Here is a 72,089-nt window from a genome sequence, read left to right as displayed (position 1 = left end):
TTTAAATTGTTTCTTTTCATGATATTAATGAATTATATATATACTAGTGAAAAATGCACACGCCTTGCGTGTGTAAAATAAAAGTTTTTTTTTATATGTTTTTTTTTAAAAGCAAAACATGGGATGAGTGGGAGGTTCAGTGGGATAGTGGATAGGAAGGGGTATTTATGGAATAATTTATTTTGGTGTCCTCTAAGTAGTTAGTATAGTATGTTCATCTTTTATATAATAGAATAGATATATATATATATATATATATAGTGTTATGTTGTATCCATATCCATGCATTATAGTGATATTGACAAGAACTTTCTTGTGTTGTCAGGAAACCATTTCGCTGATAGATAAACAAGAAAAAACAAGCTCTCTATTCTCTGCTAATCCATTTTTCAACCACCTAGAAAGGACATAATTTCATTTTATAGTTTTATGCATGGCATGACTTTAAAAGTGAAATTCTTTCACAGGCAGAGAAATTATGTGCGGCTACAGATATTTAAGGGAAAAAACCACTGACACTGGAGGATTACAGTTTCCAAACGGCAATAATTATCCAAAAAATTCTAAATATAGTTCGGCTTAATTTGGTGTGCCTTGACCAACATACCAGACCAATAAAAAATTCATTTTTCAGTTAAATAGTTTTTTAAAGTACCTAATAAACCACAAATCATATTTCCACCATTGAACTGAACACATACAAGAATCCAAAACATTAGGCAAAATTTATAGAGCCAGAACACCCATCGTGTGACTCAATTTATCTCAAACTAATTCAAGCTTATCAAACTCTGGTATTTTATGATAATTGTGCAGGAGAAAGAGAGAGCAAAGATTATATAGGGGAAAATGATCACATTACCATCCCCCATTTGTGATACAATCCTACCAGTCAGATGGATTAAAATTAATAATTCCCAATCGTCATCCGTGCCATCACTCTTTATTTCTAATTACTAACTAGCACCTGTTGGATTTAGGTTCGATACTCTCGCAGTGAGCACTAAGAGCTAGGTGCAAACATTGAATTAGAAAAAGAGAACACCCAACAAGTGTGTACAGTGCCCGAAGACATATTCAATGGCCTAATATCATGATTCATGATCAAAGGCTTCCCTCAATCGCTGATCCACCAATGTATAACCTTTAAATCCAAAAAGTAGCAAGAACTTGGATATTGAATGCCAACACAAGCTAAAAAATACTTTTTTCTCCGGAAACTAAAAGTACACAATCAAAGCACACCGATATCAAAGAAGATTACATTAACCTGAAGCAAACAGAGCGGCTTAGTTGGGACAAGGCTAGCACACGTCTTAATGTACTTGGGAACCAAACTTACACCTTTACAAAATCTAAACATAAGCTGAATTCTTCAATAAAAAGGGAATCACCACCACCACCACCACCACACCGTACAACTATAAAGGAGCGATCTTGCCACTCTCTCCACTGAATTACACAAGTTACAGAACAAAATTTTTTTGCGAAAGTCTCAAACTTTACCTCTCTGAAGTTTTGAAAAAGCCAATTGCGGAGCCGCATTTCTTCGGGGGGAAAATCCCGGGTCCCTTTTGGTGGGTTGACATCAATTTTCTGCGCAGTATTCAAGTTGGAAGGAGGGGAAGCAATTGAAGCGGAGCGGCCGGTTCGAGCAATATCCAATTCTGCTGATGATGCGGAAGCTGACTGGGCTCTGACAATAGGAGTGAATGAAAAGGATCGAGGAAAGAGCGGGATGCGGTGGCGGATGGAACGGAGGACGGCGGCCGGGTGGTGGTGGCTGAGGAAGGAAGTGCTGGGAATAGCACGCATGTTTGGTTTTGTGGGTGGAGTTTGGTCCAAGCAATAGCGAGCGCTGGGGAATGAAGATGCTGGTGACGGAAGAGCGTGGGTCATAGACCAAAATGCCCTCACACTTGCTTTGTGTATTCGACACTTCTTTTTTGGGTTAATTGTCAATCATTCCCTAAACCACTTTATAACTTATTTATTAATTCCTATATAAATAAAATTTACTTTCAACTACCTGGAGAGAGAAATTTTTGTTTCTAAATACCAATTTTACCCTTATCTCTTAAAAAAAATGAGAGAATGGATAATAAAAATAAAACTAATCCAAATAGCATATATATAAAAATTTAAATTAAAATCAAAAAATATAAACCATATCATATATATGCTTATGTTGATACAGGAGCAAGTATGTGTTTAGGAAGCAAGCATATACTTCCAAATCATTATTGAAAGAAATATGATAAAAGATTAAAAGTTCGAATAGGAGATGGATCAATAATCATGCTTAATACAGTAGCAGAAAAATTAAAAATAGAAATAGAAGAAACAAAATTTGTAATACCCATTATATATCAAATAGAATCAAGAATTGACATTATAATAGGAAATAACTTTTTAAGAGAATATCTTCCCTTTACACAATTTGAAGATCACATAACTTTAAACAAAGGATCATCAATGATTTACATTCCCAAAATACGAACAGCATTTCGCGTAGAAAATAAATGATTTACAAAGAATTTTCATAAACGAAATACAAATCCAATAGAACTAAAAATAGAAAATATTTTAACTATTAATCCTGAAAAAGAAATCATGAGGAAATTTCATGATATATGTTCTGAAAATCCTCAGGACAAAATTAAGAAAAGAAAACAATTCATTGCTTCAATAAAAATCAAAGACCCTAATATCACAATCCGTGAAGCACCAAGAAGATGTAACATGGATGATGTAAAAATATTTGAAAAAGAAGTTCAAGAATTATTAAAACTTAAGATAATCATCCCTAGTAAAAGTCCACACGCTTCACCAGCCTTTTATGTCAGTAAAAAAGATACTGATAAAAAAAGAATGATAATTGATTATCGAAAGATGAATAAAGCAACAATTATGGATGAATATTATATCCCAAATAAGAATGATTTACTATCTTATATAGGAAAAATGAAATATTTTTCCAGTTTAGATTGTAAATCAGGATTCTGGAAAATTCAACTAGAACCACAAACACAATTACTTACAGCATTCAGTTGTCCAAAAGGACAGTATCAATGGACTGTATTACCTTTCGGACTTAAACAAGCACCAGGTATCTTTCAAAGATATATGGATGAATCTTTTAAATCATATATAGATTTTTGTTGTGTTTATATAGATGACATATTAATTTATTCAAAAACACTAGATCAACATTATAAAGATCTCATGACAGTTTTAGATATTTGTCATAAAGATGAAATTATACTTTCTGAAAAGAAAGCACAATTATTCAAAACAAAAATAAATTATTTAGGATTACAAATAGAAGATGGAAAACATTGTTTACAACCGCATATACTTAAGAAAATTCATGATTTTCCTAGTGAAATCAAGGATAAAGATCAATTAAGAAGATTTTTAGGATTATTAACTTATTCTGGAAATTACATTAAGAAACTTGCAAAAATCAGAAAACCTCTTCAGGTAAAACTTAAACAGGACTATAAGTGGAAATGGTCGAAAGAAGATACTAATTACATAGACACTATTAAAAAGAAAATAATTAGTAATCTTCCTGAATTATATTTTTCTTCAAATAAAGATATAATAATAATTGAAACAGACGCTTCAGATGAATACTGGAGAGCATGTTTAAAAGCTTATACTGGAGAAAGAAATTTAGAAGAACTTACTAAAACAGCTACTAGAAATACTGAAGAATTATGCAACTATACATCAGGAACTTTTCAAGGTGCACAATTAAATTATCATTCGAATGAAAAATAATTATTAGCTTTAATATTCACAATTAGAACTTATGAAATTTATCTTATTTCTAAACCATTTTTAGTAAGAACAGATAATATGAATTTAACATATTTCAAAACAAGGAAAATATCAAGAAATGCAAGGAGAAATGCAGCAATGCTAATTAGATGGCAATTGGAATTGAACCATTATCAGTTCGAGATCCAACATGTCAAAGGAACGGATAATTCATTACCCGAAGCATTAACCAGAGAACTTCATCCAAACTATACTATCCGTAGTAACGGAATAACAAAGGAGATCCTAAGTGATCCAGAAAATGACTGTGAGTCATCCGAACATGCCTCAGAAAGCATGAGAAATATAAATTGATGAAATGAGATTTATATTCAGAAACATGAATTATTTTATGACTTTCAGTCATCCGAACATGCCTCAGAAAGCATGGGAAATATAAATTAATGAAATAAGATTTATATTCAGAAACATAAATTACTCTTTGAGTAAAATAATCAATTTAAGATTGATTCAATTCTTACAAAAGAATTTATAAATGCAATGATACGCATAATAAGACTATCCGAATTACTCACGAAAAGAGTTATTTTACTAACCATTATATATATAAATATGTTTTCTTGTGCAGAGTATAATCAAGATGGAGCAACTAAGTCAATTAAAGGAACAATTGATTGAATTGCAGGAAGAAATTCAAATTCTTCAACTAAAAGAAAGGAATTTGAGTAGAAAAATTCAAAGGACAGAAGAAAAGATGATAACTTCATCATCATCATCCTCACCAAGAACATCAATCAAAATGGCAACTCCATTTGACAAAATAATGGAGATAAAAGAGAAACAGTCAGTGGTCACAGCCAACACTGACAAAGAAAAATAAAATAAAAAAGAACCGGTGGACACAGCCAGCACCGAGAAAAATAAAAAAAAAGAAAGGACGTTTAAAAGTGCCCTTGAAAAGAAAGAAAGAAAGATGGTCAATCTGCGACCACAAAAACCAATTTTTAAAAAAACAATTTTTTCAGAAAAACTCAAGACTGAATTCTTTGAAACACTAAACTATTTGAGAACAGCCAAACCATCTGCAGAATCTTGGCTACAAACTTGTGACACACAGAGCATATCAAGAGCAAGAACACTGCAAGGTGCTCCAGCGCATGAAGTCACAAGATTTTTTTCAAATGGATTATTAAGTGGATTGGAAGTCAGTCCCAACAATCAAGAAATAGAACTATTTCCATATCAGTTGAGAAATAGTATCATCCAGTTCAAGAAAGCAGTCTTTAAGGACGATCCAGTATTAACATTGAGTATTCACTCAACCCTTCCAGATTGGGATGATAACAAATTCTATCAACCAATGGTATATATTCAATGTCGAAAACAAAAAGACAAGTTCTTATTCGAAGGATCAAATGAAGAGAAACCAGTAATGGATATCTCAACACTTCCTGAGATAAGAATAAAGACATTGATTGATATGATCTCAAAGACAGGAAAGATTGATGGAAACTCAAAGGTTAAAATAAATTTTGCAACCAGTAAAATTTTATTAACCACTGGACACAAGGAGACAATCCAAAAGAAAGAACAAGCCATGTTAGCTCAATTCGAAGCTCCAATCTATGAAGCAAGAGTTGACATGACCCAAGAAACCCAACAAATGTTATGTCAAAGACTAAGAACAATGATTTCCACTCAAAAATGTGGACATTACCAACCCATTCAGACAGAAGAAGCAGACGTCAAAGAGGACAAACCAGCTGTCAAAGAAGACAAACCAATAAAGAAATGGTCCGAATGCACCAGTGATTCAGAGAGTGACACAATGTAAAAACAAATGAAATCGTGGACCACACCACGTGTTAAAGGCATCCACTCAGATGTAAAATGAGCTGTTTCCATTATGTAGTGTCGGGTGGTCCCCATCTTTTCTTTTATTTTTAATTATGAATGCGTTTCTCCACGCCTATAAAAGGAGATGTTTTGTGCTGTGAAAGGGGAAGTGAAGTTTGAGTATCTCTCTCTTCTTAAAGTTTCTTACAATCTGGTTCATATAAGACGTATGAAAACTATAAGAAACTAAGAAACATAAAATCAGAAACAAAATAAGCCTTATGGCTAATAACTAAACAAGCAGGGCGTAAGGAGGATAAGGTTGAAAACCAATCATTGAATATTCATGGTTAAGAGTAAACCTGGAGATCCATAGAGCAAGTACCAGTTGATCAAGTGATCGTTAAGGGAAAGCAAGGATTTGACCTCTTCTCAAAACCAAGATTCATTCAAACAAGGTAACCTTCCTAAACCTCCTGCAGCCCTTAATTCAAAAAAATAGTCAAAATACATTAATCATGTCATCATCCTTTATAAGAAATGGAAGATTAATAATAAAAAACTGGTTCGAAATAGAAGATGATCATGAATATGATACATTTCGTGAATATCGTTTAAATACTTCTGATTTAACTATATTTGAATCAATTTATCAACTAAAATTTGTATTAATAACCCATGAATGGAACCAAACTAATATGAAAACATTTATCTGTTATAAATGAATCAGATCTGTAAATCCATGAATCAGATCTGTAAATCCATGAATCAGATCTGTAAATCCATGAATAAGAAAATTCATAAGAATTTGAAGAAAATTTCGCAACCTGGTATCAGAGCTTAAAACTGATTATTAATGTCTGGATTAACTTTAGATATTGAGATTAAAAATTTATTTGATAAAATAATCTTACTAAAAGATTTACGTCAAATAGATCAATTATGGAATAAAATAAAAGATCTCCAAACCTTTTATTTCAAAAATCATAAAAAAGAACATTTTTCAAGCAACTGGAAAATGATAATTCAAATTTCTGAAAACGATGAAATTGAAGACATAACAATATGTTATGGATAAGAACAAACTTTGTTATCGAAATCCGAACAACAAAAACAAAATAATAAAAGTAACAATTTTTACTAAATGAAAAATGTATGAAAATACAAAAATGAATATCTTTAATTTATATTCTCAAAATATAAATTTTGATATAGAAAATTGTGAAAACAATTTGAAACATCTTAAAAATTGTCAATCTTCAATTGATAGTTTCGAAGATTTTCAGAATTTATTAGAACAGATAGATTCAACAAAAAGACTTTTAATAGCCTTAAGAAAATTAAGAAGTTCTATCATCTTTTAAAATGACAGAAGTAACAATTCCAAATCAAAACAACCTGGTCGATGAATCTGAAGAATCTGAAGAAAACCAAGAGTATAATTTGAATATTATATTCAATCAAAGCAAGTTTGCTGAAATACAAAAAACATGGTTTTCTAATTCAAAAACAAATCTAATAGACCAACCAGGAATACTAAGTAAGATTTCAAATTTTATTAATCCCAGAAAAAATTTAATTTATTATTCGATTCGTACAAAAGAACGATCTTGTAAAATAAATAATGAATCAAGGTCTAATACTCTGAAGTTATTAACAACTCAAGATATTAATACCATCATGGCAAAAGCCAGTGAAAAAGAACGATCTGAACTGAAATATGTTCATATCGGAGGAATTGAAATAATAATATCAGCTCACTACCGAGAAGGAATAGATACACCAATTGAAATAACAGTTCGTGACAAAAGAATACGTAATTTCGAGGATTCTATCCTTGGAAAAATTGAAGGAAATTTATGTTACAAAAAGATGAAATTTTGTATTTATCCACAATACAATATATCTCTTTTTGATAAAAACATAAATGACGTTTTAACATTAGATTATTACTTTTATAGAAATAATCTTATGTTAACAGGAAACCATCCGATCAATATAAACTATGTTGTCGGTTTAGCAATAAGTAATAATTCTCAAACAGGAATAATTTCAACAAAACCAACTATTTCTGTTGAAAGAATGTTTGAAAATATTACAAGAATTGAACACCCTCGAAAAGCATTTATTGAAGAAATAAATTCCTATAAAAGATGGAGTTCAGATGACCTCCAAATCACAAAACAGTCTGTACCAAGAAGATCATTATCATTTGCTAGAAATGATGAAGATATTCTTGATAAGATTGGAACCATGAATCAAAATATTCTTAAAATTAAACAAGCTATTGTTAATGAGTCAACCTCATCGCAATGAAGTCCTTAATAAAATTAGAAAAAGATCTAGGAGATTTAGAAAATAATATTAATAAGATCAATCTATCAATACAAGAATTAGAGAAGAATTTCAAAGAATATATTGATTTAGCAACGACTAGATTAATAATTGAACAAGAAAGACATAGTAATGAAATATTAAACTATCTTAAGGAAGTTCTTCCAATAGATAAAGGAAAAAGAAAAATGGAAGAAGAACCACCATTCAAAATTGAATCATGGTATAGAAATCCACTTAGTTATGGCAAACATAAGTATGGAGATGTTTAATGAAACCGACTCATCTGATTTTGAACAAATAAGAGTAAATACAAAAGAGTTATATCATTCACATCAGGACTCAGAACAATACAGAGATATGGATATTTCAGAATCAGAATCTAAAGATGATTCTAGACCACGATTAAATCTACGAACGAATGTAGAAGGTAGTGGTGGAAGAGATGATGAAGAATTTAAATATAACAGAGACCAATACTCTGGATCTTATAAAGATGTTAGAGATATTCTTAGAGAATCAAAAACATCAGGATTTGTGAAACAAAATATCTTAGATTTAGGTTGTTCAACAGCCAAAGAAAGAAAATCAAAGATAGATCATTGGGCAAATGAACTATCAGTACAAATTCAATTAACACCATTATTAGACAAAAGTGAGAATATTCAAGTTTTAACTCATGGGATGATAAAAATGATACTGGTAGGAGCAGTAAGAACTTGGGCTGAAAACCTAGTAATTACTAATCTACCACAAGGAATGACAGGACATCGATATTTCGAACTATTTGTTGATGCCTTGTACCAAGAATTTTTAGGAGTTTTTAATAATGATGCTAATTTGGTAACTAAAAATATAGAACAAAATAGAGCAATCTTTATATTAGATAATATTAAATTATGCAATTTATGTTACTTAGAAGAATTTATTTGTGATTATGAAACAAACTATTATCAATTAATAGATGCTGATAAAAAAAACATTATAAACTAAGTATCTTTAATAAGATACCTAATATACCTATACACAGTAAAGATGAATTCTTAACTAGTCTTTATGCTAAAACTTTAGGAGGAGCTATTAAATTCATCAAAGACATAATAACAAAGAAATGTCATGAAGTAACACTAAATAAAAGAATCTCTAAATCCTACAAACAAAACAATAAACTTTGTTGTGACAAAATGGAATTCACAGTAAAAGAATACGGTTGCAAAACAAACATGTCACACAAATATTTAAAACGACAGAAACAGAATAAATTTAATAAACCTTATAAATCTTTTAATAAGAAATTTATTTCCTATAAGAAAAAGAAATTTAAAAAGAATTTCTTCAGAAAACCTTATAAAAGAAAATTTTATAAAAAGTTTGATAACAAAAAACCACTTTGCCCAAAGGGTAAAGGAAAGAATTGCACATGTTGGCTGTGCAATGAAGAAGGACATTATGCGAATGAATGTCCAAAACGAAACGAAAAGAAAAATAAAATTAAACTTCTTGAAAAAATATATACTATTGGATTCTATCCCGTAGAAACAATTGAATTTTCATCCGACGATGAAAATATTTATTATCTTGATGAATCAAGTGAATCAGATTTTGAATCCGATTTCACATTTGATAATTCAAGAAATAATAATGATTAAAATAACGACAAAGACATTTTCGAAAAGACAAATATAGGGAGTAAATTGAAAGTTATGTTTGATTTAGGGAGTTATCTACAAGTTGCCCTCCTTTTTTTTAGAAAATGTATTCGACACTTCCCTCTCTTATAAAACTTAAAAAAATTATATAACATTGTAAATTACCCCCAGAATGCCCTCAATTCATATAATTAATTATTTTAGCCTCAAAAAGTTTATTTTTAAAAATAACTAGTATTCCACCGTGCGATTCACGAAATGTTATTTTATATCATTAATTATTCAAATTATTAAGTATGAGCAATTGAATAAAAAATTAAATTAAAAAAATGTTAATGCATTATAGATTATACAATTAGAAAACCAAAAAATTATTATACAAATTTTGAAAAACTTCCTTAAACACAACATTTGACGTTGAATTTTTCTGGTTGCTGTCACGGTCACTATTACATATCAAAATTTTCAGACCCTTAGGATTCGTAACCCTAGATATAGCAACGTATAACTGACCATTACTAAAAACGAGGTTCTTAAAAAAAAGTATGCTTAAAACAATATTTTGAGTATTATTAATTTGCTATCATTAGTATTCTTATCTTCATCAAGATTTTTAATTTAATTATTTCTATTAATTAAAATTATTATTATTTTCTATTTTAAAATAAAAAATGAAAAATAAACTGAAAATTTTAACTCTTCACTATATACCTCATATTTGCAAAATAAGAATTAATTGTTCTTAATTAATTAATTAATTAATTAATTAATTAATTATTTATTTATTTATTTTAAAATTGCTAAGTTATCTTTTATTTGACTATTAATTTTGGTAGAAAATTATTTAATATATTTTTAACTATTTTTTTATATATGAACTTTCAGATTTTACAAAGAACTTATAATTTTGGAATTTAATAAATATATTTTTTGTGTTTATGTATAAAGAGTTAAAAAGAAAGCTAATAGAAAAATATTTTAAAAGTAATTTTTTGAACTAAAGGGTATTTTTATTGAGTTATGCTACATGTACACAGAATGTTACACATTGAATTATATATTGCACTTGAAATTACATAATATTCCTACAATCATTTTAAAATATTTTTCCAAATAAATTGCGGGATAATTTTGTAATCTCAAAGAGAATGTGTAACTCAATGCGTAACACCATGTACATGTTGCATTTTCTATTTTTAGGAATAAAGTTACTTGGAATCCAAAATTGATTATGGTGCAAAGAAGGCCATTTTAGAAAATCTCTCTTCATATATTATATGTTATGTTGCCTAGGACCACACCCAGGCGGTCGACAGTTACCCACAGTCCCAATTTTTAAAAATCGTGGTCCAAAGTAGTGCTGAAAAAATCGGTCGTCTAGATAGTTTGAGCACTGCATAGGCGACTCAAAACCCGATTAGGGAGGTAACAAACAACTTAGGTGGTTAGAATTTTTTTTTTAAAAAGGATAAATTTAAAAATATTTTACATTTTTTTAAAAAAAATATTTGAACAAATTCATGCATATTTTTGTTAAAATATATGCACATAAAAAATTTTGTATTAATAAGCATTATTGAAGAAATATTAATGAAAATGTTGAACACATTATGCATATTTTGACCAATTTAGAAATTATAAAATATTTTATATATTTTGTAAAAACACCATCTAGATGTCGTTTAGACGGTTGCTTAGACGCCTATACACTAGACGGTGGATGGCCGACAATCTATTGTCTGACGCTTTTTAGAACTTTGATTAATATAAGCTCTCTCTTCATGTATTTAGGATCGGATTTTAAAAAAATAAATATTATAAATTTTACAAAATTTAAACAAATATAAAAAAACTAAAATATAATAATAATAATAATAATAATAATAATAATAATAATAATAATAATAATAATAATAATAATAATAAACCAGGTGTTAAATAAAAGTATTCAAATTTTTGTGATGACAAGGAAACCTTTAAGTTCAAACAAATCAAATTACTCGAGCAAATCAATTATACTCAAGTAGATTAGTTCGAAGTATTTAAACAAAACCAAGGACTTAATTGATACATAACAAACTTGGTTTAATAAATTTATCTGGACAAAAAGCTAAACTAATAAAGAATCTTTTATCAGATTGAATTTTACTCGAATTAAGTTTTTTCAAAGTCAAAACCAGCCTGGCTTCTCATATCAGTCCATATTGCCAGACCAGTTCAAACTATCAAAACCAGATCAACTTACGATCAGAAAAAATTCTATATTTCTTAGATATCAAAATGAGTTGTTGGAGAAAATACAAAAAAAAAAAAAAAGACGCTACTTTCATATCTAGCTACGATCCAAAAGAACCTCGCGTCATCATATTATCTTTGAAAAGAGGACAAAGGCAGTGCACGGGATAAAATTTATGACGTTAGATCCTCACACCTATAAATACTCAAGGAGTATGAGAATTTGAGAGATCTTTTTGGATCACCATCAATCCTAGAATCAAAACAAATTGTGCTCTCAAGACTTTCAAATATTCAATAACAAGATCATATCAAATCTTCGAGTTGCATTCACGCTCTTATTGATTTATCATATCAACTTAGTGATCAACAAGTGCTATTTCACCAAGCATTCAAAGATCAAATTCTACATGTTATTTGTTGTTGTAACTCTATCAGAAATTATTCTGATTTAAGATTGTTTCTTGGTTAAGACAAGTTGCTAGGAGTTCCAATCGAAGAATTAATTGGATTGAGTTTGTGCAAGGATTTGTATAAATTAAATTCTTCTAGTGGAAATCTTTCTAGAAACAAAAGAAGGAGAGATGTAGAAGTTTAGATTTCGAAATCCTATAAAAAAATTTCTTGTGTTATTTACTTTATTGCATATTTAATCTTCCTTAGCAATCATTTCAAACTTGGACAGTGAGAATTTTTCGCACTGACTAACTCAGTTTTCACATCGAGTTATTTGTTAAGCAAATCTTAGTAATCTAGCTGATAACTTAGCTTAATTGTCAAATATTTAAAAGTATGTATTCACTCCCTTTTACACACGTGTTCGATCCTAGCAAATGGTATCAGAGCGGAGTTTTTGCTTAAGTTAAACTACATACATGCTTGCCATGGTATCCTTTAACAAAGTCCATATGTTTTCAAAGAAAGAATATCATGACTGAAAAATTTGAATGCAGACACACTTGTCAGCTCAGAACGACGATATGTGGTATATCATTACTAATGAACAAATGAATATCTTAAAAGACAACACTACAATGGCCATTACTGAGGGTGCTCCTCAAATTATATAAAGTCCAGACCAGAGTGGACTGTCGAGGACAAAAAAAAGGCAACTATGGACAATGTTTCAAAAGACATATTATATAAGTCTCTGGAATAAAATGTGTTTAGCAAAGTCAAAACATGTAATACTGCCAAGGAAATATGGAAAAATCTCACACAACTTTGTAAAGAAAATTATCACACTAAGGAGAATAAACTCACTATGGCCATTAAAAATTTGAAAGTATCAGAATGAAGCCCGGATAAACAATGAATGATTTTGATGAAAGATTCAGTAGTATCATCATTTAGGGGTATTGTCAATTCGGGTGGGTCGGGTCGGGTTGACGAAAATATTTTTTTAAAATTTCTCAACCCGAACCCGGTCCGAACCTGAACTCCACTAACCCGAATAACCCAATCAACCCGAACCAACCCGATGTTATTTTTTATTTTTTAACAAATTAAATAAATAAATAAAATCAAAACATACAATAATAATAGTAATATTTCATTTAATCACATAATAACAAAATCTAAACTTATATATAATTTAAATTTGAAAGTCTAGTTGTAAAAAATTTAAAATATAATTACTACAAAAAATAAAAATTATTTTTAAAAATAAAAATTATACAAAATAAACATTAAATTACGAAAATATATTATATCAATGTGCAATAATATTTTTTCAAACGTACAATGTATAAAAATGCAGCAAATCTTTCTTAATTTTATATAAAAATAATAATAATAAATTTTTTGGGTCATCTCGGATCAACCCGAGTTGACCCGAACCCAACTCAAATCCGATTAATTTTTTTGGGTTAGCTTTTGGGTCAACTCGAACCCAAAACCCCCAACCCAACTCGTATCGGGTTGGCGGTAGGGATGTAAATGAGCCGAGCTGAGCCGAACAGTAACAGGCTCGGGTTTGGCTCGTTTGACATAAATAAGGGCTCGAGCTCGATCCGAGCTTTTATCAAAAGGCTCGGGCTCAACTCGTTTAGTATATATAAAAGCTCGGGCTCAGCTCGAGCTCGGCTCGGGCTCGGCTTGTTTATCATATTAAACAAGCTTGACTCGAGTTCGGCTCGTTAATTAGGCTCGTTAGAGAGCTCGTTTTCAAGCTCGTTAGTGAGATCGTTTTCGGGTTCGTTAAGCAAGACTCGTTAGCGAGCTCGTTAAGGAAGCTCAGTCTCGTTAAGTGAGTACGTTAAACAGACTCGTTAGCGAGCTCGTTTTCATGCTCGTTAAATAGACTCGTTTTCTGGCTCGTCAGACATATAACATAGCTCGAGCTTGATGTTTTTCGATTATAATTTCTTGATCAAATTGACTATAACTTGATTTATAAGCTTACCATGATCTAATACTTCAACCTCCAACACAGTCCAATTCGAAAAATCCACCAATTTCATTTATCAAAGTTTTCGATCTTTATGAATTTACTACATCTACTAACTGATCAAGTCATGATATATCTTGAAATCTCCGAATTTATTATAGATCAAATTCTAGATGCAAATTTCAACCACAATCCTTTGACTGCTTTCAATCTTTACAAGTTCAATGTGCACTATCCTCTGTTGTATAGCTATACACAATTGTATTCACCATTCCAAAAATTTCATCACATGATCAAATAATTGATAAAATCAAAATTTAAGCTTCTTTATTCTTTATATCTTTAAAATAAAATCTAGAGCTCCCAACTAAAAATGCTAAACCCAAGTTTCGAGGATTTACTGTTGAAAAAAATCAACGATATCAATGTTTATTTCACAAGTATATAAAATTTTTTGTGTAGCTTAATTATTATAATATATATTTTTTTAGATTTAAAAAATGTATATTTATATTAAAAATTTTTAAAGAAACCACCACACTATTATTTTTTATAATGAGATATAAGCGTTACCCGTGATACGATCTATCCGTATATGAAATATTTTATTTAATTATATTATATAACTTTATTAAATGTTGTGCATATATATACATATATTGAGTTAGCAAGTTTTAACTCAACAAATTTAATTTAGATAATTTCATAACTTTTTTTAACTAAAATTTTTTAATATCATTCATTTGTCACATATAGTTCTAATTCTCGTAATAAATTTTAAATAAAATTGGTATTTCAGTTCTTTAAAAATATATTGATTGAATTGTCATTCAGTAGTAATATTGCACATATAAATATTTTATTTATTGTGTTTTAAAAAAATTTAATAAAATTATTTTAAATGTAAAATAAAAAAACAAATTGTAGCTACATCCTATGTATTGTAAATTCATACTTTGTAGTAGCCCGGTTCTATTTTACAAGTTTAAGTGATTTTAAACATGTTAGAAAATGACATATAATTTTAAAAGTGTCAAAACATGTTTAAGAAGTCCTTATTTGGTGAAAATAAATGGAAAATCTGATCCGAAACGTCCAAAAATGTTAGGATAGGTCCCGGGGGGGTCCAAAATGAGTTCGGAAGGACCAAAATAGTTCGGAGCGTGCGGACGAGTTCGGGCCATCCGAACCAGTTAGGACCGTCCGAACCCAGTTCGGACCGTCCGAACTCAGCAGAGTCCAGATGTCAAAAGTGGCTCGGACAAGTGGCAGTTTGGACCATCCGAACCCAGTTTGGACCGTCCGAACTCACCGCCAGATTGAGGTGTCAAAATGCACCCTACACGTGGAAATCATGCCCGGATCGGAGCCTCCGAACCCAGACCTATAAAAAGGGGTCCGAGGCTCTCATTTGGAATATCCAATTCCCTCTCCTCTCCCGGTAATGGATCTATTTTAAGGGCTTCGGGACTTTTTCTTTAAGAGTTTGAGTAGAAAATAGTATTTTTATAGCGGACAGTGTCCGTAGTAGCAGCTAGACGGCGGAGCTTTGGCGAGGCGTCCAGGGGTCGTAGCTAGGCTATGCCCAGGATCTGGGGCATGCGACATCAGCGGGCTGAAGACGGACGAAGGTATGGCTTTGGTTCCCTATAGTAAATAGAGAGTAGACTATAGTTTAATTAAGGCTTTTAGAGCCTAGTAGATGATGTTTGACATGCTAGGTAATGCATGGTTATTTATGTTGTAGTGCTGCATGGTAGACTTGGACCTAGTGAGAGCTTCTAGGATCTGCCTTAGTAAGGTACGGAAGTATTATTCGAGATATCCAGATTGAGTATGCATGTGTTATGTATTTGCATGGATTATGTGATTGCATGTTTTATATGTCTTTATATACAGCATGTCATGACTGTATGTTGTATACATGAGCATATTGAGCCTTTACCTTAGAGGTATTCTGTAGTATGGCGCTCACCCTACGAGTTTGTGGATGGTTGGATACATAAGTCTTGTGTCAGGTCACCGTGATTGTTGGATAGTATCATCATTATCCACTGAGTATATGAGTCACCTCCTGAGGCGACGGCGCAGCGTGCTATATACCCTGGGTCGGTCTATGAGCTAGTTTCTTGACCTGAGTGTCTTGGTACCTAGTTCATTTGCATTCATGCACATATAATAGTGTATACTCATACTCTCAAGCTGAGCATGTTAGGCTCACTTTCGGTTATTTTTTGTTGGCTGGATGCCCATTCCATGGGACAGTTGCAGGCAGTTCTCCCGGAGACAGGGAGTTTAGGTGGTGACCAAAGCTGGATAGCAGGGTTGACCACTTGGTTTTGCTTACCTGGTATTATTTTATTCTAAGATTCCGCAGTTACTCTGATTAAGATTTTTTTATTGATTAAATGCATGCTTAAGTTCTTGATTAAATGCATGCTTAAGTTCTGATTAGTAGGTGATCACGGTTCGGGTCACTACATATATCTTTCAACAAAGTATTATGTTCTAATCATATCATTTTCAATAATATTAATATTTTTATTTGTCGACTCAAACTCAAAATAGATAAAGCCACATAAATTAAATGAAAATATTCGTGAGCCTCCTACACGAGCCAAGTCTGAGCTCGAGCCCATACTAGCGAGCTTCCTAAACGAGCCGAGCCCGAGCTCGGGCTCCCGAGCCTATTAACAAATATGTTCGCGAGCTCACGAGCCGAACATCCTTAAACTCAAGCTCGCTTGTGAAAATTATCGAGCTCAAAATCAAGCTCGGGCTCGGCTCGATAAGCTTACCGAACGAGCTCAAACGAGCTTTCTACCGAGCCAAGCTCCAAATATCTCGCAAACCATTCAGTTCGTTTACATCCCTAGTTGGCGGGTTGAGTTGAGTTTTGACACCTCTATCATCATTGAACTAAATGCATTAGGAAAAAGCTACAGTGACATAGAGGTTGCTCTAAAAGTAACGAGAGCATTACCAAGAGAATAAAATGTTAAAACCATTGCAATGATGGAGCCAAATGATCTTAACAGAATCAAGTTGCATGATATGTTTGCAGATTTAAAAGCATATGAATTTGAGTTGGGTGCTCGAATTGAAGAAGAACCAACTGTTCCACAAGCCACAAAAGCCCTAACAGCTGCAGATGAAACATCCACTTCAAATACAAAAGAAAAATTGAGCAGTGATACTATGTCACTATTTATCAAGAAATTTGGAAAATTCATGAGAACAAATCACAAGAATTTTCAAAACTCCAACAAGACAAGTTTTCGTAGAAAAAAACAAATGAATGATGATCAAGTTTGATACAAATGTGGAAGAAATAGACACTTTATAGCAGACAGACCAAATAAGGATGAAAAGAAATCATCAGAAAATAAAGGTTTCAGAGAAGAAATAAAAACATTTCGAAGAAGGAAAGAACAAAAATTTTTGATGGCAGAAGAAAACAAAAGTAATGGGTTGAATAAAATATAAAATCATCCAGTTCATAAAATTCATCAAGTGAAAGTGGTAAGGATGCTATCATGTGCTTAATGGCTGGTGATGATTCAGACACTATAGATGATGGAGAGTATTTGATTTTAATTATGATGAATTTACTAAGGATGATCTTATTTCTGCATTTAATGAGATGGTAATTGGGTATAAGAGACTATCTCATCAATTCGAAAATGTCAAAACAGGCAGAAAAAACATACCAGATAAGTCAGACCAGTTGGAATATGATAAGTCTAAAAGGTGTGACATTTTGGAAGCTCAAATAAGGTTGTTAATGACTGAGAACACAAATATGAAAACTGAAAGCCAAGTCATAATCTCAGAGAATCAAAGGTTGACAAATTTATTCGACACTTGGAATAAGTCTTTTGTTTCACTAGATAAACTACATGGAATGCAAAAGCAAGCTAATGACAAGACCGACCTAGGATTTAATGTGAATGAGAGCAATATGATACAAATACTCAATCATGTCTAGACAAGCACAATTCAAACTTTTTGAAATTTCTCAATTCTAGCATGATATATGAATATTTAGAACCTGAAATTCTTGCAAGGCCGCCAATATCTCAACAGAACAAACTTTTACATAAAGGATTGAGATATGTAGCACCAAATATTGTAAAGTCAAGATGGATAAAAACATACCAGTTTGGCCTTGATATGGTCAAGACAAAACTCTATGACGATACGACATGGACCATTAAAAAAAAGTTCAGAATAGATATTGGAAGACTAACATGAAAAATTAGTCTAAACAAACAATCATTAGGCACTCACAGCACGATGCACGGAAGGTATCATGTCGATCATATACTCTTGAGGGAAATTATGGTAGAAAATCTGTAAGTATAATCCAATTATGGGTTCCCAGGGGATTAATTCAGTCTGGACTCAAGTAGGATTAGGTACCAAAGTTATTCTTACATGTGATTTCAGGACAAGGAGATGAGCTTCTAAGGAATTCAATATGGTACCTGGATAGTGAGTGTTCCATAAATATGACAGGAGAATTCAAGATGCTATCTGAGTTCACACATGGTTCCGGACCAAAAATCACATTTGGAGATGACTCAAAGGGTAAGACTGTGGGTAAGGATAAGTTTATACATAGTTATCAAATATGGTCTGCTAGTCGAAAACTTGAAATATAATCTGATTATTATAATTCAGTTGTGTGATCATGGATATCTGGTGAATTCAAAAGCATGCTTGTTTTGTTAAAATCAATCTGGACCAACAATTATGACAAGCGAATGGGGTGGAAACATTTATAAAATACGCTGGTCTGCACATTCAAGTGATTTTGTTTGCCTAGTTGCCTCCAACATGAACAAGAATTGGTTGTGACACAAGATATTAAACCACCTAAACTTCAAAGTCATTGCCAATATGAGCAAACATGATTTGTTACTGGTCTGCAAAAATTAAATTTTCAAAAGATGGGATCTGCACTGCTTGCCACCTTAGAAAGCCAGATCAACTTTCAAAACAAAGGTTGTAACCCTTCTTTCCGAAGCTTAGAATACTGCACATGGATATTTTTGGTCTGATATATGTGATGAGCTTAGGGGGAATAAAATACACCTTTGTCATTGTTGCTGAATTTTCAAGATTCACTTGGGTTATTTTTCTTGGATCTAAAGACCAAACTGCCACCTAATTGATCAAAACTTTTCAATAACTTTTTCAAAAATTCTTATAAATCTATGAAAATCAATAAACACCATTTTTTATATAATCAAATATATGTTCATTGAATCAAAAACTATTATTTAAAATAATAATTCATTAATTTATCGATTAATTGATACCTCTCTAAATTAATAAAATATATTTATCAGAACGTTATTAATTTATAAAAGTTCTACTATATTATAAAATTCCGAACTAAAATGCTATTAATCATTGTCATCATTTTTTTAACATGTAAAACTACTAAAGTTGGAAAACAGAAAATGAAAAAAAAAAGTTCCTAGCTCACAAGTCGAGGTGTCGGGGTTTCTATAAAGCGGGGTTTCTGACACCGGTTTATTATATTTTTTTAAAATATTAGTTTTTTTATATTTGTTTAAATTTTATAATATTTATATAAAAAAATCGGATTGTGTTTGTTTTACAACGATTAAAATAGTTATTGAAAAAATAATAATTTTTAGTATGAAATTTTCAATTTTATCCTTATTTAATGTATTGGGTTGTGAAAAACAAGTAATCTTGATTTTGATGATAACAAAACTTGTTACTATGTTTCTAACATATTTAATCAAATGTGTACTTTGTAGAACAAAGTTGAAAGTTTTGTGAAGTTGGAATTCAAATTTATTCAAGCTAGAATTCTGGCACAATTGATTGATTCGAACATATCTCATAATTCGGGAATTCAAATGACTAGAGGCCAAAACGGTTGGAAAGCCTATTCAAATATCTACAATTCATATAACAGACCAGATCAGTTAGTTCGGACATTATCTAGACGAAATGGTGGTTGCAATATCAAGCTGGATGCAATTGATATAGTAACCAGATCAAACATGACCAGCTCTGATATTTTGGTCATATTTTCCACCTTGATTATCAAAATGGAACAATTCAATATACGTTACAAAGATAAGAGAATGATCTACAAATCATCTTCACAAGTCTAAGTCTGACTCGAAGATTAAGAAACTGATAAACTGCATTGAAATCTCTAGTTCTGTACTGAAACTAGAGCATAATTTTTGGCACAGCTGAGTATTTCGAGCATATCTCTCTCGTACAAACTCGAAATCGAGTGATTATTGATTCCATGGAAATCCAAGTAAAGAGCTACAACTTTCATGTTCATCACTTTTCCCAGAAATCAGTGAATCAAGAGATATAATCAAGTGAACAGATCAGATCAATTGGACCAGACCAGATCAAAGTTGAACAATACCAAATCAAAGTTCGACCTGACCAGATCGGCCAAACCAGATCAATCAAACAAGTCTGATGAACAGTAAAATCAGCTCAACTTTAAAAAATTGTCAGCAACTCAAATATGACTGTTTCAATAACAGAAAGTGTTTAGAAACTTCTCAAACGGTCATATTCTTGAATTTAACGTTCATGATCATTATTGAAGGCTATAAATACAAGCTTTTGAAGGTCAAATACAAGTTTTTGCAAGGGATTTAAAGCATGGACAGCCTACTTAATTGAAGAAATTAGTTAGAATAAGAGCAAGCCCAATGTATGAGGATACATTTGAGAGATAAATACACTGTAAATATTTATTTGCTCTCACACACATTCACTCACATATACAAGAGAGATGAGCTTCAAAGATTAGTTGAGTGAGTCTTAGCACAAAGACATTAAAAATTGTGTTTGTAGCCTTGGCATAAGAGACGTTATACATTATGCGGATTAATTGTGAAGTTGAGACCTATAATCGAGTGGCTAGGAGTTCTTGTTTAGGCAGTAGATAAGTCATAAACCGGATTGGATTTGTACAAATGATTTATATAAATCAAAGTTTTCTAGTGGATCCTTCCGAAGAGGAAGAAAGAGTGACGTAGAAGTTTTATCTCCGAACATACATAAACAAATTCATGTCTATTAATTTATTTATCACATTTACTGTACTATTGCTACTGTTTTGGATTGCATTGTTGAAGCATTTTATGTTTTTGATAAAATACCAAAATCTTGCTTACAAAGTGTTTGATAAAATGCTTTAACCAAACTGTTTTTATCATTTCAACTTGCATTCTTTTGAAACAATTTTCAATTGTTTTAATCAGTTTTTAGAGGGATATTTTGGGTGATTTCTGCTCGGTTTGAAAACCAAACTCGATATAATCTCTCGGTGCTCGGTTCATTTTTGAACATTTCAAGAACGAGCTATTGTAACTCTAAAATATTTTAAAGTGCGTATTCACCTCCCTCTACACACACTCATAATCCTAACATAATGAATGTTTTTATAAGATAAAGAAATTATGGAATGTAGTTAATGTATTTAATGATGGACTTAGAGTGGTAAAATAATAGATAAAATAATAATAAATATGGATACTAATATTTGGAAAATATGAAAAAAGAAATGTGATTTTTATGCTTGAGAGTTGGGATAGAGCCTAGATAAATCTTTTTTTTTTTCTTTTTGAAAATAAAAATCTATTTATCGAGCAAATAATTATATTAGCGGACGATACATTCTAGGTATAAAAATTTGAAACGATTATTATTTTTATTTTGATGAGAAATTGAAAAGAGATTTTATTATTTAATTTGGATGAAAAATTAAATAAGTGGGAGAATTTTTAATTAAATTTATGATATATTTTGCATATATCTGAGATATTTATGACATTTTAAAATAGAATTTACTAACATCACAAAAATAGAAGTGTATTAAAGGGTTTCACTTTAATTAATAGTATAGATTTATTATTTAAGATTTTAATAATTGAATTCTCCAAATGCGAACTTAATATATCACCCGTTGAAGAGCTGTCGCTTTGGATTCGGCTCGTTGACCCATACAGCAAGTTTGGTTACGATTTTATCGATCCGTTTGAAAATGGGTCAAAACGAGTCAACTCATTTATGTTACGAGTTGGGACGGCTAATTAACCTTCTTAATAATTTATGAATCCTTTGTTAATTACCAATTTTCATATTTTTGGAGTATATACGGCCTTTGCATCCATCTCAAGTCGAGCCATGCACTTACAAGCTATTCCTAATTAGTAGTCCGGCTTGCCTTTTGTTGGCTCATCTACATGTTAGGCCATAATTTCAATAGTGTAGTCCAAACCCGGAAGAATATTAAATTTTAGTATAAATTTTCTGTTATATATATATATGGTTCTTGCGATAAAAAAAAATATTTTTTTACATGAAAAAAATAAATGAATCAAGTCAAATCGAAAATGACTTATGAACGACTGTCACAAGAATAGTGCATACGTACGTGTACAGCCACTATAAACGCGTACCCTAGGTAATTATTTTTACTAATTAAGAGACAAATAAAAAATAAAAAAACCCTGATTACAAAGCGCTTGCTTTTTTATTTAAAAATTCCTAGTTAATAATAAACATATATGTACATGATTATTTATTTATTTATATTTTACAGATGCATGGAATATTCAATACATGTTCATGCTAGTGATATCAAGGCCGCCGCGCTTCATTTTGCATGTAGGCTAGAGCTTCTTGTGCAGTGTGGCAGCAACTACACCCTCCCTTGTACTTCCCACCACAACACCCCCATCGGCACCACCCTCCTCCTCCGCCCCATCCACCACCACCACCACCTCCGCCCCATCCACCACCGCCTCCTCCCCATGGACCCCATCCGCCACCGCCGTATCCACCTCCACGACCACCCCAATATCCGCCACCGCCAAATCCACCGCCTCCACGTCCACCCCAGTAACCCCAATCGTCCCACTTCTGATCATCAGCTACTTCATGACTTGCTTCTTGATCAGCTGCATCCACCAGGTACAAAATTAAGGTTATATATATCTAAAAAGGAAAAGATCTTGTGTAATCATGTGTATGACTTTCATTGAACATATAACAATTTATCGTGAAAAAGAAAATCGAAAAACAAATGTATACTCACACTTTTTCTCATCTTCATGATTTGCAACACATGAGATGACAAGAAATACTGCACAAAGGGTAGCCAGAAAAACCAAAGCTTTGAGATTCATTTTGCTCAAATTAAATGGCTATTTTTATGAATTTCGGAAGATGGGAATACATAAAAGTTAATTAACCCAAGAGCTCTATTTATAGAGAGGATTCCCTCATCCAGAAAACACGAACCAATCTCGGGCTGACATATCGTATTAAAATACCGAATTATTGGGATATCGTACTCAAATTTTTTTCGATATACCGACATTTTTTCGATATATGTAAAGTATCAGTATGAATTTTTTCCATACCAAAATTTCAAAATTTCGATGTCGATACCGATATTAATTTTTTCTACCGATATTTTTAATACGGTATACCGAAAACTCACTCCTCTGTAACTTGTCACAAACAGATAAATATGCATTAATAATTCATTGTTTATGGTTCGCGGTTGAGGTTTTTTGGATCATTTCATGAAAATTTCAAAGTCCCGATCGATCGTAGGTGTATGGATATATATATAGTTTCGCAAGATCGAACTCCCTAGGTTAGACTTGTAACGGCGGGAAGAAGACAGGTTTGCTGGTGATATATAGTTACAATATATCTTTCTATTTTTAGGTAAGGGGTGATATTATATTATGTCTGATGTTTGACTGATGAGCCACTTTGAGGCGCAAGATTTTAATCTTACGTAGCCATATATGTATATAGCTTTGACCACGCCCACTTTATTTTTTTAAAAAAAAAAGTTTTTTTGAGATGTGTGTGTGAATAGAATATTTTATTAGCATTAAAAGTTTTTTGGATGTTCGCGTGTGTGAAATGTCACATCAACATTATATGTTTTTTAAATGTTCGCATTGTAAAAAAAAACTTTTAAAAAGATAATTAAAATAGGATTGACGCTCATATATCCTATACGCTAATTTGGAGGTGATCGTTTATGTATTTACGTAGAGAGCGCTATATGTATGTGGGGCTCTTAAGTCATAACTTACTCAAAGAATATAAATATTCATCATTTATGGTATATATCATTTGTGTATGTATAATAATAAATAATTTTACATTTGTTTGTTTATACAATGAAATTAATGTATCGCGAGTTTACCACGTATGGAGAGCGAAACCAGCCAAGTAAAATATATATAAGACCACTTTCTAGTTTTTTGTGTATATTGATAATTAATCAGATAATCACATGTATCGAATAATTAATTAGGAGTTTTGTTTTGAAAGTCTGTTATTATTTTGCATAATTTCTACATATATTTCACTGTGAATAATAAGAAATAAACATACTAATGGAAAACTTAGGGAAAATTGCAAATTTAGTCCTGTATGTTTGTCACTTTGCGATTTTGGTCCTTTATGTTTTCACATTTCAGTTTTAGTCCTGTATGTTTCGATTTTTGGCAATTTCGGTCCTTTTTCTTCGAAAATGCTGACGTGGCACTGTACACGTCAGCTCCACATCAGCATTGAATTTGTGCCACGTCAGCGCCACATCGGAAAAAGGACTAAAATTGCCAAAAAAATAAAGATAGCGGACTAAAACTGCAATCTGAAAATATAAAGGACCAAAATCGCAAAGTGACAAACATACAGGACCAAAAAAGCAATTTTCCCGGAAAACTTATGTTTGATTGTAAAACAGAACAAGTTTTCTACTATTATAATTTTTTTTGTTTTTTAGAAGACTATTATACGTATTAGCATAGGCAAGAAATTGCTACTGGAGAATCAATTGTTCTGGCTGTATGTGAGGGTATTATGATGAACATTTTTTTGGGGGGCAATTTGACGTGTATAATATAAAAAAAACATAGTGCAACCCTTTTGTAATGACGTGAGAATAATCATCCATTACAATTCTGTGTTTAGTGAAAAAACATCCGAACTAATACAATAGCTTGCAAATCAGGCTAACAAAGTAAACCGTATTTGACAAGTTTTGTGTGATAGGCTCACCTCGAGATTATGTTAGGAGGAGAAATCGAACTCCTGACCAAACGCTTACCCAACTCTACCGACTCGAACTCTTCTTCTTTCTTCTTCTTCTTCTTTTTTTTTTTTTTCAGGGCAGACTCGAACTACTCTTCTAAGGCTACGTAGTGTATACTTTGTAGGCATGCAGATTGCCAAATTTGATGTACCGTTGGTGGAACGTAATGTTCTTTCTCAATTTGAAAGGGGAAAATGCGTACACACCATACCAATCATATTTTTGTGGTGTTTTTTCAAAGGGTTATGTTTCGTTGTTTTAATTTCCTTTTTCCAATTTTCATCTATATTATATCCAATTCAAGGGATATATTTAAAGTTCTAAATTCAACGTACATCAAATCTCGTACAACACATGATTCAAAAATAATAATAATAATCTCGTACAACACACTACTAGAAAATACAAAATAGCATACCTAAATGGCAAAAACAAAATGGAGCGACCTGAATCGTTCGAATCAAATGCAAACATTTACGGTAACTTGCAAGTGAACATATCCACAAAGGTGGTATTTTTTAAAAAAACTTGTCGTTCTATCGAGTGAATCAATATAATACCAGTAACATGAACAGCAAGGGCGCCATATTGTAGTAGCATTCCAAGAACCATCGCAAATTCAAGAAACGAATATCATTATCGCAATATATTGAATACATAAGGATAACATTCACCTAGTTTATCTAAAAAAATGCTTTCGCAATGAAAAGAAAACATCAAGCGTCAAGTAGGCGTTTATAGTCGCACACTTATTCAAGTCTAACATCCACAATGGATCATTTGCACAGCACCATAAAAAGAACATTCCCTCGATTTTTTCAGTTTAATTCAACATCTTCAGCCCGCAGAGACAACATATTGTCAGGAATAAACTGGAGAACTTCAGCATCTGAACCTGCATCATGAAATGTAACTACGAAGACTTCATATTAAGAATATTCACCTGATCTTTTAACTCAATCTGGACGCCCACTGCTTCCAGTCTACTTGTGATATTCCTTGAGAAGAAATCCCAACTGATCAAACCAGACAAGCCAGTCAAGCTCATAAAGTTTCCAATTCCCATCACTCAATCTATTTGTTACCATAAGCTCCACTGAAATAATCTGGAAAGCACGGCACAAGCTGCATGAAATAAGATGATTTAAGTGTGCATACAAAGCAACACTCCAAAAGAAAGGTGTTGAGAATGGAGATTGATGGCCACAGAGGAAGGTTAGATTTTGAGTTCCAAATTTCCAATGCTCACCACAGACTCCGTTACCTGAATTAGTTTGCTTCTCCTTCTAATTGTAACATGAAATGCTTTATTAACCCTACATTATTTTTCTCCAGAAAAGTAGAACATTCAGAGAAGCCAAACATGAACATGAGAACATTTCAGAGTCGCTAAAATTTTTTGGACATGAAAACCAAATTTTAAGAAAGCTCGGCCACAATTCATCCTCCACAATCAACTCCAAAAATCACACTTACAAAACTACGGCCAACCTAGGAATATGACAATATGTTAGTTCCAAGCTGGGATAGAGTTGCTGAAATTATCCCCCCAGTTTATTGCATAGAATAGAGCAAACAATTGCATTCCCCAAAAGGCATTGAAATGATGTGGTTTGTGGCTATAACAACACTGACTCATATTCTACAAATTGCCGGAAATACAAAAAAACATACGACAACAATTTCCCCGTCACAAGGAGGTAAAAACCAGAAACAAAAACCAGTTAAGAGAATTGTTAAGAGGGAACTGTAAATTGGCACTTCAAAATTCACTAAGACAGGTTATATTTTCAAGGGCCAGAAATCAAGTATTTATGCAATTGAGAGACATATTAATGTGCAAATAAACGACAGTAGAAAAAAATAATAGAAATGGTTGTTAAGTTTCAATCCACCAAAAAAGTAGCAGAATTAATTTGTTCATCCTTATTTGATTTAGTTCTTCAAATATTATTCGAAAATGGAAAGATAATTCAGACCATTTCAATTTACATGGTAAATAATGCTCGTGAAGTTGCATAGTTGAAATTAACCAAGGAACGAGAGATTATAAAATACTATGCATAAATAATTATTTGAAGGTCCGAGTTCAGTGAGAAAAACGCAGCAGAATCAATGGCCAAGCCAAAGTCTTTGCATTTAATTCGCAGAACAACAAAATGTTATGGTTAAAATTCATGTGCAACCAAAATAGCATGCAAAGCAATTCGCAAGCATCCAGACAGCAAAGCGCCCTCCAGAAACAACAGATACTATATGGTTCATTAACCCTTGCACAATTAATAAAAATGACAAAACCAGCATTTAAAGCAAACATGACTTCAAGAGCGGAGATTATGGTGTCATGCACACAGATGACCAATAACCAAAGACAGGTCCACAACACACACACTGCATCTGTGTGTGCACGTGTGCGAAAGAGAGAGAGTCGGAGAGAGACCTGTTGAACAGCAGGTGCCGGCAAGACTCTTTAACACCAACCATGCTCCCAGAAAAACTTAACATCGTTCAATCTGCAAAGGCGATTGCTGAAATAATGGCACCAGGCAATGGACATTTGCCGCAGTAAACTGGTAACAACCTTGATACATTAAAAAAATTAATAACCAGGATATAGAAATGTAAAATCCATACCAGATTATTATTGATAGCTTACATGTGCAAACGCTAGCTAATGAAAGTTCCACATCCAATAAAAAAAAAGTAAAATAGATTGAAGATGAACGACAAAGAACAAGAGGATTACCTTCTATGCCTCCTTAATCATCTCACACAAAGAAACGACCATCCCAGAGAGACTGTCCATGATACTGCTGTGCAGGCCCGACTGCCTGTTGGTTCCCAGACGGTCCTTTATGTTGCTGCACAGGTCCGATTGGCTGTTGATTTCTGTTATGAAATTGTTGCTGCTGTTCGTCGTATAATTTCATATTTTCTGAAAACTGATAATCCGCCAAGCTTTTTTGGTTTTCACTCTGAACATGTGGTGCTGATAATTGCTTCCCAGGAAAAGGGAAACTTGCCATACCCATTGAACCATTGTTGTTGCTCACAGAATGGAATGCAGGTCCCACCAGATTAAGAGAATTGCTGAATCCAACACTTGATGGAACATGATACCCATCTAGCCAACTGTAATCATCCATTGCTGGGTTTGGAGGATTTTCATTTTTCAAAGCCATGTTCAGTGACTCATCAGCAGCTTTGGAAGGAACATAACCAAAACCAGGTGGTGGACCAAGGTGTCTGACAGGTCGACTCACTGGATTCTTCTTTAAGCCAGATGGAATTATTGAAGACTGTTTCACATACAGACTATCAGAAGTTGCTCCTGAGGATATAATGGAATCAAATTTTGATGGCAACGTAGCTTCTGGAATCAGAATTGGATGATTATAGCCCGTGGCAGCATTGAACTGGGCGTAGGGGACAGAAAGAGTGGCATGCTGGGATGTTCGAAACTGATCTTCCAGCTCAAACTTAAGAGACGACTCATTTTCCATTAAATGTAGCTGGGCCAATCCATTCATAGTTTGAGCTTGCTCTACAAGCCACTTTGATGTGCTGGTTTGTACTGGCTGCAGATACTGGGAAGTGCCATTAGCAAAGGTCGTAGGAGGTATCATGCTAGAGCTAATTGCATTCTGCACTGGAAGACTATCGTGTCCAACAGATAAGGACCCATTTTCACATCTAAGACCTACAGGTCCAGCCCCCCCAACAGAAGCAAGAATCTGTGAAGAAGTAAACTTTGAAGCAAAGTCCTCAAAATGCTTTTCGATTGTGGAAGGCTTAAAAACAATAACCTCATCCTCATCCTCCAACTCTACACCACCCTCAAACTGTGACACAGCACTGATATCCATTTGTCTTCCCATTGAAATGTTAAGAGAGTTGGCATTTACATTGGATTCCAGAGGACTAGAAAACAAATAATCATCAGAAATCTGAGGCTCAACGCCCATCACAAATTCCTTCAACTTCGTGTCAAAATAGAATCCTTCCTGACCAATCCGAACTACATTAGTAAGAGCCTTTCCAGATGCAATGATCCGTTGAATACGAGAATTTTTTTCCTTTTTGCCTCCATTGCTTCCGAAAGAATGCTTCCTAGAGAAATCAAGGATAAGCTGAGCAGGAATGAGAGGAAGAAATCCTCTCAATTCAAAATCCTCAGGCAATGCAAGGCGATTTGCAGTTTCACTCTCATCATATTTGCTCATGTTTGAAAAACATATTTCATCTTCATCCTCGTTCAGAAACAAATAACCACTTGATAAAAGCTTGTTTAACAAGGAAACACATTTGTTCCAGAAAAAAGTCCTTGCATTGACTTGTTTCTCCTCGAGCTCACCGCAAATAGCAACATCATGACGACAGGCCAACCATTCTACAAAAATCATAATGCCAGGCAATAAATAGCTCGAAGCAGGATCATTTAACTGGTAGCACCTTTCGAGCATGAATCCCATAAATTCAAAGGTAGCGGTGAAAGCATTCTGAAGTAAAACTGAACGCTGTAGTATATCAGCATATGATTGGTTATCATTATCCTTATTCAGATTGTGCACTGTAAATATTACAATGGCGACCAGCCTGACAATCGTAAGCTTGCAATCAGCACTATCTGAGCCAAAGGTGAACTCCTCAGTAGACCCAGAAGAAAGAAGTTCCAATAAATCATTTTTCACCATTGAGAACACTTCTGGAAAAGTTTCCAAGCTGGAATCACAGTTGATAAACAAATATCAGAAAAGAAAACATTAAATATTTCCTACATTCTCTACAAAATTTAAAACCGACCTTGTGCGAGTAAAGAGAATTCCATTAAGTCTAACAAATCGTGTGACAAAGGCTTTGAATAGATCAGATTTATTTGAGGCTCTTTCCTTCACTGAATTAGTTGATACCCGATTATTGTCTTTGTAAGATTGCTTTGTTTCCCCTTTGCCTCTTCCTTTCCCAGGAATTCTTGAAGGTGTTGCCTTTGCTGAAGTAACCTTAGCCTCACCAAGAAGTTGGGTATAATTTTGCCGATTCTGCAAAATAATAGGTAAAAAGAAGATGAAAGTTCTGATACCATAAGTTCAAGAAGCATCTTCCTTCTTCCTACTGCATCCTTGCGCATTGCATTTATCCCAAAATCTATTGACCATACGTAACAAAATTCAACACAAACCTAGATTTGTAATAACAAACTCTCAATACAATGCAAAAAAAAAAAAAAAAAGAAATATGTATAACATGCAAAACATAAGTAAAACATAGAAAAGTTCACAAGATAACACATGCATGATTCGTGCAGTATTAACTACTTTTCTTGATATACCAAAACCCTATGCACTATGGAATGCAACAACTTGATAGAATGTGCTAAATCTAAATTCTAAAGTACCTCCAATAAATATCTACATCAAGCCATGTTTAGGTAAAAAATAATAATAATAATACAACCAATCAAGGCTGTTAAGCAGTTAAACTAAGTAAAACCTTGCAGCAAAGTAGTCGTGATTCATAAGTGATTCTTGCGCAGTTAAAGTATCATAACCACGCAGAATTTTACCTTCTCAAATGCGATTATCAAATTATCTCTTGCAGTAATAAAAGGGTTATCAACAGCTAGACTTCGGAAATAGCGATATATGGATACCAGCTCATCATTTGAATATCCAGCAAGTATAGCAAGCTGAAAATAATAAAGGGCAATTAATAATAAGTAAACAATCAAAGATAACTAGGGTAACATGCAAGAAGTTCAAATAAACAAACAGCCTCACCTGATGATGTGGATTACCACTTGAAGGCCAGAGTGAAGAAGCTTGCATATAATAACTAGACGCGGCCGTAAAATCCCGAGCTTTAGAATCTCCTTCGCCATATAAGCCCTTGTAACGAGCAAGATCGCCAAGATAAATCAAACAACGATGACAGGACATCAATCCTTTTTTCAGCTCAGAAGATTTTTCTCCATCTTTTGACACTGGAATCTGATTATCAGAATCATCAGAAAAGAATCCCAGTGGCAGACCATATTTTGCTCTAATCTTCAACATCAAATCGTGATAAAATCCAGTCGCCTCAGAAAGAAAAGTCTTAAGCTGGGAACGGATCTTTGTAAGTCGATCAGGTCCGTCACGAACTTGACCTTTCCCATTTTGGGATGCAGCTGAACCTGCGGATGCTAGAGCTGCATTGAAGAGTGCCCTTAGCTCCTCGATCCTCCTATAATGGAGCTGCCACAGAGCATATTCTATGTCATGTTGCTCAGAAAATGCATGATCTTCAAGGACAATTGCTTCATAATTTTCTCGCATATGTTGCCATGTGTTAGGGTCTGAAGGGATCCTGGCCTGTGCTGCTTTTCTTCGTTTGTTTTCCAAATCAATATTCTGTAGAAATCGAATTCAAATGGTATAAGGAAATTATTATTAATGAAAAAATGCTAGTGTTCCAGGAAAAAACATAATTTTGAACAATAACGGCTTGTGTGCGTTCACAAACACGATTCCAACCAAAAATGACTGGAGAGCTTTCAGAATAAAGCAAACGCATACCTTGTTAAAGAGGCGCTGAACACCTTCTCTTGCGGAACCTTTTTCTTTGTTGTTATCCATTGGAATGGTCATCATCCATCAAACAAAGAAGTGCAAGAATGAATTCCACCAAATGAAACTTCTGAACGGACATAACACATATAGTCCATGAAAAATTGCCTGCTGCAGCGTTATGAACAGAAAAATAATCAAGAAAGAAGACTAAAAAACCATTGCTCCTATGTGTCACTCTTATATGTGCACCGCCAAAACAAAAGTATTCACCGGCTGAAAACACGACATTTAGGAGTAAATGCTGTCACACCAATAATCTAATAAATCTTCTTGGCCAAGCAACAACTATAAAAACAACACAACATACTCCAGACAACACTTATGGAACCAATAATCCAGATTACAGATCCATGTGGCCTCATACTCCCTAGATGCTCTACTTCATAGGACTGTTTGATTTCAAAATAAAAAAAATCTACAGAACATGTTTAATATGCATAAGAACAAGCAGAGATTGATAATTCAACTTATCGTATATGCCTGGATGAACCCATTCATAAAAAAGGGTAATTTATAGACAAACCACAAGTCAAGTAACAAAAACTCCAAATCGAAGGGACTTTACTGATTAATCATTATTTTAAATACAAATAGATAAAAGCTAAATTTTAAACCAAACATGAGACCAAAAGAATATTAAAAACTCCACAAAATTACATCCAAAATCGATGATTTACCCCCTATACCCCCACCACCATCACCAAACAACTCCAGCGAAAAGCACAATTCAAAACCCTAAAACAGATAGCCAAGTTCACAAATCAAATACATAAACGATTATTCATGAGTTAAAAGAAAAATTCGAGCCAATTCAACCATGAACAACGAGAAAAACAACAGAAAATCACATTATCAGATAAATAAACTAACCTTAAACCAAAAAAGGAACCAGATCTGCAAATACCTCCACGCGACAAACCTAATTCCACGAAATCGATAAATTCCCTATATATTACAAACACCAAAAAAAGGAAAACTATATGTGTATATGACTCTTGATTGCTTCCTGCAAGTTTTCAACGTTAAATTTGGGTGGTATCTGGGGGTTTTCTGGCATTAGCTTTGAGAGAGAAGGAAAAAGATACGTGAGAGGGGAAAAGAAAGAGGAAGAACAGGAGACGACTTTTGCTTCTTTTTTTCTTTTTTTTTAAATTGAAAACGAATTTTATGTAATTATCTTGAAAACATCGTAGGAAAAAAATTAGTTTTTTTTGTAAAATATGTTTTATGAAAAAAATTTTATTTCTTTTTTTTAACATAAATTTTAAAATTTCTTTTAATATAAATACAATTTTCAACATAAATTCTTTTTATATTCTCAAAAAGTACATTAACCAACCAATTTTTTTACACGAGACTATTCTTTCACATTTTAATTTTAATATAATATAATATAATATAATATAATATACAAAGCTTAAATTATGCATTTCTTTTAAAATGTTAAACATAATTTCTTGATGCATTGGCAAATCGATATAAAAATAAATGTTATTTGTATCTTACTTGCTTAATTTGAAATTTTTATATCAGATGTCAAAAGACTCAAAGTTAGTGAAGTTACAAATTAGGTTTGTTGTGGTTTAAATGTTGTTCTGGAACTTTTAATTTCTAATTTTTTCCAAACAACTTATAAGCTGCAAAATAAATTTTTTGACAACTTATAAGTTGTTTTTTTTAAAATTGGGTTATGAAATCGAACAAACTTTTATAATGTTTTTTGAACTTTTTATTATAATGAACGAAAATATGCAGCAATATGCACTAAATGAAAAATATATGTATTTTTGAGTTTTTGAAAGTGTAGCCAAACTTAAATTTTGATAGTGTGTTTTATTTATAATAATTCAAAGGTTGGAAGGGTCTTTTCGTGAATAATTGTGTCATAATATGAGATTCAATCCGATTTGTCAAATCTAGATCTAATGTTGTAAATTACATCTTATTTGATGAGCGACAATATTGGATCACATATTTTGATCATATTCGATCTTGTGCATTCATTTAAATTGGATTATTTAGATTGCATATCTTCATAATGATCACATCCCTGTAATGAAAACTATAGATATATCATATCTCGATCGTCTACTTTGATCTAAGGGTCCAAATTTAATCTCCTTGATATAGATCAATCTAGCATATCCGATCATTATTCAGTGGTCTTGATCGCGCTCACTTTTGTGCCATCACAACTCTTCATTGCGGCCTTCTAGATCACGATCCAATGGCTCTCAACTGCTACCATCTCACTCGTCCTAATGACGCATAGTCGCTCATCACATCATCTAATCATTGTCACGTGTACACTGATTGCACCAAATACTACATAATTGAACCACAATTTCCAAGTCGTATAAGAGAAAGATCCCTTATACTCCACGTAACGAGTTTGAGCATACTTAACTTGAACATTACAATAATCCAATACACAAAATAAGATATAAGGAAAAAATGAAAGTATAGAACTTCGGATATGAGTCAAAGTTATCTCATTTCTCTACATATATTAAATGAGTTTTATTGTCTAATTTTAATAATTAATTAATTTATAATTAACTCAAAATCAGTTTTGAGCAAATTAATAATATATACTCTAAATTAAGGTTTAAATTTTCAAGTCGATTTATATTTTATTGTACTAATCACATTCGATTAATTTTTCGATATTAATGGATCTGAAACTCATTTTTTCAAACAGATGTAACGTTATCCACCATCTCATTATCCTAATCATAAAAATTATAATACTGATTCTACCCACTCATACATAATGCTTCGACCAAAACTCGCTGACTAGAACGATCGATTCCTCGTTATCAGCTCTGTTATGCTCACAATATTCAAATCTATATGTGAAATTTATATATGTTCTTCGTCTTCTTTATTTTCATCATATAGTATGGTCAAAGGATAATTCTTACACCAAATTGCGTTGAAGTTATCGAGTATATGTAACGCATCTCTTTATTATTACGTATTATTGTTAATTTAAACAATTTAATATTATTAATTTATATATTACTCTTATCATATACTTTTTGTTGCAAAATGTTTATAAAAAAATTTGAGTGGGTCATATTATTAATGAAACAAAAAGGCATCACGAGGATGAAGAAAGACATTTTCAGAATTATAATTATGAGAAAATATGTTATTATATATATATATATATATATATATATATATATATATATATATATATAATTTTGTTCCCCTGCACAGTGTGCAGGGATTTTGTGTGCACCCAGTGATGTTCACGTGAACATCTGAGATGTTCTCGCGAACATCTGATTTTTTTTAGATGTTCGCGCGAACATCCCGCGGTGCACACAAAATCCCTGCACACTGGTGTGCAGGGGAACAAAATTATATATATATATATATATAATTTTGTTCCCCTGCACACTTATATATATATATATAATTTTGTTCCCCTGCACACCAGTGTGCAGGGATTTTGTGTGCACCCTGTGATGTTCGCGTGAACATCTGAGATGTTCTCGCGAACATTTGATTTTTTTTTAGATGTTCGCGCGAACATCCCGTGGTACACACAAAATCCCTGCACACCCTGCGGTGCACATAAAATCCCTGCACATTGGTGTGTAGTGGATCATGACTATATATATATATATATATATATATATATATATATATATATATGCGTAGTTTTTGCTTAATATTATATATATATATATATAATATTAAGCAAAAACTACGCATTACATGTGATCTTTCAGGCGTGGAACATGTATTTTCATTTTCGATCCCAGTTCGAGTGATAATCTCCGAAAAATATAACACATGAACAATTAAATGATTTCAAGGGTCAAGAATATATCCAATCTTGAAGTACTGAATGAAATTATGTAGTACGCTAGTAGCTTGCATAGGTAATGACACCGAATCTAACTTGCTCGTCTACTAGTATGGATCCCAGCTTCAGTATGATCTCCCTTGGACCTCAATCTGCTTCCGACTTGAAAATATTACTCAAGGCACAGAGTCTTATTCTAATGTTCAGGTAATATTATCGAATCAAACCAGACGGTGAAAATCTCACACCGCAACACATTTTATGAGCTAAGAGTGTAGTATATTATCCTAGATAATAAACTCAACGGTACTTCATTTGTCACATCTGATGAGGGTTCTGTGCGAGTGTAGTGACCCTCAACGTGATCACCTACTAAACATAAGTTTAAGCATGCATTTAACTTAATAAAATACTAATCAGAAATTAATAGCGGAAACCAAAATTAAAATCCTCAAGAAGCATTATACAACCATATCGAATTCAAATGTATTATCCCAAATACATTAAAACAGTAAACTTAGACATCACCGCTGGCCCTCCATAGCCTAAGTCCTCCTGGAACCACCCGCCTCATCCAAACGCAAACTTGCCCCATGGAATAGGGTGTCCTAGAACAAAGTATGGGATGTAAGCATAAAACGCACAATACGAGAGTATGTGTATACGGTATTATACGTGCATTTATGCAAGTGACCTGATACTAGTACAAGTGTCCAACTATAACGGTGACCTGACACAAGACTTATATATGTATCCAACCATCCACAAAATATGTTATTAGGTCCAAAGCATGGCTGAATATATATATATATATATATATATATTAAGCAGAAACTACCGCTCATGACTTTCCCTGTTATGGTGCATCCTCTTAGGTATATTGTGACAGAATTTCCGGCACAAGATGCATTACATGTGATCTTTCACACGTGGAACATGTATTTTCATTTTCGATCCCAGTTCGAATGATAATCTCCGAAAAATATAACACATGAACGATTAAATGATTTCAAGGGTCAAGAGTATATCCAATCTTGAAGTACTAAATGAAATTATGTAGTACGCTAGTAGCTTGCATAGGTAATGACACTGAATCTGACTTGCTCGTCTGCTAGTATGGATCCCAGCTTCAGTATGATCTCCCTTGGACCTCAATCTGCTTCCGACTTGAAAATATTACTCAAGGCACAGAGTATTATTCTAATGTACAGGTAATATTATTGAATCAAACCAGACGGTAAAAATCTCACACCGCAACGCATTTTATGAGCTAAGAGTATAGTATATTATCCTAGATAATAAACTCAACGGTACTTCATTTGTCACATCTGATGAGGGTTCTGTGTGAGTGTAGTGACCCTCAACGTGATCACCTACTAAACATAAGTTTAAGCATGCATTTAACTTAATAAAATACTAATCAGAAATTAACAGCGGAAACCAAAATTAAAATCCTCAAGAAGCATTATACAACCATATCGAATTCAAATGTATTATCCCAAATACATTAAAACAGTAAACTTAGACATCACCGCTGGCCCTCCATAGCCTAAGTCCTCCTGGAACCACCCGCCTCATCCAAACGCAAACTTGCCACATGGAATAGGGTGTCCAAGAACAAAGTACGAGACGTAAGCATAAAACGCACAGTACGAGAGTATGTGTATACGGTATTATACGTGCATGTATGCAAGTGACCTGATACTAGTACAAGTGTCCAACTATAACGGTGACCTGACACAAGACTTATATATGTATCCAACCATCCACAACTTGTAGGGTGATCATCCTACTACAGAAGATCTCAAAGATATGGGATCAATATGCTCATGTATGCAACATACAATCATGACATTTTGTATCATATAAATCATTCAATCACATAATACATGCAAGCACATGCATACTCAATTTGGATATCTCGAATAATACTTTCGTACCTCATATACTATGCAACCTAAACCTGCTCTATGTCCAAGCCTATAGTCCGCACTACAATTAAAAGTACTCATGCATTATAATCTTATTCTAAAAGCCTTAACTAAATTATAACATACTCCCTATTTACTATAAGGAGCTAGAGCTATACCTGCGTCCGTCGTCAGCTCACTGATGACAACTGCTCCAAAACATGGGCACCTCTCTGCTGCAACCTCGAAGCACCTTGCCAACTCCCAGAGCAAGCCTAAGAAGGCTAGAAACACCTCCAAGACACCTAGAAGGCCTAAGAACTGAGAGAGAAGTTTGAGAAATGGTGTGCAAAATATGAGCCTCGGATGGCCGATTTATAGGCGGAGATCGGACGCTCCGATCCTTGCATGCGCAACACGTCACTGCATGCACAGTTCGGACATTCCGATCCCTACTTCGGAGGTTCCGAACTGCTGCGTGTCCGTTCAACCTTGGCACCTCAACACTTGCATGTCTTAACTGAGATCGGACGCTCTGATCCTGGGTTCGGACGCTCCAATCTCTTCATAGCTTCCGATCCTCTGATTCATGCCTCCGAAGAGTTCGGACCCTCCGATCCCGAGTTCGGACGCTCCGAACTTCCCTTGGCCAAAATTTCGTAAATTGTCCAATTAATTCCAAATTAAGCATTTAAACCTCTCTTAATCATTTTTACTCATTTAATCTTGTAAAATAGATCCGGACTACTACATTCTCCCCCTACTTAAGATATTTCGTCCTCGAATAAATCTTAAGTATTAAATGCAGTTAATAATGAATAAACATCTTTTATTCAAACTGAACATTTTACAAGATAATGTCAAAATACAACAAAAATAAGAACAATTCTGGATAGTCTGTATGCATACTGCTCTCAAGTTCCCAAGTGGCTTCTTCAGTGCCTCGGCGTTGCCATTGAACTAGAACAAGAGGAATGATTTTGTTACGTAAGGCCATATCCTTATGACCTATGATACGCAGAGGTCTCTCCACATACGTCAAATCTGTATCCAACTGTACTTCAGACGGTTGTAAGATATGAGACTCATCTGCCACATACCGTTGTAACAATGATACATGGAATACATCATGAATACTTGACAAATACGGCGGTAACGCCAATCTGTAAGCCAAATCTCCAACACTTTCCAAAATTTCAAATGGACCAATGAATCTAGGAGATAGCTTACCCTTGAGTCCGAATCTCAGAATCCTGCGAAATGGTGACACTTTCAAAAATACTTTCTCGCCCACCTCAAACTGCAAAGGTCTACGCTTAACATTCACATAACTAGTCTGTTGATACTGCGCAGTATTAATTCGCTTCTTGATCTGTCCAACAATATCATTAGAATGTTGGACTAATTTTGGTCCCTCTACTTGCCGCTCCCCCACTTCTTCCCAGAACAGTGGAGTACGACATCGTCGCCTGTACATCAAATAAAATGAAGTCATACAAATACTACTATGATAGCTGTTGTTGTACGGGAACTCAATCAATGGCAACTGATTTTTCCAAGCTGGACCAAAATCCAAAGAACAGGCACGAAGCATATCCTCAAGAGTACGAATCGTGCGCTCTGACTGCCCATCAGTTTTTGGGTGATATGTCGTACTCAAGCTATGAGTAGTACCCATAGCGCGCTGAAGACTCCCCCAGAATCTGGAAGTAAACCTGGGGTCTCGATCGCTGATCATGCTCACAGGCACTCCGTGCAATCGAACAATTTCCTGAATGGACAAGCGAGCCACTTTGTCAAAACTGTAGTCCCGGTTATAAGGAATGAAATGTGCTGACTTGGTGAGTCGGTCCACCACAACCCAGATAGCATCACAATTTCTCGAGGATACCGGTAAATGGGTCACGAAATCCATCGTGATCAACTCCCATTTCCACTCAGGAATATGTAGACTGTGAAGCAATCCTCCAGGTCGTCGGTGCTCTGTCTTGACCTGCTGACACACCAGACATTTCGAAACATACTGATACACACTTCTCTTCATTCCCTTCAACCAAAACCTAGTACGCAAATCTTTGTACATCTTGTTGCTTCCTGGATGAATACTCAACTTAGTACGATAAGCCTGAAATAAAATCTTCTCCCTCAGATATCATCCTCCAGAACTACAATATGGCCAGACAAACAAAGGAAACCATTTGCCTAATAATGAAATCCAGACGTACTATCGTCTCTGGCTAAATGAGACAAACGCTGGGTCTTTGGATCAGACATCTGAGAATTCAAATTCGAGAATACAAAGCTGGCTCAAATAGAATTGCAAACATCTGGATACTCTGCATACCTTTCTTATGCTTGAAAGTATACCTTGAAAAACAACAATCTTCAATTGCACTGGTCACAGAATAGATCTGGAGTGTGGACACTCGCACCTTACGACTCAAGGCATCAACGGTGAGACTAGCAGCTCCTGGATGGTATTTAATTTTGCAATCAGAATCCTTTAGCAAATCCATCCAACGTCTCTATCTCATGTTCAACTCTGCCTGAGTGAACAAATACTTGAGACTCTTGTGATCTGTGAAGATCTCAAATCTCTCGCCATACAGATAATGACGCTAGATCTTCAATGCAAAGACAATAACTGCTAACTCGAGATCATGCACTGGATAATTATTCTCATGAACTTTCAAATGTCTAGAGGCGTATGCAATCACATGCCCGTTCTGAGTCAGGAAACATCCCAATCCTTGAAGAGAAGCATCAGTGAACACCACATACCATCCAGATCCAGACGGTTAATCCAACACAGATGCAGAAGTCAACCGTATACGAAGCTCACAAAAACTTTCTTCACATTCTAAGTACCACTCAAAATTCGCGCCCTTCCGAGTAATTTGTGTCAAAGGTCGAGCTAGCTGTGAGAAATTCACGATAAAGCGACGATAATATCCTGCTAGACCCAGAAAACTACGGATCTCAGCCACCGTAGTCGGACACGACCAATTCAATATAGCCTCAACCTTGCTCGGATCTACAGAACTCCATCCCTGGATATAACGTGGCCAAGAAATACCACTCGATCCAGCCAAAATTCACACTTACTCAACTTTGCGTATAATTGCTTCTCTCAAAGTGTCTGCAACACAATCCTCAGATGATAAGCATGCTCATTCACATCACGTATATACTATAATATCATCAATGAACATGACGACAAACTTGTACAGAAATTTTTGAAATACTCGATTCATCAGATCCATGAATACGGCCGGTACATTAGTCAACCCAAATGGCATTACCAAAAACTCATAATGCTCATACCTGGTCCTAAATGATGTCTTGGATATATCCTGATCTCGGACTCGCATCTGATGATATCCTGATCTCAAATCAATCTTCGAGTAAACTGAATTACCCTGCAACTGATCAAATAAATCATCTATACGAGTCAAGGGATACTTATTCTTGATAGTTACCCTATTCAACTTGCGGTAGTCAATACACAGGCGCATAGACTCGTCTCTTTTTTTCACGAACAAAACAGGTGCTCCCAAAGGAGAAATACTAGGACGAATGTAACCCTTGTCCAACAGATCCTGAAGCTGCTGCTTCAACTCACACATCTTTGATGGAGCCAGACGATATCCTGGAATCTCATCTGGGAACACATCTGGAAATTCATTCACAACTGGAAAATCCTCAATACCAATACTTCCAGCGGATGTATCAATTGCATAGATGAGGTAGTCTTCCCCGCCTGACTCCAGAGCTCGACAAGCTGTCACAACCGATACCAAGGGAATCTGAGGTCGCGCTCCCTTACCGTAGAAGAACCAGCTATCATCACCAAGTTGATGAAATCTTACCAATCTCTAGTAACAATCCACTGAAGCTCTGTACATTGTCAACACATCAATTCCCAGAATGCAATCTAAATCCTCCATTGCTAATATCATGAGATTCCTCACCAAAACATTCCCTTCGAACTCTAAAGGGCAACCCATTACTAGACACTTGGCTGATGCGGACTGACCCATCGGAGTAGAAACAACAACCACTGTGTCTAGTGAAATGTATGATAACTATGTCGCTTAACGAAACATGCAGAAATGAAAGAATGAGATGCACCAGTGTCAATGAGTACAAAAACAGGTATATTAAATAGCAGAAGTGTACCCGCTATGACCCTCTCATTCTCATCCACTACTTGATCATTTCTCAAGGCAAACACCTGACTGGAGGTACGATGTTTCATATTATAACCTCTTGTCGACTGTCTCTGTGGCCTCTGTTGCATTGAAGCCTGAGAACCAGAACCAGAATCAATTCCCCCGGTCTGTGGACAATCTTTTTTCAAATGGCCAAATCTCCCCACAATGGAAACATGCCCCTGAAACTTTCCGACACCTATTAGTAGGATGACTCTCACCACAATGTCTGCAAGGGCCTTGATTCTTCTTCCAAAAACGCATCACCTCCCCGAATCCTGAGGAAGAAGAAGTAGAACCAGAATTTTTGTAAGACTGAGCACGGAGACCCAAGGAACTCGCAGGTCTAGACGAGAAGAAAGATCTGTTACGGCAGATGTTGTCCTCTGCCTGGTGACATCGAATCACTAATCCCTCGTAAGTCATGTCATATCCCACAACAACTCGGTTGTGGATCTCCGGATTAAGACCTTGGAGGAACAGATTATACTTCACCTCGGTGCTATCAGATATCTGGGGGCAATAGAGCAATAGCTCAAAGAACTTCTGCTGATACTCATCGATCGACATCAATCCTTGCCTCAAACCCAGCAACTCACTTCCCTTCGCCTATCGGAGTACAGAAGGAAAATATAGCTTATGAAAGGTTGTGCGAAACTCTTCCCAAGTAGCTACTCCTCGAGCCGCAATAAAGGGTGCAGATGCAGACCCCCACCACTTTCGCGCTCGCCCTTCCACCAGGAAATCGAGAGTCTCCATATTTTGTTCCTCAGTGCATCTAGATTCACGGAAGCAAACCTCCATACGTCGCAGCCAGTTTTCCGCATCCTCTGGTGATTCTCCTCCAACTAATGGTTTAGGACCCATCTGCATGAATCGATGCATACTAAAACGCCTACGATCATCATGGCGATGGTGATGATGGCCCCGACGATGCTCTCAATCATCCTGAACACCCCAAAATCCACCCACGCTGCCATGTATATTTTCGTCACTAAGTCCCGCCATGTACACAATGATTAAAGGTTAATCCCAAGACAACAATCTAGATCCCAAGATTACTTTTCATGCTCTGATACCATAAATGTAGTAACCCTCAACGTGATCACCTACTAAACAGAAGCTTAAGAATGCATTTAAATTAATAAAATACTAATCAGAAATTAAAAGCGAAAACCAAAATTAAAATCCTTAAGAAGCATAATTATTATACAACCATATCGAATTCAAATGTATTATCCCAAATACATTAAAACAGTAAACTTAGACATCACCGCTGGCCCTCCATAGCCTAAGTCCTCCTGGAACCACCCGCCTCATCCAAACGCAAACCTGCCCCATGGAATAGGGTGTCCAGAAACAAAGTACGGGACGTGAGCATAAAACGCTCAGTATGAGAGTATGAGTATACGGTATTATACGTGCATGTATGCAAGTGAACTGGGTACCAAGACACTCAGGTCAAGAAACAAGCTCATAGACCGGGCCCAGGGTATATAGCACGTTGCGCCGTCACATCAGAAGGTGACTTCTATATCCAGTGGATAATGGTGACCTGATACTAGTACAAGTGTCCAACCATAACGGTGACCTGACACAATACTTATTTATCCAACCATCCACAACTTGTAGGGTGAGCGCCCTAGTTCAGGATATCTCAAAGATATGGGATCAATATGCTCATGTATGCAACATACAGTCATGACATATTGTATCATATAAATCATGCAATCACATAATACATGCAAACACATAATACATGCATACTAAATCTGGATATCTCTAATAATACTTTTGTATCTCATATACTAGGCAAGCTAAACCAGCTCTATGTCCAAGCCTATAAACCGCACTACAATGCAAAGTACTCATGCATTATAATCTTATTCTAAAAGCTTAACTAAACTATAGCATACTCTCTATTTACTATAAGGATCTAGAGCTATACCCACGTCCGTCGTTAGCCCAATGATGACGACTGCCCCAAAACTTGGGCACCTCTCCGCTGCAACCACGGAGCACCTTGTCAACTCCCGGAGCAATCCTAAGAAGGCTAGAAACACCTCCAAAACACCTAGAAGGCCTAATAACCGAGAGAGAAGTTTGAGAAATGGTGTGAAAAATATGAGTCTTGGATGGCATATTTATAGGTAGAGATCGGATGCTCCGATTGAGATATCGGACGCGATCCTTGCATGCGCAACACGTCACTGCATGCACAGTTCGAACACTCCGATCCCTACTTCAGAGGCTCCGAACTGCTGCATGTCCGTTCAACCTTGACACCTCAACACTTGCATGGCCTAACTGAGATCGGACGCTCCGATCTCTTCGTAGCCTCCGATCCTCTGATTCATGCCTCCGAAGGGTTCGGACCCTCCGATCCCAAGTTCAGACGCTCCGAACCTCCCTTGGCCAAAATTTCGAAAATTGTCCAATGATAAGTTCATTTTGTGTGCATTATTTCATGTTATTTTTATGTCTATTTTGTGTGCATTCATAATGTTTTTTTTGTGTTTTTATGTGTTTTAGTTTATGTGTGTGTATTTCACTCCTCGTGTTAATTTTGTAGGAAAATGAATTGTTGAAGAGTGAATTACGGTGCAGCTTTGTTCAAAAAATCAAATTTAATTTTACAAAGATCTAAATCCGATCTCCACCGTTCAGAATGAGTTACAAGATGTTTTGAAGCTTCTGTCCAAATTTCAGCTCGATCCAACCGTTATAACTCAAGATATGAATTTTTCAAAATCGTCGCTCGGAGCAGACAATGTGAGGTGCGCGAGCGAGATTTGAGCTCACCCGCGCGCAAATCAGATTTCCAAAAATCTATTTTTTTGTTGTGCGCGCGCGGGTTCCGACGTCAGACTGTTCCGAAAAATCCTTGTATTGGAAAAAAATTAATTGGTAGGCGTTTCGAACCATATAAATAGAATATATAACATATTTTTAAGGGTTCCAAAGTTCCAGACAGCAGACAGAGGCGGCGGCGGCTACGGGCGTGGAGATTGAAGACGCTCCATCAGAGTTTTTCTTATTTTCTTTTCTTCTTCTTATTTTTATTTTTGAATTATTGAGTATTTTTTATTCAACCAAGACGGCGTGATTGGGCCGAACAAATTCATGTAGAAAACTTGGATGTTTGTTTGGGATTTTTCAGAGTTGATTTTATTTTATTGATTGTCATATTTATATTTGTCTTGTGAATAGTCTGATCAACTGTTTGCTTGCATGTTAATTGATTCCAAGTCAACAGAGGAGGTATTGATTTCGATCACTTTGATAATAACATATTGTAAAACCGACTAGAAATAGAATTCGGTTTCAGTGTGCGGTTTGGGTGTAAACTGAATTTTCACAAATATTTAATGCATTCAAATTTGATTAGAATTACGAAAGATTAATCCGTCAATATTTGAATAGGTTTGATTGTTCTAAAAATAGACCTTTAAACAAGATAGGAGAATTCCCGTGATCTAAGATTAAATCTGAGTCCTGAATCAACTACATGCTACATGATTTGTTTGATACCTACGTGTGTCTTGGTTGTCTCGTTTTAATTAAATTTTCCTTTCAGTTATTTTAATTCTTATTTCTTAAGCAGTTTTTATTTTTAAATTCTTATTTTATTTAAATCAAATTGTTTTTTATGATTTTGTCTAGATTAAGATAAATGATTAATTCTTGAGAATTGACTGCAGTCCCTGTGGGATCGATACTTGGACTCTCTGTCCACTTTACTATTACTTGACCTGGTACGCTTGCCAGTAGATTTATATCACACCGATTTAGCCGATCATCCAATTAATTCCAAATTAAGCATTTAAGTCTTGCTTAATCATTTTTACTCAATTAATCTTGTAAAATGGAGTCGGGCTACTACAACAAGTGTGTGTGGTAGTGGTGGGACCTAAAACTTGTGCAGAACAAAGTAATAATTTTTTTTTTACAATCAAACTCAACTAAAAATAGTTTCTTGTATTGAGGAAGGTGGTGATTAACAAACGCTCCGATATTTAACTATAAAACCGAGAAAAAAATTGATTTATTAATTTGTAGGATAAGGAATCATATTTTATATAGAACTAGGATAGAAATGTATCTGATCCATCAACCTAGTATAAAAATAGAAAAATTTAAATCTTGTTATATTTGATTAGTTGTTGATTAAATTGGTGTATTAAGTCATAGGTGGGGAAGAGAGGGATTCAAACTATCGATAAACAAATGCCTACATAGCAGTTTCAATATTACGCCTTGAACACTCGGCCATCTCTCATATCGTTGGGTTTGGATGGTGTGAAAATCTGACATTGTATGTTTAATGTCTTAGAAGATGTCACGACAAGCGTGGAACAAGATGATCATGTTGGAAATTCGATGTTAGAGTTCAATCTTATATCCTTAAGATAGAATTGTGCAGTACGAGTTATTGTTGTATTTGAAAGAATGTGTTGTATGCAGTTTGTTAATCAAAACAGTAGTGTTGTCCGCGGTGTTACAACACCAAAGACAACATGCAACGGAAAATAAATAAATTAAAATAAATAAAACGCGAAATTAATTTAGCACGAGTAAAAACTCGTGCAGGTGCCTTAGGGATAAAGAATCATTAGAAAAATGTAGATCAGTCTTACAAAGTAATACTAGTGAATTTATGAAAAAAAAACATTAAATCTTAAATTTCTCAACAAGCTGAAAAATCAAACTTGCATCCCAAACAATCAGAGCATAAAATAAATAGATGCAACTCTCGTATGCCAAAACTTGGAGAAACAAAAAAGATCTTCGAACAAAACTATGCACCAAGTGTTGTCTCCGATGTCTTCAATACAAACGACAACACGGGGACAACAACAACGAAGGTTGCAAAACCTTGCTTCAGAAAACTTCAACTTCTCGTCTGGAATTCTTCACTGAATGCTCTTGTGAGTTGTCGTCTGAAGTCTTGTTTTTGTTTGTGCGTGGAAATCTTCTTTTATAGATTGAAATCCATGATCAATAATTTTCTTAGATAGAGTCCTACGTAAATAAGGCAAGAATGTTTATTATGATAAAACTCTATCAATAACAATATATTATATAATGATAATATTGTGTACATATAATTCACTCATATTCCATATCAAGATATAATTTCATCAAGGTAAATATCTTATCATATATATTCATCTTATCTTTGTCTAGAAGACAAAATTCAATTAATAGAAATTTAACCAAAGGACGGAAATTCAAAGAATTAAAATTCCTTTCAATCTCCCCTTTTTTGCCTTTTTGGACAAAACTAGCACAAACAATTTTAAACATAAACTCCCCCTGAGTTTTTAAAACACTTCTCTCCCTGAAAGTGTTGTCCCTCGTGTTGGAAACACGACGGATAACATGGACATTAATACCTAGGGATTATATTATTCATATATTAGATCATAAGAGGGGCATAAGAGGTAGTCTAGTTAGAGCATATATTTAAAAATTAAAGCACACACATAGAGCAAAACAAAAATTGATATATTAATAATAAAAACACAACAAAACATGAGAGAGGAAAGAAAGATGAGGGTGACACTAATCAATCTAAAATTGATCTCTATCAGATCCCTCTTGATCAAAAGTTTCCTCCTCATCTTCGTTTGTCCCAAATGGACCGGCTTCATTAAATTGTGCACTATCTCCCCTTTTTTGGCCAGAAATGCCAAGTTGAGGCCTACAGTCAACAAGCAAAGTGTTGTAAAATGCCAGGTCTTCCTGACCCCTGGGCTTGAGCAATCTTCTCCTCTGAACAAGTCATTAGCAGCTGAATAGTAGTCATAGAGAATTCCAAATGAAAGGGTGTATGCGCAGTTTCTTCAGTGTTGTCACCCGTGTTGTCAACACCGGGCACAACATCAACTACAGGAGCAGCTTCAATCCATGGTAAGTCCAACTTATGTTTCCCTTTGAGAAGGACTGCTGCTATTTTCAGATCATCAGGAAGTTCATAGAGATCTTCATTTATATTGCGAATGAACCCCTGTGATTCCAATACACCATAGATCAAAGAAGAAAATGGCAATTTTGTGAACTTCAAACCTCCATCAGCAAACTGTAGAACAGTCCGAAACACCACCTTTCCAAAATTAAAAGGACTCCCGGTTCCTATTGCATAGAGAATGAACGTCTGAGGATTGGTGATCACTGTAGAATTTTTAGAGGGCGTCCAATTCCTCACTGCGATCTTGTGAAGAACCGAGTAAAAGGAAGTAAGCTTGGCTGCTGAAAAATGGTCAAAAAACTTCGTGAAACCACCAGTAAGTACTGAAATTACTTCATTGATGTCCGGGTGGTTGCCTTCTTCCACTTCAGGGGTATTTCAAAGAGAGTTGATAAGAGTTGGAGTAAACTCGAACAGTATACCCCGAAGAAACACAAGCCCGTACTTGTTTGATTTTGGAGCTCCAATGCTGGCAGTAAGGTTAGCATAGAATTTCAGAACCACCTACTTGCATTACGACATCAACACAACCACAGTAGAGTGAAGCTTCAAAAATTCAACTAAATTGTACCTGCTGTAGGAACTCACATCAATGTTCCTTTCCTCCAGCATTCCTCGGTGCACATAGAGAGGCCAACTGTAACAACATCTCCAGAGTAAAACATAAGGGAATGAGCAGCATCAACATCATACCCATCATCAACAGTGTTGCCTTTGATGTTGGCAATATCAACAGCAACACCATCATCAACAACACTATCATTATCAGCCAAAGGCTCATGATCAGTACTTTGTGTGCCTTCATCATCAGTTCTTGAGTCTTCCTGAAGTTCGTCTTCATCAATTTCAGCACTTGCATCAGTAGAGCTATTATCTCTAGAAGAGGAGGTGGATGAACTATCAACTTGTTGTTATCTTCCGGCAGTACACTTTTCCATCATCTCAGCATCAGGCTCATCATCAGAGAGATGAGCAGGGGAAGTGTTAGAGGAAGTGGCCTTTGCTTGCTTGAGGCGTTCTAGTATTTGTTCCAAAGAAACATCATCCTTATCAGAAAAAGCGATCTCCACAGGTACTGGTTTTTTGGGAGTAACAGCAGGAGGAGCATCTTTAGAAGAACTAGAACCACTGCCTTCAGAAGCAACAATAGAGGCAGAGGTAGCAGTAGTAGAGGTATTTTTGCGGGCCACGAGCTCATAGTCTCCATCATCAGAATAATCACCAGTGGTGTTCTCAGGATCAGCCAGCAATGAGGGGCGATCACCTCTGCGAAATCTCTTGGATGGAGTAAAATCAGGGTTGTACCCTGCTTGCCTATTTGATATTCGAGCAAAAGGTTGTGTGGGAAACACTTGATTGAGGACAGAGAAATCAGGGAGATTCTCTACATCAATCTCGTTTTCTGGTTCTCTAGGAGCCACGACAGCAAGAGGAATAGGTTCCTCAGGAACATGAACAACTGACAGAGAGGTTGAAGAGGGTGTGAATTCCGGTGTTGTGACACCAGGAGCAACATCGGTGTCCTTGTATCCCATCTCACTACGAATATCTTGAGGATCAAAACCTGCCATTGAGAATAAAATTGAGAGAGTAAGAGAGGGCAGGGTTTGGTGAAGAAAGCTGAAATTTTAGTAAATTTGAATAAAAAGATTTTTATCAACTTCACCTTGTTTGAAACCAATTTCGAGCAAATATTCAGTCAACCTACCATACCATGCTCGTGGAGCTAGCTTAAAACCATAAAGTGTCTTTTTCAACTTGTAAACATTATCCAAGTGGTGTGGATCCTCAAATCCCTTGGGTTGTTTCACATAAACTTTCTCACTTAAAATCCCATTTAAAAATCATTTTTCACATCCATTTGGTAAAGTTTATTCTCATATTACATGCAATATCTAGCAAATGTCGGACTGACTTAATGCGGGCAACAAGAGAAAAGGTCTTATCAAAATCAACCCCCTCAACCTATGTGTAACCTTGAGCAACCAACCTCACTTTATTCCTAATGATGTTTTCTGATTCATCGATTTTGTTTTTGAAAATCCATTTTGTACCAATGACATTCCCATGATCAGGAGGTGGAACCAAATACCAAACATCATTTCGGATAAATTGCTCAAGTTCCTCATGCATGTCATTTACCCAAAACTCATATTTCAAAGCATCATTGATATTCTTAGGCTCAATATTAGAGATAAAACAAGAGTGCATTACCTGTTAGTACATGAAACTCATGCATACTAACTCAATTATCTTGCGGTAGTCTATTTTGTCCTTTACTCGAGTTTGACTTGTACCATGAGCATCTCCAATAATCTTTGATGAAGGATGATCTTTCTATATCTTGCTTGGAATGTTCTTATCACTGTCTATCACAGTTTTCTCATCACTCTGATGATCATCCTCATGTACAGTTTCTGTTGGAACTGGTGTTGGGCTTGATGTTGTGACATCAGGGGCAACACTAGTATCCTTGAGAGAAACAGTGACTTCCAGCAAGTCATCAACACTGTCTTCAGCAGTTTTACCCTTGAAATCTGCAAAGTCATCAAAAAGTACATTAATGGATTCCATAATTGTTCTGATCCTTAGATTAAATACCCTATATACACGGCTATTTGTAGCATAACCAAGGAACAAACATTTATCATTTTTGGAATCAAATTGTCCTTGGTGATTTCTATCATTCAGAACATAGCAAACACAGCCAAAAACATGAAAATATTTTAGATTTGGCCTCTTTTCCATGAGAATCTCATAGGATGCCATAGCAGAACCATTTCTCAAGTACACATGATTGGAGACATGACACGCTGTATTTAGTGCTTCTGCCCAAAATTTCTTGGTGATATTCTTTGAACTCATTATCACTCTAGCCATCTCCTGCAGTGTCCTATTCTTTTTTTTTTTTTTTTTTTTTCTGTTATGTCATTATGTTGAGGAGTTTTTGGAGCAGAGAACTCTAGTGAAATGTCCTTCTTGTCACACAAAGATGAAAACGATGAGTTCTCAAATTCCTCTCCATGATAAGTTCTGATCCTTGCTACTCCATGGTTTTCTACTTCCATGGGATCCATCAAGTCCATATGTAAAAACTCAAGACATCTTGTTGTCCTATAGTGTTGTAACACGGGGTGCGACACACGAGTTTGCTTACCTTTTTTGCATGCACCACAAATGTATGGAACTCCAAACTTTAAGTTTGGTAGTCCTCTGACAGCCTCATAGTTACTCAAAAGTTTCAAAGTCTTGAAATTCACATGGCCTAGCTTTTGGTGCCATAGATCAAGATCATCTACCTTCGAGTGTCTACATGCTAGTTCCTAACCAATTGGTAGCAGTTAACTACTGACCTTGTACCTATCATAACACATCTGTTATCATTATCAAAAATTTCACAAGTATTCTTATCAAATTTCACATGCAAGTCATCATCACACAATTGACTAGTAGAAATTAAATTTGCATTTAGTCCTTTGACATGCAGCACATTGTGAAGCTTTGGAAATCCTTCCACGTTCAGTGTTCCCTTGCCAACAATTATTCTTTTTGCATCGCCTCCATAGGTTACTTTACCACCTGTTTGTTCAATTTAGTTCGTAAGGTAATCCTTCAAACATGTCATTTGACGGGAGCTTCCACTATCAAAATACCAGTTCCCTGTAGTGTTAGTTTTCAAAGAAGTATAAACAACAAAACACTGAAAATTAGACTTTGGTATCCAAATTTTCTTTGTTGTGGGTCTCTTTTTGGTGGTGTTGTGTCTGGTTTTGTGCAACACGAGGGGCAACATCTGCTTTGACTCCCACAGTAAATACTCATTTTTGAGTTTGTGACAAAATGGCCTAATATGTCCAGGTTTGATACAGTAATGATGAAAAAAAGGGCGCTTCCATTTTTTTGGCCTTGAAACAGGAACAATCTTCTCAGATATAGGTTTCTTACTTGGAGGAACAACGGGAGGACTGTTCAAAGTTTTACAACCTTCCTTCACAAACACATGTGGTTTGGAATATTCACCAATCTCAAACACACTGCTTTTAAAACCAAGTCCAGACTTATCACCTTTGTCCATAGTCAAAATAGAATCAAGTTTGATTGAACTCGAATTAAATCTGACAAGTGTCATTTTTGCTTTTTCAAGTTCACTCTTCAGCATGCCCAATTCAAGATCTTTCTTGCTCATTAGTACTTCCAGCTTAGCTATAGCAGCTTTTAAATCAGCATTCTCTTTAGAGAGAGTTGTATTAAGCTTATTACTCTTGATCCAGTCAGTATACAACTCCTTATAAAGTTTTTGGACCTCTTCCAGAGTGATTTCTTCAGCTACATGTTCTTCATGATCACTGGAATTACCAAAATTAGAATTAACAAAACATACAGATTTTTGACATGTGTTGCACCCAGGTGTTGCAACACCGGAGGCAACACCAAGTGGGTTTACTTGAAAACTTTTCTTACCATCCAGCAAAGCAGTAAAGGAAATAAGGTCTACTTGTTCAACATTTTCCTGTTCTTCCTCAGAATCTTAATCACTCAGGGAGATGTTCATACCATTTCGAAGTCGATTAGCATATTCATTCGCATACTGCCCATATCCATTACACTCTCTGCATTGAATATTATCAAAAAATTTTCTGTAGGACTGATTCTTACTTTCATACTTTTGACGAGATCCACGAGTAGTCACTGGTTTCGGAGATTTTTCCAGAGCAGGTAGACTAGGAAATTTTGAGTGTTGACCTCATTTTTCACTTTTCTTCTTTTCTCTCATCACCTTAAGATAGTCCCCAAATTTCTTTGTGATCAAGGCAATTGACTCATCTCCCAAATCGGATTCACATACTTCTTGCTTCATTTCATAAAAATAACTGTAAGAATCATTTGAAACTTGAAAGGCAATAGACTTACCTTTATCTTCATCTTGTTCTTCCATCTCCATCTCATAGGTACGAAGAGAGCTTATAAATTCATCCAGTCCCATTATAGATGTATCCTTAGATTCATCTATAGCACATAATTTAGTATTGAACCTCTTTGGGATAGACCGAAGAACTTTACTAACAAGCCTTTTATTTGAGATAGGATCGCCAAGAATAGATGTTTCATTAGCTAGGCTATTCAAACGAGCATTATATATCATGATGGTTTCATTCTCGTCCATTCTCAACTTTTCAAACTTTTAAGTCAGGAGACACATCCTAGTTTTATTTACACTTGTAGAACCTTCACAGTGAGTCTGAAGTTTAAACACAAGTACAAATCAGATTAAACATATTCATGTCAACAGAATTAAACATGGCATTAATAGTTTTTGCATTGTAATTAGCCGAAGAAATTTCATCAGCCGTCCATTGAGACACTTGTTTGGGTCCACCTATTTCATCAACTTTCATCGGTGGTGACCAACCATCTAGTACACATTGTCAGGCACTGAAATCAATGGATTGTATGTATATGCCCATTTTTAATTTCCATGGGTCATAATTTGTTCCATCCAAGATTGGTAGACGAATCGCAACGTTGGAATACGGAGTATCCATAACAAATCTGCAACAACAAAGAAAAAACCAGAATCAAACATAGTAAAATCAAGAACATGCTTTGATACCAATTGAAAGAACGTGTTGTATGCATTTTGTTAATCAAAACAGTAGTATTGTCCGCAGTGTTATAACACCAGAGACAACATGGAGGAAAATAAATAAATTAAATAAATAATACACGAAATTAATTTAGCACGAGTAGAAGCTCGTGAAGGTTCCCTAGGGCTAAAGAATCACTAGAAAAGTGTAGATCAGTCTTACAAAGTAATACTAGTGATTTTATGAAAAAACATTAAATCTTAAATTTCTCAACAAGCTGAGAAATCAAACTTGCATCCTAAACAATCAGAGTATAAAATAAATAGATGCAACTCCTGTATGCCAAAACTTGGAGAAACAAAAAAGATCTTCGAACAACACTATGCACTAAGTGTTGTCTCTGATGTCTCCAACACCAACGACAACACGGAGATAGCAACAACAAAGGTTGCAAAACCTTGCTTCAGAAAACTTCCAAATTCTCGTCTGGAATTCTTCACTGAATGCTTTTGAGAGTTGTCATCTGAAGTCTTGTTTTTGTTTGTGTGTGGAAATCTTCTTTTATAGATTGGAATCCATGATCAATGATTTCTTTATATAGAGTCCTACATAAATAAGTCAAGAATGTTTATTAGGAATAAAACTCCTATCAATAACAATATATTATATCTTGATAATATTGTGTACATATAATTCACTCATATTCCATATCAAGATATATTTTCATCAAGGTAAATATCTTATCATATATTTCGCAAATCATATAATATCCTACCTTGATCTTATCTTTGTCTAGAGGCAAAATTCAATTAATAGCAATTTAACCAAAAGACGGAAATTCAAAGAATTGAAATTCCTTTCAGTATTCAATAAATTTAATTAGACTTTTATTGTCAAACTTCAATAATTATTTTTTCATTCATCTGAAAATCGGTTTTGATCATAATAAGATTCTAAAAAAAATATGTACTTGAGATTTATATTTTAATTTTCAAATAAATTTGAAATTTTATCTGATGAATCATCCTGAATTAATTTTGAAAGGTTAATGGGCCTCAACACTTATTTTTTCCAACACATATGAACCAAAAACCGAGTGGATATCGAGTTCTTATCCATTTATTCAATGTTCTGCTACAGAGTTGTTATCCTTGTATATCCTAGAAATTAGTGATGACCTCAAACTATTCAACTCTTTATTATTATTTTTTTCCGAAAGCCGTCTGTTGTGGCGGGGGATTAGGCGGACTCCTACCCGTTTATTAAATAAAAATGAATTACAAGAGAGGAAGACTAGACCAAGATCTCTCTAGAAGTTACAAGAGTTAAATGCAATAGAAATTAAACAACCTAAGAATCGAAAAACATAGAAATTAAAAAAAACAAGACTACGACAAAATGCTAATATTAGGCAATCCAGAACTATCTAATCTGCAAATCCCCTTAAGTTGTCCAAGAATATCATTTGGCCCTAGAATGGACGAACCCTTAATCAGTCCCATATTAGCTAATTCATCCGCCGCAGCATTATCTTCCCTATAGACATGAGTTTTCCGCACCATCAAAGAATTTAAGATCCCCTGAATCTGCGCCAGTATTGAACTAAGTTCCCAACAAGAGTTGTCCGCATCAATAATTGCTAAAGCTGCCATAGAATCAACCTCCAGTCATAAATAAAAAAATTATAAAGCTTGCAAATCTGCAGCCCCTTAATAATTGCACAAAGTTCCGCTCTTGTGTTAGTCTCATGACCAAAAGAATCATGGTACACTTGGATAATCTTGCCTGAGTGATCTCTGATAATACCACCAATCCCAGAATCTCCACCACCTTTCGTGCAGCCATCTGAGTTAAGTTTGAAGTGCCCCCTCCTCGGAGGCACCCATCGAACCACACGAATGAAAATAGATCGAGGATCTCGATGAACAAGTCCCAACGATTCAGCCACATATAAATGTCCACGCTAGTGACCAGCCTTTAGAATCCCTGCACGGCCAAGATAAATTATATACTCATTAATATGCATTATAATTCTGACCGGCTGGATGCGAACACCCCGAGGTTTTTGGCCATTCCTGGCCTTCCAGAGGAACCAAATAATCACAAAATGAATCAATTCTTTAGCATGACCATCCTTACGCCAATACTCAACCATCCTTCAGTTACTAAAATTCTGAAAATTTTTTACTCCAAAAATTCTGGAAAAATGTAGCCAGACAAACTGAGCAGTAGAACTCAAGAAGAACAAATGTTCAAAGGATTTCTGCGCTTGACAACATTGACACAACGAGGCTAGAGCAATTCCTCGAGACGTTAAAATATCATCAACTGGAAGTCTTTTGTAAAACCATCGCCAACAAAAAATAGAAATCGTTGGCCTCAAAAGTTTGGACCAACAGCCTTTGAACCACCCAACCTCCATATTTCTATTCCGCATCATATCCCAGACGGATTTAACAGAGAATCTGCCATTAGATGACCTCTTCCAGATAGCAATATCATCAGATGCATAGTGAATAGGCACTTCCAAAATACCCAAAGACAAATCCTGAGGAAGCACAAGAAGTAGTCGATCAAGATTCCGATTTCGGTCTTCCAAGAACCAACTGACAAGCCTGTTCGACTGACCCAGGATCAAAACCAAAGATGATAATGGACCATCGGGTTCCAGGAGTCGAACCAAAAACTAATATCTCCTTCCCCGATCCTCCAACCAATTTTGGATTCTATTCGTTCCCTAACCTTTATCATTCGGCTCCAAGTAGTTAAAATATTCTGCATGATGCACACCGCAGCTGGATGATCAGTCCTGCAATATCGAACATGCAAAAATCAGCTCCAAAGAGAGTCAACAGTCCTGAATCTGAGCCAAAGTTTAATTGAAAAGGCAGTTACCGCATCCTTGAATATACAAATACCCAAACCACCTTCAGAAATCGGAAGACATATCTTTTCCCACGATATCCAGTGCGTAGTATGCCCTCCCGGTTTTGAACCCCATAAGAACTTGGCACACAGCATCTCAAAACTATGCAGGACTGTACCCGGCGGTTGTAATACTTGGAACAGATAAATCGGCATAGAGCAAAGTACACTTTTAATCAACACCAGCCGAATTCCAAAATATAAATTTTGTGCTTCCCACCATTGCAGCATATTCCAAGCATTTTCAATGATTTGATTGAAAAGAGAACTTTTTCGTTGACCCAGAAAAAGCGGCGCACCCAGATATTTAAGAGGCAACTCACCATCCCCAAAACCAGTAATAGAAAAGTATCGTCCTTTCTTATCATGTGAGCACTTGGAAGATGTCAAGATAAAACTCTTCGCATTATTGTTCAGTTTACCCGAACACTGCTCATAGTGATACAAGAATTCTCTGATGGATCTGATGCCAGGAATCGAGACATTAGAAAAAATAATAAGGTCATCCGCATATGCCAGATGTGAGAGACTGAAAGGCCGCCCTGTACGAAAATGCAGACTCCTTTGCCTACCAAATAAAGCATCCAAACCCCGAGAAAGATACTCTGTTGCAATAATAAACAGAAGCGGTGAAAGTGGATCTCCTTGTCGAAGCCCTATTTTTGAAGCGAAAAACCCTGATAAAGTCCCATTGATATTCACTTAAAACCAACAATTATCAACGCAGCGACGATTCTTATAACAGACTTCATCTGCAAAACCGAATGCCTGAAGCATTTGAATCAATAAGTCCCACTGCACTTGATCATAAGCTTTGGCCATGTCTAGCTTCATAATAATATTCCCTTCTATTCAACTCTTTATTAAAGATTCTCCACTTATGGTAATCTAACAGAAGCATATAGCAACAAAAACTAATATTGTTAACTTACAAGGTAACTTCGTAGAATAATAAACAAGTGCGAAGGAATAGAATTTATAACTTGTATGAAAAAACTTAATAATATATACTAGCTTCTCAACATTTTCTTATAAAATTTGGATGCTTAATTAAAATATACTAGCTTCTCAACATTTCTTATAAAATTTAGCATCAGGTTAAATAATAAATATGTAATACTTGATTAGTTATTCCATACGCGGAGCGGGGTAAATGATTTGTTTATTTGCGTGAGTGAAATTTGGGGCCGAGGTTCTCAAGTTTGAATCCAACAAAAATATTCACTTGAACCATGTCTGCACTCTTCCGTAGGTTTAATTTACCTAGTACATGTGCGTTAGTTATAGTTCATTACACATACTCAAAATTGACCCAATACACATTCGAAATATAATAGTTGCAAGTTCCTCTTAAAAAATATATATGCATTACTCTATGGAGTTTCATTATTTTATCATAAAAAACTTATATGAGACGGTCTCATGGGTTAATTTTGTAAGACATACTCCTATTGGACCCAACACATGAAAAAGTATTATTTTTAACACTAAAAATTTTGTGAGATGGTTTTTACGAGTCAATGTAGTGAGACATAAATCTTATTTGGACACCCGTGAAAAATTATTATTTTTTATGCCAAAATTATTACTTTTTATTATAAATACCTAAATATGGTCAGGGTTGATGCGTCTCATGGATAAAAATATTTGAGATCGTCTCACAAAATACATATTCTACTTTTAATGTCAAAAGTATTATTTTTTATTTTAGATATGGCTGGATCAATCCATCTCACAATATAGATATGTGAGACTGTCTCCAAAAAATTAGAGGCGTAGGCTAGTTTTAGAGAAATGTCTTATATAATTCTTTTTTATTAAATATATGTAGTAACCCGATTTTTGTTTTACAAGATTAAAATAGTAAAACATATTTAAATAATTAAGCAAATCAAGTGATTAAAGATTCAAAATCAAGAATTAAGTAATCAGAACCTCCGAAGAGTTCGGACGGTCCGAAGTACAGTTCGGAAGCACCGAACCGATCGGAAGTGAGTTCGGATGCAAAGGATAGGTTTGGAGTGTTCGAACGTAGATTGAACGTCCAAAGTGAGTTATGTCATACGCTCTATGACGTGTCAAATGGATGTGGACATGTAGGAGTTCAGAGCATCCGAAGTCCAGATTGGATCGTCCAAACTCAACTGTCCATTGAGATGTTGAAATGCTTTTCATAAGTGGGAATCATGCAAGTTTGGAAGATCCGAACTAAGGATCGAAACTTCCGACCGTGCTCTATAAATAGGCCTCAAGATTTCACATTTACTTGTGTGTTTTGCGTGAGTGGCTTTCGAATTCAGTATATTTGTAATTGTTTTATTCATATTCTCGAGCTTCAAGCACTAGCAGGAGGCTTTTGGGCTTGTAACGGATCTGTGCTCAAGTTATGCATTCTTGACATTATCGGATTGACGACAGACATAAGTTTAAGTCTGGTATCTTAGTAGAATTTGAGAGTAGATATTGTTAATCTAGTTACGGCTAGATAAGTTATAGTGATATGATATTCACTTGACATGTATGCTTGGAATGTATCAGTTGCAAAGCTGGACCAGGATATTGAGGTACGTAAGCACAAACTGAGATATCCAGCTAAATATGCATGTTTATGTGCTGCATTTATTATATGTTGTATTATTACTTGTCATGTGATGCATGATTATATTGTTCATGTCGATGTATGCAGCATTGACATACCATGTTGTGCATGTTATCCTTTCGAGATAGCCAATCGTGTCTAAGGTCGCTCAGCCTTAGATTTTTCTTGTACGATCGGGTAATGTGTGACACCAACTGGATCAACGGGGCAGTGTGTACGGTTATCAAGACGTTGATAGTCCAAAATCGGAGTGATTATGTGCGGCAGCACCTAGATCCTTTGGGATAAGAGTGCGCATACTAGTAATGTCTGTTCTGAGCATGATATTCCAGAGTTTTATCTTTGTTTACCATACCATTTATGTTTCATGTTGCATGCATTGCATAAACCTATATACTCATATTTATGTACTGGGGTTTAGCATTCACGTCCCTGCTTTTATCTCGAACATTACATTAGATGGAGCAGGTTTTTGCAGGTTGACCAGGATTTGAGTCAGAAATTTCGGTGACCAGAGCTTGGGAGCAGAGTTTGTTGGTGACTTAGTTCAAGTGTGTTTATGGTATTTGGTTTCTTTCGATTAGGTTGTATATTTGATTTACTTGAGTTTTAAGTTTTTGTTGTTAATTGTCGAATTGGTATTTAATTAAATTTTGCAGTATATCTCTCATTAGTCTATGTTTAAGTTTAATTGCATACCTAAGTATTAAGTTAGTATGTGATCCGGGTCGGGTCACTATAATATCGATAAGATCTCTTTATCTAATAATCAAAATTCTAAATTTTTGCAACTAAAAATAATGATTTAAATAATTGTATCGAAATAGGGAAAAAACTAAAATAGAACTCAATGAACTTGTTAAGCACAAGTTTTGGACTTCTATTTATATGATTTAACTTGGATTTTTGTTATTTTTTAGCAATATAATGCGTCTTTGTCGTTGTTTGCATCGTTTGAAAGATTTTGAGTGTCGAGTAACAACCATTTTAGTTGATAAAAATGTGACTAGTGATGAAAAGATAGAAAGAGAGTGAAAAAGCGAAAGAAATACCGAGATCGGAGAATTAGAAACATGAAGTTCATAGTAGAGCCCCCGCGCTAGTCACTGAAAGAGCACAGTGTCCCCCGCGCTGTGGCAATGCCTCTGCGTTAATGAACTAGCATCCTCGCGCGCTACATATTTTTCAGCTTTTGGAAACTTTATTCATGGCAATGGGTCGGGTCTAAATCCGACCAAGCGGGTCCACATGCGGGTTCGGGCGGTCTCGGGTTTGGCCGGACTCACCCCACCAAAAATATATATATATTAATATGTAAATATAAAATATATATGTATATATATATTAATAATATACAATTATATTTTTTTATATTAAACAATCAATACTTTACCCATAATTTGAGTTTATAATATTTTTGGATTGAAATGATTTTAATATATTATGATATTTTTAATATGAAAATATATTATTATAATTTTTATTTTGTTATTAATTAATAATTAAATAAAAAATATACTTTTTAATTTGTGAGAATACTTTTTGTCCTAAATATTATTAATATAAATTTAAAAAATAAATTTAATGATTTTTTGTTAATTTTTTAACTTATTTAAATTTTTTTATTTAATAAAATTTTAATTATATAAAATTTGACGGGTTCAACGGATCTAACCCGAATTGGATGCGTTGGGTTCACGGGACAGAGCGGATCTCGGGTTTTCCCAAGCCTGTCACGTTGTCATCCCTAGTTTAAAAGGCGATTTTGGGGCTTTTTTGGTGACTTTTCGAGGGTTTTTTTTTAAGAGGAAAGACAGTTGAGAAGCCGAAGAAATGGAGAACAAGAAATCTTGGCGCGAAGACGGACGAAGCGACTTCTGGAGATGGAGAAGCATCATCTGTATTTGGTTTTATTTCTCCTAATTTTTTAATGATGTTCAAGTACATGTTTTGTTTGATTTTTATTTTCATTTTCTTTATGAACTAATTATTTTTTTCTAGAGGGACTCCGGACTACGTAGTGACTTAGACCATGATTTTTTATATTTTAATTGATGCATTAGAATTCTTCATTCGGTTTATTTGTGTTTTTCTGAATTGATTGTGTTTAATTAATTGATAACTGGTTGAATCGAAACTCAGTAGAGAGGATTTTGAGTAGGACGATCGTGTAAAATACATCGTTGATATTTATAGAGTTTGGGAGGCTTATGACTCCATTGAATTTGTGTAGTGACACTTACCGAGATCACCTACTAAACAAAACTTAGGCATGCAATTAACTTAATAAAACAGTAATCAGAATTAAACTGCGAAAACCATAAACAATATACAATCCTCAGGAAAGGAATCTGTAAATACCCAAATAGTTATACAACCAAATCGAATAGCTGTATCAACCCAATACAAAGTATAAACCTAGACGAAGCTCCAGCTGGCCAACCACTGTCTTGCCCCCCTTGGATCCACCCGCCTCGTCCAATCGCAAACCTGTCCCATGGAATAGGGTGTCCAGAAACACAGAGTACGATACGTGAGCATAAAATGCTCAGCACGAGAGTATGAGTATACATGCATGCAAAGCGAACTCCCTACAACTCGAGGTCAAGAATCGGATAACAAAGACAGACCGAGCCCTGGTATGTAGCATGTTGTGCCATCGCTTCGGGAGGTGGCTCACATACCGAAATATCAGTGGATACGCGGGACCCAAATCGATGAAAGTCCATCCACTAACAGGATATGGTAAACCCTACTAACAGACATCTCAAAAGAGATAGATCAAGATGCAAATGAATGCAACATAAAATCATGGCATATAAATCATGCAGTCACATAATACATGCATACTCAGTCAGGATATCTCGAACAGTACTTTCGTACCTCAAATACTAGGCGCGCTCTACCAGCTCTAGGTCTACGCCTATAATCCGCACTACAGTTCCAAATGATACTAACATCATTATAGTGCTCTAAAAGCCTTAACTAAGCTATTGCATACTTTTAAATATTTTTAGGAAGCAAAAGCTATACCTTCGTCCGTCGTTAGCCCTTTGCTGTCGATTTCCTCAAAACTAGGCCACAGCTCCGCTACGACGCCTGGATCGCTACGCCACTTCCGGATTCCCAATGGGACGCCTAAAGTTCCCTAGATCTGAGCTCGAAGACTAATCGAGAGAGAAGAGGTGAATGGTGCGACTGAAAATGAATCTCGGCCCTCCTATTTATAGACGGAGTTCGGGCCGTCCAAACCATGCTTCGGAGCATCCGAAAACGATCGAACCGTCCGATCTTGACTTCGGGTTGTCCGAACCCAATAATGCGTCATTGCTTACGTCAGCACAATGACGTCATCCATGACGTCTGTCGGCAGAACGATCGGAGCGTCCGAACTTGCCTTCGGATCGTCTGATCCAATTCGGAGCCTCCGATCCTCCATTTCGGATAGTCCGAACTCAAGTTTAGCAAATGCGATTAGTTCCTTAATCTCTTTAATTGGTTCCGGGTTACTACAATTTGTTAGAAGAATTAGTGTACTATTTACTGGTTTTAATATTTAATCTTTGATTAGAATCATGGGCGGAGCTAGCAGCAGCCCACACTGAGCCCAAAAAACTAATATTAATTATATATATATATATATATATATATATATATATATATATATATATATATTAATTTTAGACCCTATTTTTTTCATCTTTTATTTGTTAGAGACCTATCTGCTCACATTGATTAGGCCCAAAAAACAATATTATTTTCTTTTATAATTTTTATCTCAAAATTTTAGGCTCAAAATTTATTTTTTTGTGTTATTACTATCTAGATAGACCGTCTATAAATTTTTGTACAATGATTTTTTTTCAAGATTCATAGGCGATACACACTTAGATTAAATTAGAAATCATTACAATTCATATAATATATATTATTTGATCTTCTATTCTATGTAGAATCCAGAATGTCACCAAATTTTATGTTCATTTTTTCCATTAATCTTTATCGATCATTCAATTTGTTTTTAAATTTTGTGCCCTTTTATGATCTGGAATTAATTCATGCTTATTTTTCGGCCGTATAGTTTTTATTTTCTATCAATTTTTGTTTAGTTGTGGGTTTTGTACTTGTTATAATTAGTCATTTTTTCGATATATATTTTCTCATAGACTAACAAGTGTTTCTGGTCGTGTGTAGTTTGTATTCGAATCTTATGACACATTATTTGTAGTAACCCGTATCCGGAATTAATGATCAATGAATAATTAATCAAGTGATCATGTTTAGATAAATAAAACATGATTAAGGGATTTCCTAAAAGGGGATTAAGAGTTGAGAGTCGGATACAGGACGTCCAAAAATGGCCGAAGGGTTTAAACTATCGGGTAGGATCGGACGACCCGATCAGAGAACAGATCATCCAAAGTGCGTGAAGATCGGACGCTCCGATCAGGCAAATGGACGGTCCGATCTGCTAGGGCTTACGTCATCAAGTAGATCAGCATGATGAAGTCATTGCTAATGTCATCGAGTAGACATAGGACTGTCCGATGTTGAGAACGGAGGCTCCAAATAGTGTCATGGACACGTGGTTGGACAGGAGAGATCGGAAGCACGAACGGACGGTCCGATGGTGGGATCGGACGGTCCGATCTCTTTCTATATAAGGGGGTGCCGAGCTTATTTGTGAAGTGCACCTTTCCTCTTTTCCTCTCCTCTTCTAGTTAGTATTTTAAGTTTTTAGGGGCTTTCTAGGCGTCCTACTGAAGGGCTGAAAGTGGCTAGGCGCTACGGGATTAGTAGTGGAGCTATGTCCAAGTTTTGGGACTATCGAAATCAGTGAGCTGACGACGGACGAAGGTATAGCTTTGGATTCCTAAAAATATTTAGGAGTACGCAATAGCTTAGTTAAGTCTTTTAGAGGATAAATAATGATGCATGAGAATTTTGCATTGTAGCGCTAATGATAGGCTTCGAACCTAGAGTGGAACTTTTAGGGCTGCCTTTAGTGAGGTACGTAAGTACTGACCGAGATAGTCGGCAAGATATATGATATATGTGTTGCATGAGTATGTGCTATCTGTTTTACCATGTTTTACTGCTTTAGCACATGCATGTTTTTATACGTACTAGACTGCATCTGGTATGATGTGAGTCATGACACTTTTCATATGTGATGAGTTTTTCCTTATGGATTCGTGTCTGGTTTTGGGGAGGCTCAGCCCCCGATTTTGCTATCAGTAGGAGCGACCACAACGGTGGAGTAGACACTATAGTGATAGGGGAATATACGAGTGTCCCACGGACTAGCTATCCAGCACAGCGCTGTATATTCATGACACCCCTGAGCAGACTATTTTACCCGAGTTTTAAATTCATTTGTATGTTGCATATATTTTATATATCATTTCTTTCATATTGAGCGTAGTCGCTAACGTCCAGTATTTTCTGTATGTCTGGACACCCCATTCGACGGGGTAGGGGCAGGTGCAGGTATTGCGCCCGGTGACTTGGAGTAGTCGGTGACCATAGTGGACAACAAGATTAGCTGTAGGTTTTAATGTTGTTAAGATTTATTCGATTGGGTTGTATATCGAATTTATTTAACCGGTTGTATTCTTCCGGTCAGCATTTATTTAAGCTTTCCGTAGTGTATTCTGATTAATGTTAATTCCATGCTTAATTATGCTCTAATTCTCTTATTAGTAGTGGATCCGGGTTGGGTGTCTATATTATTTCTACATGTCGATTAACTGATGGCTTTTTTATTTATTAATAAATATTATTGCCCACACTCATCCAAGATCCTGGCTCCGTCCCTGAATTTGGAATATAAATTTGATGATAGATACGAATTTTTACTTATCACTTGGGAAAGTGAGTAGAAAATGTTGAGAAATCTTGGCTAGTAAGCTAAAAGAATGTATGATATATATATATATACATATATATATACATAAATATTTAGAAATTAAACTGGTTGATAGTCAAGTGAAATCAAAAATCTAGAATTTGTCTCTCACTGATATTCGTATTGCAAATTTATATTTTTATTTATTGAAAATTTATGTATTTGAAAATCACTCACTCTCGTAGCTCTGAATAGTATTAAGATCTCATTAATTTCAAATATTTAATATAATAACATTTGATTCATTTTTTGTGGAATCGACTTGGAATCTAGTCCGACTATATTAAAAATTGACACCATAAGCTTGCGAGCGAAAATAACTCTCTAATTTCACGAGTCGGTGATGAATAAATGTATAATATAAATAGAATATCAATCACCAAACTTTATACATAATAATAATCATCAAACTAAGGAAGCATGAATAATTTATTTTTGTCACAAAACACGTATAAATTATAATTTAAATACTCAAAAATAATAATAATGATCCAATTAAGTATAAATTAGTCCAAGAGCCAAATAAGAAAATTACAAAATTTTATCTATAATTGGATCAATTAACAAAAATAAGAACACCAACGACAATACACAAACAGAGAAGAAAATCTCATTTAATAAAAAACAATATGAGTCAATATGAACAATATAACTGTGATAATCTCATAATAAACTTACTTTCATCGTCAATTGATCAATGATCGGATCAAAAATTTTAAAAAAATTGCATGTTAATGGAAAAATATGTAATTTCTGCAATTTGTTTATAACAAAATAATGGTGTTATTTTTAGAACTCGTAGAAATAATTTTATTTATTTCAATATTGGTTTTTTAATCTTTCCTTGATGTTCTTAAAAAGAAGAGTATTTAACCCATGAGACAGATTGATTTGGTCTATACTTGGAGTGAAAATTAATATTGTCATAAAAATTAATACCTTTCACTGTCGGATCGAGTAGGAGATCTGTCTAACAAAATACTCCGAGACAATCTGATATGAGTTTTTGTGTAAACTGTCAAGAAAACGAAAGAATTCACTCTAATATAATGGAGTCTTAGTTTTTGAGTAGAAAGATATATGTATTAATTTTTAGGATAGGTTTAGGTGGCAGCTGATTGTTGGTGGTTGGCAAGTGAGGAAGCATGAATTAAATGCTCCTCATTTAATTCACGCGTATTAGTGGCTCTATAAATAGAGCTTCCCTGCCTTTCGTTTCATTCACCTCTGCAAGGTCTTTCTTCTCTTCCTTCAAGAGCAAATATAAAGAAAAATATTGAGTGTTTTTCTTGTGTGAGTTAGAGAATTATTTCTCGGTAATACTTGGGGTTTGGGTTTGGTGAGAGAAAGTGTTTTGTATACACTTGTAATATTTTTCCGGTTATAAATATTTGCAACAGCTCCGTGGACGTAGCCTATATTGGGTGAACCACGTAAATATTTTGTGTTTTTGTTGATTATTTTATTCCATAATTTTATTATCGTCATGATCGCTTCGGTATGATCCATAACAACTGGTATCAGAGTTGTTACGATGTCCGGGAGCCTTGGTGAAAAATTTCATAAAATTCTGAGTATGCTATGTGGTTGCATCTTTGAATGATCTTCCACATCAGAAAAGATTTTTTGAAATTTTATTAAGGCAGGAAAAGCGATGACCGGAAATGACGGATCGGGACCTGAAATCAATAAGTTCGACGGTACAGATTTCACGTTTTGGAGGATACATGTTAAAGATTATCTGTATAGCAAGATCCGGAATAAAGAAAGAAAAGATGGAGGATGATGAGTGGGAGATCCTTGACCGACAAGTGTTAGGTGTTGTGCCTCGGTTCTAAACATCTAATCAAAGAGTAAACAATCTAGCAAGCATTAAAAGTCGAGAACATTTTTTTTTAAGGGGAGGCCGCGCGGCCGCGCACGGCGCTCTGGCCGACGAGCGGCCGCCCCCTAGCAAGGCGCGGGAGCCCATGGCACCCTGGTCAACGTGCGGCCGCGCCCTTGCGAGGCGCGGCCGCGCATGGCGCCCTGCCCGGGATAAAACGGGCTGCGCGGCGCGCTGCTCCTCTGCTAAAAACCAATCCAACGCATGACCAAAGCTCGGGGGAGTGAATCAATCATCGCTCTAACAACAAAATCATGCATTGGTACAAAATTCCAGCAACAAGGTATTCAATTACATAAAAAGTGTAGAACATGCATAAATTCTAAGTTCCACAATCCAAAATACAATACGATACAAGTTCAAATACAAATTCGACTTCTACAACCATAAGACCTCACTCTATCAACTCATCCAGTACCTAGCCATGCGATCTCTAACTCGGTCCTGCCCCACCTGTTGCCAAGCACACATACAAAGACAAGACAACAATCGGATAATCCGGTGAGAATAATATTCCCAGTAAAAGAGACTAGCATGCAATATCAAATAAGCATTTCAAATCGAAATACATCAACTTCCAGATATTCAAATATCAACCATATAATTTCAAGACAAATCAAAATGAAATGCATGTCATTAAAACTCTTGGATTATCAAGTCCGGATAATCACAACATTGCTGCTTTTGCTTTTGGGATCCCGAGGATGAGATCACGTAAACAACTCACCGAATCTCCCGATCGAGGTGGTTCTACGTATCTCCACCCTCTAGACTTTGGTGCGACTATAAGGAGTATGCTACCACTAGGTCAAACGGCTACACTCAGGCTACTCACAATATAGCCCCCAAATCGTCTAACATAAAAGGGCCGTCCTGCCCGCTGAAATCAAGGATTCTTACCTCAAAATAAATGCAATGCAAACATGACTCAATCAACTAAATTCGAGTAAAATCAAATAACATGAAAGTATGTGATTCTTCGGAACACTCGAATCAAGTCGGATTCGAGTCACACTTTCCATTCCAGTCTAAGTCATCTTATACCTTTCTCAAACGTCGATGCTCCAAACCTGGAAACAATAACGATTCCTCAATCAAGATTCCATCAAACTTTCTCAATCGAATAAAGAAATTGATACTATACCGGCTATAATCTTCAAAGCGATTCAACTCCTGAAATCTCATAATTCAACGGCCTTCGAACGAATCTGTACGGAGGTAAGAGAAGATCAACAATGACGATCAAACTCAATAGCCAAATATCCTCGACTCAAAACGGTTCAAAATCCCAATTTCAAACCGGCGGCATAACGTCTATATTCTAATTAAACCGGAATCGCAGACAGCATCATAACAACGATATCAACTCAATACAATGCCCAAACAACAACAAAAGCTCAAACCCAACAAATCTAAAAATCCTCATTTTTGAAAATGGCTTCCAAAAATCATAACAAATCCGAACGACGCTCTATTTAAAAACCGACAGAGAATAAACGATCAGAACTCTGCCAAGATCAACATACTCGAAACTCAATCGATTCTAACAACGTTTGAAAAATAGAATGCATCTGATCGTAGAAAAACTTACGATAGAACGAAGCTCTCACAGCCGTGATCGCTAATCTGCCTTCAGAATTAAATTCCAACGGACGGATCGAGTTCGGGGTGAAATCTGGAAAGCTTGAGAAAGCTTGGAGTCGGCTCTAATGGAGGGAGACGGCTTGGAGGGGAAGGAAATGGAGAAAAGAAGTCAATCCCAAGTATAAATATCTATTAAAGTCCAAAATTGCATTTTAGTCCCTCAAATTTCCGAAATTTGCAAAAAGGACCCTGATAAAAAACAAGTCGGCTCTTGAACTATGGAATCTCCGATTATCTCAAATAAAGTCAATTAAGATAAAATCGGGGCGTTACAATTCTCTCCCTCTTAAAAAAGATTTCGTCCTCGAAATCAAACATGGTTCCAATGCGAACTGCGCTCTCAAATACTCCTTCAAGTCCGCCAATCAAAATTCGACTTATTCTCGTCGGCAAATCCTCATCTGCTCAGTCACAGTCCGAAACATCTCTGGTTCCAACTCAAGCATAACATCTAAAGTTCAACTCGTCTGATCTGGCTGTACGTCGTTCTGAGGATATCGAACTGAATAAGTTGAAATCAGACAACAAAATATCATCGAAGTCCTTGCCGAAAGAACGAGTGCATCAAAGATCTCTATCTAAACTGACAGACTTCAGCCAAAACATACTATCTGACAGAAATCTAACATCTGATCATGTCTAAGAATCACTCTGTAGGGAAAACACGACAAATCCATCAAAAAAATAGATAGTAGATCAAATAAGATCAGCTCAAAACATCAGTTGTTGCATACAATTCCTCAGATAAAGATTCGCAGTCAGAAATATCATACAATCTAATCCTCTTATCTGTCCCCAAATCGGTTCCTTCTGCGAAAACAATTACTTCAACTCTTAAGATTAGAAAAGATCACGAAAATTTTCTCATAAAACACTAGATAACAGATTTTCTAATCAATAATATCGCTGCGAGCTCAAAGTCCAGATTCAGACATTGAGTCTCGAGCGTCTTCCGCTGTCTCGATGTCTAGACTAGAGCACGATTCCTCTAAATAATAATACATCCCAAGATCTCGATAAGAATAATACCAAGTGTTGAAAGATCATCAGCATCGAAAACAGTATATCGGAGCGCTGGTCGACAAAAATTTCATCACCAAATCAAAAAATCGAGGAAGAAAACTCGATCCAAACAGAATTCAGATATCGAAGAATAGCATAAAATTGTTCGGCACAAAATCTGCTATAATATCCTCAAAAGCTCTGAAAGATCAGTACAATTCTTATTCCAACAGATAAGAAATCATCGATAAGAATTCATAGCTTCCACTAAAACTTCTGAAAGATCCGGTTAATGGAAAGATTAACAACACTAATTGAGTGTTCGTCAATTCAAACGATTCAACCACAGTTAAGGAGCACGATAAACACTAAAAAAATTCTTCAATAAGAAGGCAAAAGACTCGCCAGTATCTAACAGTCCAATAAGAATGGAAAACCAAAATTGAACGTTACCTGATCTGTCAATATCGGGTGCAGCCTGAGTCTGCGGATCCTCAGACAGAGCAAAAACTTGTGCCTGCTGTCTGGGAGGCTGGTTCGCATACTGATTACCTTCCTGCCTAATCTGCTGCTGAGGTTGGAAAGAGTGGACAGTAGGTGCTTGCTGCTGAGGCTGAGCTATCTGTCTCGAAGAACTTCCACTCTGAGCTTGCTCAGGGACACGCTGAGGACACGTTCTTGCAAAGTGCCCTGCCTGGTTACAGATATGACAGCTTCCAAAAATACCTCTAGGCTGATCACTGGAGTGACGCCCTCCACAATTGGCACAAGACATGCCTGACTGACCCGAACTTTGTCCCGATCCATACTGCCTCGAGCCACTAGAGCTCAAAGAACTGCCTCCGTGCTTCTTAAACTGCTTCCCCCTCGGAAGATAGTAATCCTTCCTATTACCTCCACTGCTACCACCTTCAGAACTCGGTGGTTGATTCTGAATCTGAAAAGATTGATTCTGGTATTGGGACGGTTGGTTCTGATATTGAGAAGGTTGTGCCTGGAAATGTCCTTGCTGCTGCTGAGGCACAAACTGAGCTCCTCTCTGTCTCCACAAACCTGCTTTAGCTCCTTTTGCATGATCCATGGCATCCGCAAAATTATCTGGCCTAGCAGTGTTTACCAGCGTGAAGATATCAGGGTTCAGACCATTAATGAACTGGTCGGCTTTAGCTTCTTCATTGTCGGCAATGTGCGGTGCAAAACGCAACAAGTTGTCAAATTTGGCTACGTACTCATCAATGTTCAAATTCCCTTGCCTCAGATTTGCAAACTCGGCTCCCTTGTCCTTTCGGTACGAAACTGGGAAAAACCGCTTATAAAACTCAGACTTAAACAGATTCCAGTTAATAGCTGTACCTCGGTTCTCCACGGATCTCTTCGTCGTGATCCACCAGTTCTTAGCAACACCACGAAGCTGATGAATGACCAACCTAGTTCTGCGGTCATCAGAATAGTCAAGAGAATCAAACAACTAATCAACGTCATCCAACCAACTATCACAGTCAACTGGATTTTCTGTACCCAACAACAACGATGGATTAAACAACTGGAACCTCTTCAGCAAGGTTTCCATCGGCGTCGCTGTAGCATCCATCTGAACAGTTTCGATACTAGCTTGCTCATTCGGTGGAGTAACTGGCGGTAGGTTCCTGTTAATAACTCGTCGAGGACCCATCTGATAATCAAAGGTTAGGACACAAGATATCTCAATCGCTGCAATTCGATGTCCTTGCAATCTCTCAAAATTCCGGATACAGGTGAATTACAGTTCATATCTCAATAATTCATGCTTTATAAATTAATCACATAGTCATGTAATTCAAATAATTCTCAATTAATAAAGCATGCCCGCATGGTATTTAAACAAATCAATTTAAATAACTCAATCACATGTGAGAATTCAATTCATGCGGACTCGATCTACCCCGCTCACTTCTAAATTCAGTCCAAGAATCTTATTTATCTGATACCACTTAATGTGAGACCTCGGTTCTAAACATCTAATCAAAGAGTAAACAATCTAGCAAGCATTAAAAGCCGAGAACATTTTTTTTTAAAGGGGAAACCGCGCGGCCGCGCCTCAGCTTGGCGCAGGCGCGCATGGCACCCTGGCCAACGCGCGGCCGCGGCCGCGCCTTGTATGGCGCCCTGCCCGGGATAAAACGGGCTGCGCGGCGCGCTACTCCTCTGCTAAAAACCAATCCAACGCACATCCAAGCTCGTGGGAGTGAATCAATCATCGCTCTAACAACAAAATCATGCATTGGTACAAAATTCCAGCAACAAGGTATTCAATTACATGAAAAGTGTAGAACATGCATCAATTCTAAGTTCCACAATCCAAAATACAATACGATACAAGTTCAAATACAAATTCGACTTCTACAACCACAAGGCCTCACTCTATCAACTCATCCACCTAGCCATGCGATCTTTGACTCAGTCCTGCCCCACCTGTTGCCAAGCACACATACAAAGACAAGACAACAGCCGGATAATCCGGTGAGAATAATATTCTCAGTAAAAGAGACTAGCATGCAATATCAAATAAGCATTTCAAATTGAAATACATCAACCATACAATTTCAAGACAAATCAAAATGAAATGCATGTCTTTAAAACTCTTGGATTATCAAGTTCGGATAATCA

General features: G+C 35.4%; 2 protein-coding genes across 4 annotated transcripts in view; both read right to left on the bottom strand.

Annotated features, from left to right (window-relative positions):
• LOC140888103 (histidine--tRNA ligase, chloroplastic/mitochondrial) overlaps positions 1–1,873 on the bottom strand; it is a 6,857-nt gene extending 4,984 nt beyond the window's left edge. The window contains exon 1 of the mRNA XM_073295785.1: positions 1,507–1,873. Within this exon, the coding sequence (XP_073151886.1) occupies positions 1,507–1,815 (309 nt within the window). The 5' untranslated portion in view covers positions 1,816–1,873. The remainder of the gene's footprint in view (positions 1–1,506) is intronic.
• Positions 1,874–25,963: 24,090 nt separating this feature from the next.
• LOC140886456 (nonsense-mediated mRNA decay factor SMG7) lies at positions 25,964–33,106 on the bottom strand. Of its 3 annotated transcripts, XM_073293029.1 has the most exons (8): positions 32,854–33,106; positions 31,930–32,050; positions 31,153–31,764; positions 30,939–31,061; positions 30,179–30,414; positions 28,122–30,097; positions 27,816–27,956; positions 25,964–26,500 (listed from the first exon to the last, which is right to left on the bottom strand). In XM_073293029.1, the coding sequence occupies exons 2-6, from the start codon at positions 32,002–32,004 to the stop codon at positions 28,144–28,146; spliced, it is 3,000 nt and encodes a 999-aa protein (XP_073149130.1). In that variant the 5' UTR covers positions 32,005–32,050; positions 32,854–33,106; the 3' UTR covers positions 25,964–26,500; positions 27,816–27,956; positions 28,122–28,143. The 3 variants fall into 3 exon arrangements, with proteins under 3 accessions (XP_073149130.1, XP_073149132.1, XP_073149131.1); XM_073293031.1 differs by lacking the exon at positions 32,854–33,106 and having other exon boundaries at positions 25,964–26,481; positions 31,930–32,067; XM_073293030.1 differs by lacking the exon at positions 32,854–33,106 and having other exon boundaries at positions 27,816–27,945; positions 31,930–32,067.
• Between the last annotated feature and the right edge of the window lie 38,983 nt (positions 33,107–72,089).

Source organism: Henckelia pumila, chromosome 3 (genome assembly GCF_033568475.1).
Source record: "Henckelia pumila isolate YLH828 chromosome 3, ASM3356847v2, whole genome shotgun sequence".
NCBI lineage: Eukaryota > Viridiplantae > Streptophyta > Magnoliopsida > Lamiales > Gesneriaceae > Henckelia > Henckelia pumila.
This window is presented reverse-complemented; position numbering and strand designations above follow the sequence as displayed.

Excerpts from the sequence above, each read along its gene's own strand:
- LOC140886456 (XM_073293029.1), bottom strand. The coding sequence starts at position 32,004 with ATGATGACCATTCCAATGGATAACAACAAAGAAAAAGGTTCCGCAAGA. Across the intron at positions 31,062-31,152 it reads GTGGTAATCCACATCATCAG|CTTGCTATACTTGCTGGATA; the intron begins GTGAGGCTGTTT and ends TATTATTTTCAG. Across the intron at positions 30,098-30,178 it reads ATTCTCTTTACTCGCACAAG|CTTGGAAACTTTTCCAGAAG; the intron begins GTCGGTTTTAAA and ends CTGTGATTCCAG.